At 37.2% G+C, this 72,089-nt stretch overlaps 2 protein-coding genes across 2 annotated transcripts; both read left to right on the forward strand.

Annotated features, from left to right (window-relative positions):
• Window positions 1–3,387: 3,387 nt before the first annotated feature.
• LOC145785918 (uncharacterized) lies at window positions 3,388–25,639 on the forward strand. Its single transcript, XM_082597615.1, has 16 exons — window positions 3,388–3,444; window positions 3,661–3,793; window positions 4,240–4,439; window positions 6,273–6,435; window positions 6,636–6,817; window positions 15,283–15,421; window positions 16,079–16,278; window positions 17,595–17,757; window positions 18,105–18,283; window positions 18,882–19,008; window positions 19,218–19,408; window positions 20,933–21,098; window positions 22,304–22,495; window positions 24,131–24,322; window positions 24,684–24,872; window positions 25,446–25,639. Exons 1-16 carry the CDS (start codon window positions 3,388–3,390, stop codon window positions 25,637–25,639), a joined length of 2,667 nt encoding a protein of 888 aa, XP_082453741.1.
• Window positions 25,640–31,691: 6,052 nt separating this feature from the next.
• On the forward strand, window positions 31,692–41,168 carry LOC145785956 (uncharacterized). Its single transcript, XM_082597652.1, has 9 exons — window positions 31,692–32,007; window positions 33,620–33,808; window positions 34,428–34,610; window positions 35,151–35,339; window positions 35,563–35,757; window positions 36,825–37,013; window positions 38,200–38,373; window positions 38,875–39,063; window positions 39,417–41,168. The coding sequence occupies exons 1-9, from the start codon at window positions 31,692–31,694 to the stop codon at window positions 39,686–39,688; spliced, it is 1,896 nt and encodes a 631-aa protein (XP_082453778.1). The 3' UTR covers window positions 39,689–41,168.
• The last annotated feature ends 30,921 nt before the right edge of the window (window positions 41,169–72,089 follow it).

Raw genomic sequence — 72,089 nt, forward strand, 5'->3', positions numbered from 1 at the left:
TTGGTGCCTGCACTGCGATAAAAATAAAATAGGTATAATACACGAGTAAACACAAAGTTAAGAAAGCAAATATTCGTGTTTACTTTCTAGCAATATTAAAAAAGAATGAGGAGAAAAAATTTTCGGAAGTATACTGTGCCGTTCATAATATCATTGATAGATTTGACTTACGTTAAAAATATCGTTTAATTAAAAACGTATTTTTGCAAATGCTAATGCAAATTGCAAATGCAAATAACGTGAACTTTTAAAAATTCACGTTACGTCAGAATTCTGATCTTGAAATCTTAACGTTCCACATCTTCTTTGGGCTTTATTCCAACTTCAAATGGGGTTTCCGGTGCAGATTGCAGTCCTTCACATCACTCTGTCAGCAATATCCTTTTATTGAGCAGATATTCATTCAAGATCATCAGCCACAAAATCTCTATAATGTTTTTCGGCCATCCTCGCTTTCTTTTCCCAAACTACAACCTGTTTTATGTTTCTTTCGACAATATTTTCATTTCTTCTTACCACGTTTCCAATCATTTAAAACGTGTCTCTTCACTTATGGTTCAGCTCTCCGACTTGCAGTAGTTGTCTGATATTTTATTTCTTAATCGTTCCTGCTATGTCAACCTCAGAGACCGTAGTAGCATTTTTATTTCAGCCGCTTGCATTTTCCCTTCTTGTGTCTTCATCAAGGCTAGCGTTTGCACCTCGTACAGCATTGCTGGTCTTACTATAGCTGTATTCCAGCTACATTAAATTTTCCGTTCAGTTTTTCTAAAACCTTTATACTAGGTTTTCAACTTTTATCCTTGGACTGACATAACCTTGATAGGTTATTCCTGGTAGTTTCGCATACTTGTAGAGGCTCTTGACGCAGGGCCGGTTACCAAGATTGACAGAGTGAAGTTTCCGATTATTGAAATGTTGTTGCCTGGAAATTATTCCATCCATTATATGCCGCTGAATGGAGAGCAGTTTTTAGAATCTGTTGCTCAAGCGCACACCCCGAGAGTCGAACCAGCACCGCTTGATCTTGAAGCTTCTTCGTTTACAAAGTTACGTGCTAACCAACTGAGCTACCGGTTCTATATGGCCGGATACCTTTTCTGCCGCAAACGTTTTCCACTTTCCCGAGTTTGGAACCGGTGACCACCTGGTTAGTGGAAACACACATACCAATTAGCAGCATGAGGTAAATATGAGAACAACAGTAAAAAGCGCACTACAGCTGCACTGCATAGCCTATAAGAAATATTTTGAGTTATGACGGCATCATCATCATCATCATCCGTTCAGTCGTTTACGACTCTCGGTCACTCTATACGTCATCTTTCTCCACATCTCTCGATCCCACGCAGCCTCCTTCAATTCATGCACTCCCATGCCACTGTCATTTACAATCGTGTCAAGCCATCTTGTTTTCGGGCGCCCCCTTCCTCTTCCTCCACTCACCAAACCAAGCATGATGTCTTTTTCCATTGATTTGCTTCTCATTATGTGGCCAAAATATGAAAGCTTCTGCCTGACGATTCTAGCTTCTAGGGATATGTCCGGTTTAATTTGTTCAAGAATTTTCTCGTTTGTTATTTTGGCTGTCCAAGGAACACGCAGTAACCTTCTCCAACACCACAATTCAAATGCGTCAATCTTTCTTCTGTCTGTTTTGTTCATTGTCCATGTTTCGCATCCGTAAGTTGCAATTGGGAATATTATAGTTTTGATCAGCTTCTTTTTTGTTTCTAATTTTATATCCTTGCTCTTCCAAATGCTATTCATTCCAACAAATGCATTTCTTCCCAGCGCTATTCTTCTCCTTATCTCTGGTGAGTTATTAGAATCCCAGCTTATTTTTGAGCCTAAAAATATGAATTCATTCACTGTTTCAATTTCTTGATTTTCGATCTTGATGTTTATGCTATCTGCTTTACCAGTTGTTATGATTTTTGTTTTTTTGATGTTGAGTTTCAATCCAGCCCTTTCACTTTCCTTTTTCACTTTGATGATTAAGTCTTCAAGATCTTGTGCGTTCTCGGCCAAAAGGGTAGTGTCGTCTGCATATCTCAAGTTGTTTATAATTCTGCCACCGATTTTCACTCCTATATTGGAATTACTCAACCCTGCTCTCCTCATAACCATTTCTGTGTACATATTAAATAGAGAAGGAGATAAAATGCACCCTTGGCGTGTTCCTTTTTCAATTTTAAACCAAGCTGTATTTCCGTATGCTGTTCGAACTGTAGCTTCTTGATTTTCATACAATGACCTTATGAGTTCCAGCAGGTGCATTGGCGTTCCCATGTCTCTCAGACTACTCCAAAGAATGTTATGTTGGATAACATCAAAAGCTTTCGAATAATCAATAAAACACATGTACAGATCTTTTTTGTACTCCCTGCTGGTTTGCATAATCCATCTGAGATTTGCAATTTGGTCACGGGTACCTTTGCCTTTTCTAAAACCAGCCTGCTCATCTGGCATTTCTCTTTCAATAATTGAGCCCAGTCGTTTTTGGATGATTTTCAAAAGAATTTTGCTTGCATGAGGTATTAAGGCTATGGTTCGATAGTTTGAACATGTCCGTATGTCTCCTTTCTTTGGAATTGGAATAAATATTGATCTTTTCCAATCTTTTGGCCATTCTTGTGATTTCCAAATACATTGGCATAAGGCCAATAGTATTTGAATTGGCACATGTCTTAATAATTCTGCTGGAATTCCATCGACTCCTGGAGCTTTTTGTTTAGATAGTTGGTCTCTTGCCCAGATAACTTCTTTTTCCAGTATGTCAGGTTCAAGGTCAAACTGTTGACTTTTATGTTCTTCAATCTGTGGTTGCAGTTGAGGGTCCTGATATAACTGCTCAACATACTCCTTCCACCGATTCAAAATTGCTTGTTTGTCATGCAGATCTTCTCCATTTTCTCCACGTACTGTAGCATTCTTGGCCTTGAAGGTTGATCTTGCTTTCTTTACTTGTGAGTAAAGCTCTCGCATGTTCCCAGTTTTACTTGCTGATTCCATCTTCCTACATTTTTCTTCCCAATATATGTTTTTATCTTTCCGAGCTTGTTTTTGGAATTCAGCATTTAGCTTTTTGAATTGTATTCTGTTTCCATTTGCTTTTGCTTTCCTTCTATGTTCTGCTTCTATGGTTATGACGGCACACGAGCTTAAATCAACTTCTGCCCAACATAATGTATGAGCAGTACATATTCTCATCATAGTTATCCGTATACCATTGCCGCCATTTAAATGATGTGTGAACTTTAGCTTTTCAAATAATCTGCTACATCCTATAAGCCCCTTCCAATCCTGAGAACTGAATCGGCAGGCGTGAGTTCTATGATCTCTATGGTCATACAAAAAACTTTTCAAAGTTCAAAGATATCCTGAATGTTATTTCTGCTTGTCAGTTGTCACCAAACAAAAGAATGGGTTCAGGATAACAAAGTACTCGGCTGTGTTTTCTGTAGTTTTGCTGACACTTTCTGTTTTGTAAAGCGGTAAAGCAACACATAATCTGCGATGATTACAGCGCTATGTCAAAGCACATTATTATTATTTTTAATTTATAACTTCGTGTGTTTTTTATAACGACTTGAATAGGCGGATGAAACTTTTTCAATTACGTATTGATGTAGTAACTAACGTTCATAATTTTTCTAGTTTGAAGCACAAGGGAGCAGTGCCAAGCTTTATACCGGGCAAGATTTCACTTCACCTGGACCCAGTGTTGCCATTACTCTCATCTCTACTAACACCAGCGAACCAGTTGATTTCACTCTTCAGTATAGAGCAGGTTAATAAAAGTGCTGGAAAATTTTGTTGCTTTGCGTTATAGGCTAAGTTAAAATATAACCTACGGAAAAAAACAGTGATTTTTAAAACTTACTATATTTTTCTGTTTATAATGTAAGTTTAAATTTTTATAAAGCAAAGACGAAGATTTGGCAAATTTTTAACCAGCAAAAATGTTGTCTTTTGACTGCAAATAGAATTTTACATATAATATAATTGTGTTTAAACCTTGACATTTGCAATCATTTACATTCTTTGTAGATACCGCTTGTAGTACATTTAAAACTTCACTTGTATTTTGTTAAATCTACGTCACCATAAAAATGACAAATGTTGAGGAGAAATCAAGCTAACCCAACATTTCACAACACATGTCATAACATTGTCACTACAGTAAAGTTTATTTGCATTTGACTAAACTCACATTGTTCTTATACTCACTTTCAGTTCACGTATGCGGTGATCTTCATTATGAAGCAGAAGTTAACTCAGAAAAGACGATTCACCCACCACCATTTCCTAGCGATTATGGAATATATTATCTTCACTGCTGGTACGCGATAACTTCGCCCAAAAATACGAAAATACAGTTCTGGGTCGAGAGTCTTGGTTCCATACCTTTGCGTTCTTACCATTACTACTTATGGGTAAGACTAGGCTAGTTTAAAGCAGTGTTGCTAATGCATAGTTTACGTAAACAAATTCCCAAACCAAGTATCTTCATGAGTTGGAATCGAATGTTTTTGTTTGTTATTGATATTGCGTGTCACGGTATAGATGTCACGGTATATATGATATTGTGTGTCACGGTTCCCCTGCTATAGATGTTTGCTGGTACACCCTTTCATTTTATTTGAATTTTAATACTTGTATGTGCCGCTAGTATCTAATTTTTTGTATTTTAAATCCATCTCAGATGATTGTTATGTCCTAGCTCAGTTGCAAATTCTTGTATTTTTTTCTAGTTTTTAACAAATTCCAGTCATCTCTTAGCACAAATTCTCTCAAAAAAATCACACCTTCTAATAGGCTGCAAAATTTCGTTTCGCTGAAGTCCGAAATTAAAAATTAAATCCAGTCTCATTGTCTCACAACAGTCACTCAAATCATCATCTCAACCAACACTTCAAGACAACTTTCCACTTTCACTTTACTACGCTGAAGAGATCGGAAGATCGAAACACTGGCCTTTGTCCGTAGTTACTTTTAATAATGTCTTTTTAGACATTCTTTTTGGTCAATAATGTATTTTAGACATTACTTTTAAACAAATAAAAAGTGAGTCAAAAGGCATGTAAATTTCACTCTGTGTGGAGCTACATGTACTTGAGAGGTTAACTGTTATTTTTTTATTCAATCTGTAGAAAGTTTGCATTAACGTGATGATCCAATTCCCAACTTATCTGCATTTTAGGCTAGAGCTTTTCACAGAACACAGTAAGAAACAATGAATGATTGAAACATTTTAAGTTCTATATTTTCTAATTACATTGATAGTAAATAAAAACAATTTGAAATTTCTGTACTTGCTCTATTCCGAGACTATGACCAAACAAAGATCATTGTTATGATACAAGCTACAGTTATGAAGCTAAAATAATAGCCACTATGACGTCACACTTTATCGACCTTATAAATAATTTAGAATAAGTGCTTGAGAAACAGGGTACTAGAAGTTCAAAAACCTTAAATAAATATTTTTTAAACAACACTTGTGGAAAAAAATTGCTAGAAGCATGTTTTAATGAGCAATATCTTTCAAAAAATACTAAAAACTTGACACAACTAAGTTTTTGTTACATGGTGTAATGATCTCTCATAATAATTACGCAAACTACACCACTATTTATAGCAGGTTGTTTGGTTTAGTAACTTCGAGAAGGTTACCTAATGTTACATAACTCATTGTTCTGTCAAGTTGCATTACACGTAAACATCTTTGTGACGTCATAAACCCTGCGCCTGAAAAAAACATGAGAAGCAAGCAAAAGATAATAACATATCGCACGAGAATTTTACAATCAAAACAGCACGTTCGGTCTAGATACAAAGCAGCCCATCGCCAGGCCTTGCACATTGATTGTGACATTGTGTAATGTTAATAATGAGCACAATCGCAAACATTAAAGTAGTAAATGAATATTTCCTAATTTTAAAACAGACCTAACATTGGTTTGAACACACTACGTGTTCTTACGGCTTTCCATGAACAGAAACAAATGGACAAGTCATTTGCTTCACCATTTATGTCTGGTTCAGGCAATTTGACTCAAAGAAGATAATATGAAATATAAATGCATACATAACCGCATAGTGTAGTTGTTCGTGAACCAAGCTGCTAGCCCACTTTGGTGCGGTAAATCTTTATAGAAAGCATAAAATCATGTTTCTAATGGCATAGGAATTTTGCTCTTTACTTTCTTAAGTAAGAAACGCCTTTCGTTTGTTTTATGAAAGTCTAAGGTTTGAATTATTTTCAGTTTTACTATGGCCGAAAACAAAGCAGCCAGAAATTTTTGACTATAACCAGTCGCAACCAGGCAGGGATTGTACGTTACTCCAAGTCAAATGAACTGGGAATCAAATTGCAAACGTACAAGTCCAGCAGCTACACCGGCTTCATTTTGAAATACACAGCTCTTCGTAAGTAGCTTGAAAGCATTATTATACAAATGATAACCCTTTTCAACTTTGAATTTTTTTAAAACTGTAAAAGTAATGATTTCAAAATTTGGTTTATGTGGCGAATGAAATGAGCAGGAGAGGTTTATGCTCAATTGGCGTAGAGTAGGATACGCTGTTATGTGACAAACTTTTCAAATTAAAATATATTTGACATGCAGGTTCATGTGACAACGATCCAGAACTGCTTGTGAGAGACACAAATCAAAATCTTATTTACCCTCGTGATTCTCTACAAGCCTTCCAGTACGAAATATGTTCATGGACAATTAAAAGTTCTAATGATTATGTCATAGAATTGACACCTTACTATGGCAGCAAAGCATGTTGCAGCGTTCTACAGGTAAATTTGTGTTCTTCAAGCTATTTATGCAATTCTGCTTTATTTAAAATGAATTACAAGTGGTACAAGGTACTGGTACAAGTACCAGTTTCGGTTCATGAGCAGTTAAAAATAGGTGTAATAAGTATTTTGTTACACCAGTTTAGGGATGGTAGAAAAACGAGATTGCTCAATGCTCATGCAAAAAGAAATTGGACACCTGGAGGGTCATAGGGTTATGGCAAAATTTGGTGCAACTATACCTTTAGGTATACAATCATTGCATATACAAGTGCAGCGTATATCACCTGTCCATGTATGTACAAAGTGTGTATTGCCAAAATATATGTATGGAGATGCGTGATATCATGTTTATTCAACCGCCTACTATTCAAGTCATGATAATGCAGGGGTAGACTTTACTCTACAGTAGCAAGCCTTAAAGCAGCCGGCGGCCATCGAGGCCTTGGCCGCTAAGTAGTGCTTGAATGGCCGCCGGTGCTACCTCCTCAGTCGGCCAAGTTTGGCCACCGGTTTCTTCTAGCCAATTATTTTATTTCGCAATAGAATAATCGTGGATTAACTGTCGAAAATATGTAGTATCAAAGAGTGATGCAGAATTAGGTCAGCACGTCATAATCACCACTGTTACATTGTGCGGGAACATTTGTTATTGCATGGAATATATCCAGCTGCGATCACCAGCTGTAAGTCTTGTTTGTAATTCCCGACGTTTCTTTTAACAAAGTGGTAATCCGAAGTGCTAATTTACATGGGCTGGCAATATTGTCGTTTTTATGTTGATTCAATGTTGTCGGACATTGAATCGTTATTAAAAAGGAGAACTAGGTTAGTTGACATGTAGAGAGGAAAATACAATGTCTTCATAGTTGAAAAATGTTCCCGCTCATGTGGGTTAGTGACTTCACACCCTCAATGGTGACATCATAACGAAGTAAATGGTCAAGTTTTATGGAAGGGGGTATGCAGTTGAAACAATTTACTGAGCTGCAAGCAGTTGAAACAATTTAGTGTCGTTAGATGGTCTCGCAATACCGGATTACAATCCCGATAAAGCAGTTATTGGTTGGTACAACGATTCTATTGCAGGACGCCGCCCAGACTTCAACAACGTTAAGTGATCATTTTAACATTGCGGCAGGTTTAATTCTGTTTACTTGTGCAATCGTTATTTGTATTTTGGCCTCCAAGCACGCAGATTTGGCCGCCGAGAAGGAGCTCTTTGTAGGCCACAATAGCTGCCGGAAAAAAACAGTAGTAACGGTGGTAATAACGGTAGGTAGCCTCACACTGCTGCAGTAATGTTCTGTCGGTGTTACTGCAGCAGTGTGACCGAAATTTCAAGCAACCGAAATTTCAAGCAAAATAAAGCATTTCATTTGATAAAAATGAATTTAACAATTTTAAATTTGAATAAAAATAAAAGCAAAGAAAACTTTTTGCAGTTCAGCCAATTTTTGAATTTGGCAATGATCCTCATATTGCAATATTGGCAATGACCCTCATATTAGCTGTCCATATCGCGAGAAAAATCCGTAAAGTGAATCGTCCCGGTATTTTACTATCCCTACACCATTTACAGAACGCATATGGTTGAGTTTTGAATCTTTATCCTCGGACTCGTCTTCGTCGTGTGAGCCTCTGGGGCCGAGGGTCTATCCCTTTACCATCCCAGATTCACGATGTTCCCGGAATACACTGGAAGGCTACTAGAGAGTAGCCAGTCTTTGGCAGCAGCAGTCCTCCTCGGACAAACAAGCCTTGATAAATTAATTATTCCTGGTAGTTTAGAATCCTTGTAGAGGCTTTTAACGCAAGGCAGTTACCGAGATTGGCAGAGCTGTGATTTTAAGATTAGCAGAGCAAAGTGTCGGATTGTTGAAGTGTTGCCAGGGAATTATTCCATCCACTAGTTGTTGCTGAATGAAGAGTAGTTCTGAAATGCGCTGCTCAAGCGCACACCCCTAGAATAGGGTGGGTCGTTTTTGACTTTTTTTCAAAATTCAAAAAGGGCTAGTCATAAAAGTGGCAGATGCATAAAAAAATTACGTGTGCAAAATTTCATCAGCTTGGGGGTGCATCTTTTGCCCCCGCAGGGGTCAATTTTTCAATTTTTCAACAAAAAAGGGGAAATTTCACTTTCCATTTTAACATAATTGTTTTTATAATTTTTCTACTGACTAGTTATAAATTGTAAGTGGAATGTAGCCAGAACTTTCCTATGTAAAGGCATGTTCGAAGCTTAAGGTTTACTGCCCCCGCATCGACGGCCAAAATGCTGAAATTTCACCAATTTGAGATGCAATTTTGTCATTGCTCAAAAAGGGCGAGTTGGTGTTAATGCAGTACGCTCATTTATCTTCTGTTCAAACTTTTTCACTGGCTATGTTTTGATGATAAAGAGTTTCAAAAAGCCACTTCAATGGTTAATATGCCTACTCCACGGTAACGAATTACCTCGCATCTTATAAAATAACTGGATGGCAATACTAGCGGACCTGATAGCTCTACTGGGCCCATTAGAAAACTGCTAGCCACTGTCACACAACTAGATGTTGTAAAATATAAAGCAGTTCCAGCACCAGAGATTGAAATTAATGAAAGTGACCTCAACACTGACCAAAAATATGTTTTACACATGCACACTTGCACAGAGCAGTGAAAAGTGGAGAAATAATCAATTCATTTCGTATCTAGGAGTCCAGGTATGATGAACCAATCAAGATGGTTGACCACAGCCAATAGAATTCTACGTTGCATCTAACGAACCCTCAGCTGTATTGGTGGAACTTGTGGACTATATTATGAATGTTTACATTCCAGTATGGTTTGCCATTAAAAAGGAAAGCAATTTTACTAATGGCCCAAAACATTTCTTTAAAATTCTACGCTCTGCTTAGAAGCTATTGAATAAAGCTCGCAATATCGTCAACAAAGTACTACAGAGGAATGCGTTTTATGCCCATCCTGAAAACATTTTGATCGCAATGATATGTGATACCGAAGAGTATGTAAGGGAACTAGGATGGAGAAGAATTTTCAATTCAAGAATATTATCATCTCACAGCTCTCGTCAGCGAAAATTCACCCTGTCAATACTGCAGTTCAGTTCCGAATGTTACTGTAAGATGATAACCTGGCAAAATATTCCAATTACGGAACCCCCAGTGATGCGTGGTGTTGACAGCAGTGTGATAGAAGAGCACATCATGGCCACCTGGAGAACCGGCCTGATTTGTCACATTTTGCAGATTTTGATTACAGCTACTGCTAGTGCTTGACTGACATTTTTTGTGAAGTTTTTACTTTTTGCTGTTTCCTAATGACATAAAACTTTTTTGTTGCCTTGGGGAAGCAGTAAGAAATGAGAAAAAGTAAGTTGAAAAACGCAAAATCAGACTGTTATTGAAAATTAACAGTCTGATTAAAATCTTCGAAATCAAATTTTCTTTGTTTTTCAACATGTGAGGATGTTAAAACCTATTGTGTCATCTGGGGAAAAGAATAAAGGAAGCATAAAAATCTAATTTTTAGAAAAATTTATTTAAACGTTTGCCCAAAGTTAGAAAAACCAGGAAATTTCTGCAAAATGTGACAAATCAGGCCGTATCTTTAGGTGGCCATGAGCACATCAAAACAAAGATGCCTCCACAACAGTTGTTCCGTTGCTCTCAACAGTAAAAAGAGCCATTAAACTCGTGACAGATGCCTCATCACATGTGGTGGACAGTATTGAAAGAGATGAGTACATTAAAGCAATATTACAATCAAGGAAAAATATTCCTCGGTTCCAGTCAAAACAAGATTTCATGATTCATTAGACTTAAGCTAGAACTAAGTTTGAACAATAATCTGGTGAACTGGTTAAAAGTCCTTGTTGTTTGTTGTATTTTTGACACAATTTCGTTTTTTGTTATCACAAGTTCTTTTTTATCGTTACATTGCTGTCAAACAAAGTTTACTCCTGTATGTGGTTCTTGTAGTAGCCTATCAAGTGAACGTTTAATTTTGGTTTGTAAATGAAAAATTTGTGTAAACAAAATCATGATAACAATTCACGTCGAAACTGTACAGTACATTCCATTTACGAAACCTGCAGATCATATTGCTTTTATTCTGAAGTAAATTATAGGTTACGTTTTATGGCTGTAACTGATCAAGCTTACTATTGTTTTTAATTTAAGCAAGACTACGAGCGGAATTCAGATTTGTGTCTCAAAATAAGTCAGTCTTATGCTTAAGTCGGACTTATATAGGCCAGGGTTATACGAGAAGCTTATTTGCGATGCAGAAACTCGACTTATGCGCGACTTACATAAGACCGTATTAAGCCTCTCTTTTTTCGCGCGAAAGAGAAATTGCTATAGCAACTCTTCGGTTGAGTAATGAAGCGTAAAACTGAAGGCTGTATAGCTGAGCTACATCATCATCATCATCCGTTCAGTCGTTTACGACTCTCGGTCACTCTATATGTCATCTTTCTCCACATCTCTCGATCCCACGCAGCCTCCTTCAATTCATGCACTCCCATACCGCTGTCATTTAAGATTGTGTCAAGCCATCTTGTTTTTGGGTGCCCCCTTCCTCTTCCTCCGCTGACCAAACCAAGCATGATGTCTTTTTCCATAGATTTGCTTCTCATTATGTGGCCAAAATATGAAAGTTTCTGTCTGACGATTCTAGCTTCTAGGGATATGTCCGGTTTAATTTGTTCAAGAATTTTCTCATTTGTTACTTTGGCTGTCCAAGGAACACGCAGTAGCCTTCTCCAACCCCACAATTCAAATGCGTCAATCTTTCTTCTGTCTGTTTTGTTCATTGTCCATGTTTCGCATCCGTAAGTTGCAATTGGGAATATAATAGTTTTGATCAGATTTTTTTTTGTTTCTAATTTTATATCCTTGCTCTTCCAAATGCTATTCATTCCAACAAATGCATTTCTTCCCAGCGCTATTCTCCTTATCACTGGTGAGTTATTAGAGTCCCAGCTTATTTTTGAGCCTAGAAATATGAATTCCTGCACTGTTTCAATTTCTTGATTATCGATCTTGATATTTATGTTATCTGCTTTACCAGTTGTTATAATTTTTGTTTTTTTGATGTTGAGTTTCAATCCAGCCCTTTCACTTTCTTTTTTCACTTTGATGATTAATTCTTCAAGATCTTGTGCGTTCTCGGCCAAAAGGGTAGTGTCATCTGCATATCTCAAGTTGTTTATAATTCTGCCACCGATTTTCACTCCTATATTGGAATTATTCAACCCTGCTCTCCTCATGACCATTTCTGTGTACATATTAAATAGAGAAGGAGATAAAATGCACCCTTGGCGTGTTCCCTTTTCTCAGCTACATTCATGCTGAATCAACAAATAAGGCAATGTTGTGCTTTAAACTCACAACTAGAAAAAAGTCCTTCTTTGTGATGTTGAAATACTTTATAGTTGCATCAGTAAGTCGTTGGTTAACTAACGTAGATGCCAAGTAATCCATGACGCAACAGATCTGGCACAAAAAGTTCATTCACAAGCAAGAAATACTCATTTAACAATGAAACAACGTAAAACAACGTTATGCCAACATGCACATGGCTTTTGTTTACAATAATTCATAAATTTGAAAGTATCAGGTAACTCAAGTTATTTTTGATGCCTAAATAGGAAAGTTTTGACTTTGCTTGCACAATCATGGCCAGGATCGACACATGATGCGCGGATTTTTGACAACAGCATCATTCGAGATAAATTTGAGAATGGAGAAATTGATGGAATCCAATTGGCTTGTCAATAGCTGAACTATAGGCGGTATTGCATGCGATCGGGCTGTCAACGTTTCGTCATCTTTAAACAATTCAAAGAGTTCCATAGTTGCAGTTTTGCTAAGACGAAAACGTTGACAAAACTGCTTGTCGTTAAGTTGGTTAAACAGATCTGCCTAATCGCGAACAGGCCTTTCAATGTAAATATTCGCATACTCTTCAGCGAAGAGTTGCCTAAAAGCAATGGCAGCCATCGTTGCAAATTCGTGAGAAAACGAAAATATAATTATAATATGCAATAATATACTGTGACCTAAGTATCAAACCAAAACCTGTGTCAATAACGCCATGTTTCAGATGGACTAACTAACCCTAACTTTTTCAGCTGATCTGTGGTCCTTTCAGTGGAGCTGTTCGCGAAGTTTAGTTAAATCATTCCACGCTTGATAATTTTTGGAAAGGCTTTTTTATCAGTTTTTTATTTATTTTCCGCCACTGGAAAGTCTTTGATGAGGTCAATAAGCAGTTGGCGTTCAGAATCGTTGTAATTAAATCCTCTTGGCATTTTTATTGAAATAAGAATTGATAATGCAATTTATATTGAAGGGTTACGGGAATTTGTATAAACTATGTTTATCTAAATACGCAGTAAACTCGCTAATCAAGTTGCCCACTGAATTTAAAGCAACAGTTTATATCTTAGCAATAGTTATATATAGCGTCTGAAATTACAGTACGATCAAAGTTCTTTTCAATAGCTCATTTATTAGATGCAATATTTTTAATTTGCTAAGTAATTCTATCTATTAACGTATAAAAGTGACGCAAAGAATTGTTTGCGTATAGCTGAGCTATATTCATGCTGAATCAACAAATAATGCAATGCTGTGCTATTTAAACTACCGTACAACTAGAAAAAAGTCCTTTTTTGTGACGTTGAAATAGAAATGTTATAGTTGCATCAGTAAGTCGTTGGTTAACGTAGATGCCAAGTAATCCATGACGCAACAGAACTGGCACAAAAAGTTCATTTACAAGCAAGTAATACTCATTTAACAATGAAATATGCGGATGCTCCCCCTGCCCTCAATTTTTCTGCAGATGGAGGGGCAGGGGGGGCAATGGTGCCCTTTTAAAGTCATGTAAGCTACTGCACATTTTGCAATATAACAATTTCTGCTATTCGCTTTTAGCCAAATTATAATCTTTCATTTTGCCTTAAAATAATATTTACAGCACAAAATTTTGCAACACAGGTAACAGGCTTTAAAACTCTTTTTTTTTCGGCAGCCATCGTGGCCTACCGGGAGCTCCTTCTCGGCGGCCAAATCTGCGTGCTTGGAGGCTAAAATACAAAATAAAAATAACGATAGCACAAGTAAATAGAATCAACTTGCAACAATGCTAAAATGATCACTTAGCGTTGTTGAAGTCTGGGCCTGGGCGACGTCCTACAATACAGTAGAATCGTTGCACCACGCAATAACTGCTTTATCGAGATTGTAATCCAGTACAGCTGGACCATCTAACGACACTCGCACGAGTGTCTCCAATGTGGCTGATTTTAAAGAAGTTCGCCACTCCCGTAGAATTCTTTTTAGCAACGAAAAACAACGTTCGACATGTGTTGACGATGACGGCAAGGTAATAAAATAAGTATTTCAATGATGTGAAGGACATTACTAAAAGAAGCATAATTTTTGCAAAATATGATCAAAAAATGTTTTCCCCTCGGATGTCAACTAACCTAGTTCTCCTTTTTATCAACGATTCAATGTCCGACAACATCGAATCGACATAAAAACGACAATATTGCCAGCCGATGTAAATTAGCACTTCGGATTAAGACTTTGTTAAAATAAACGTCGGGAATTACAAACAAGACTTACAGCGCTGGTGATCGCAGATGGATATATTCCATCAATAAAAAATATTCCCGCACAATGCAACAGTGGCGATTTTGACGCGCTGACCTAATTTTGCGTCACTCTTTGATACTACATATTTCGACAGTTAATCCACGATCATTCTATTGCGAAATTAAATAATTGGCTAGAAGAGACCGGCGGCCAAACTTGGTCGATTGAGGAGGTAGCACCGGCGGTCATTCAAGCACTACTTCGCGGCCATGGCCGCAGGCTGCTTTAAGGCTTGACAGTAGGTTACATCATTATAACATAGCATGATGCCCTTCTTTGTATACCGGACACTTGTAGGCTATCACTACTCAATACATAGTGAGCTGATAGATTAGCATTATCGCTATATCTTATCTTAAAACTTGAAAAAAATGGCCTTTTAGTATACAAATGTGCCCTTTTTTCGTAATCTTGCCCCCCCCCCAGTCAAAAATCGTTCCAGTGCCCCTGTCTGCAACTATCATGGATTTAATTTGAATACGTATCTTTTCAAACTTCACCAAGTGGAAGATATAGCCAACTAAGTTTCTTTTGGAAAGCAGTAATTATATTTCCTTTTGTTATCATTATAGGTGCTATTGCTACCTACTTGCTATTGGTATTGGCTTTTGCTTTGCTTTTATGGTTAGCTACTGGCCCATTTCGCTAATGGTAGCTATCTGAAACGTCATTGTTTATTGTTCAGAAAAAATATTTGTTGGGTAAAAGCAACAAAGAGCTAAAAACCTATTTTTTTTATATTTGAAAGAAAAACTATAAAAAAAATTAGTCGTCAGAATATTTCGTTTTTAGGTTCAACTCCTCAGGCCTATTAAAACAGAAGAACTACAATCAGGAAAAACTTACTTATCGAATGAATCAACTGTTGTGATCATGTATGTTTCAAACTATACTCTCCAGCAAGCTGAACTCCAAATATCTTATAGAAAAGGTTTGAAGTAAAATGTTTACAAGAGTATAGCATGAAGTGTGAAGTATTTTTTGGCAAGAAAGTGTTGTTGAAAAAAACTGTAGGCCTAATTCAATATCAGGAAATATTACAAATGGATGACTTCAAAATGTTTTGATAAACAAAAAACAAAGAAGAAAAGAAGGTGAATTTTACTAAAGTATAGATATACCGATTATGCATCTGCATCAATTTTATAATGAAATTAGTTAATGTTTTTGTTTGCGCCTATTTTTATCGGATTTTATAATTTTCGTCAGTTTTAGTATACAAATTTTGTTCTTACTTTGCAAATTCACCATTGCTACACAGTCACCTGATTTGTAAGTTACATCAAATATAGTTACTACTTTCTGAAACCTCTATACTACAGCTTGTTTCACCCTAAAAGGGGGATCATCAGAAGGTCCATTCTCAAATAGAGTCATTTTTTTTGAATAAGGGCCTTCTGATGATCCCCTTTTAGGGTGAATCAGGTTGTACACTGTAGAGGTTTTAGAAAGTAATAAATATTTATTTTATGTAATTTGCTTTGCTTAGCTTTTTGCTTGGCGTTGAGCACTTTTTGTAGTATTAATAGTATTTATCGCTTGATTTGTAAGTTATATAGTAATGTTCCTTATTTTTGTTTTGCTTCAGTGCATGTGTGCGGTGCGTCGGAGTTGCGTGCAGAACTAAATTTTCAGAAGGAATTTAGAGCCACTCCTTTCCCTAAAGACGGCCGGAGATACCTGTACTGCTGGTACACAATCATCTCACCCAGGAATACGAGGATTGGTTTTTGGATTTTAAGCTCCGGTGCTAGATATAATTTTAATGTTCATCATTACTACCTCAAAGTACGTAACCTTTGCGTTTTGTTTTTATGCTTCAAAGTTGATAAGTTTTGCCACAGTCTGGAAAAAAATACCTTGCTATGAAAATATCTTCCAACTGTGGGCTTTTTAATAATTGTGAATTTTCACTTTTGCTTTTGGTTTTTCTATTACAATATGTTCCTACCTGGAGGACAGCAGCGACTGAAATCAAGACGCCCATTTGTGCCCGCCGCACGACAGCTTCTGAACAACATTGAAGATCTTGGAATAAGTGCGGCACACTGGACGAACTACACATGGAATATGGAGTGGCAAAACAACACCTCCCGACTCCGTGATTTCCTACCCGACGTCGATCCCCACCCTCCGGGAATGTCCCTCGCAAGACTTGCGTGGGTCCGGCTTAACCGCCTACGAACCGGCGTCGGTCGCTTTCGTTCAGACATGTGCAAATGGGGCCTGGCTCCCTCACCGGGATGCGAGTGTGGCGCCACAGACCAGACAGTAGATCATGTCGTTCATGACTGCCCAATCCATCAACCACCACATGGAACGCTTGGGCTGAAGGCCCTGGATGACGAGACTGTCGAGTGGCTGATGACATCATGCCCAAACATATAGTCCGAAAGAACAGCTCATACGACGAAGAATATGTTCTTTGTTGACAACTATTAATGCCCACAATATTTGACGAGGTCTGATTTGTAAGCAGTTTTTATGATACATTTTGCAATGAATAACTTATTACAGTATATGTAGTTTCACAGCCGTTAAGAAGTTCTTAGTTTATCTGAATTAAGTTTTTAATTGATTTCATCAGTCAATTATTGTGCTTTTTATTTATTGTGTTCTTCCAAATACTGAAGAAGCCGCTTCACCGTAGCTGAAGCTTCATCAATAAATTATACAAGTTATACGAGTTGATGTTATTAACTTTGTTGCATTTTCACGAATGATAGACGACAAATGAATTGGATTGAATGATATTATTAATAAGAATTATCATATTCAGCCTGTGGTAACCACCTGCTGAGCGAAGGCCTTCCCCTCTTGTTGCCAATCCAGTCGTTCGTGTGTGAATAATAAGAATAATGACTGAGAAATAATTACAGTTTGTAATATGAGTATCTAACGAGCTCAGCATTAACAAAGCAATGTGTTTCTTCAGTTTATTTCGCTTTTCCAATTTCTCCCTCTCTATGTTCAAACCTGACTCGAATGCCTGACCCAACTTGCAATTTCTTTGTGAACTAACCGTCTGCTAAGGAAACTGGAAAAGTAGCATTAAACTTTGAACACTGAGACCAAGCTTGATACGATATGTTTGATATTTTCAGTTCTTCGACAGCTGGCAAACAAAGGGAACACCATTTTTAACTATGATTAACCATAACTACATTGGCACTTTGTATTACTCGAAGAGTGATGTTATGAATATTGCGCTGAAAACCTGTAGTTGGTGCCGTTATACTGGATTCAGTATGAAGTACTTTGCAGTGTGTAAGTAAATGTGTTTGTGTTTACTTATACTGACTTGTTACACAATTTTATTTAATCATTTATATTAATTTATTAATTTTAATTAATTGTTAATTTTACCAAAAATTTTACTAATTTTAGCAAAATTTTCTATTGATTGTCGAAGCTTGGTTCATGTTAATAAACCAAGGATCGGCGAATGTCGCAGCTACAACAGATAAACTTGAGCCTTAGACTGGTCAGAACTTGATCACATTACTGGAATAGAAAAATCTCACAACAGAGAAATTTGACGCTTCATTGCTTCCCCAAACCTTGACGAAAGATGTGAAATAATGATGATGAATAACAATTATAACTGTTTTTAGCGTCTTGTGGTAACAGGAACTTAAGAGTCACAGAAACTCCCCAAGTTCTCACATTTAAGGAAAGCACTTTGGGAAATCAATCCTATGGAATATGTGGTTGGCACATAACCGCTTCCCATAACTATGCGATTGAACTTAATGTCCTGAGCATCGACAGAGTAGATAATGGCAATTTACCGGCAAGTCGTAATTTCACAATGTATTCATTTGTAGAGCGCTTTTTTAATTTATTAATTCTTGTCTCTTTAGAAATTGTTGCGTAACACATTTGCATCAAGATTAGCTTCAGGCCAACAATAATTTAAAGTTTTGTTACGATTGTACCTGAGACATGTAGCCTACAGCGAATTCAGAAAAAACTTGAAGATGAAGGCGAGGACTGCACTGATCGGCGTTGAAAAATGTAACTCCTGATGTGGTCATATCATTGTCTCCTTGTTCTAGATTTTAAGCCACTAATTAATAATTTAAATAAAATGACAAAGTAAAACAATAATAAAGTTTGCATTGAGATTTTAACAATTCTAAAAATGCAAAAAGTTTACTATTGTTCGAAATCGCATTTTATGAATAAACCGAAAAAGAAAACGTGTTTTATTTCTTGGAGTAGCTTTCTCGAAAGCCGGATTAAAATTTACTCTCAATTTCGAAACACTAGTTGGATAAGCTGAACAATAACACAATAATATTAGGTTTATAATTCGTCATGTTAACAGTTTACATAATGCGTTAAAAAGAATAATGTTTACTTTGAAACGGATTATTACGTATTTACAGGTTTTAGATTATTCTCTTACTGGAGTAATCTTAAGAAGAGGCCAACAGTATCGATCATCTAAACAACATATTGAAATAAGACAAGAAATTGGGAAAATAAAGGCCTTTCAAATCCAATATAAAGCAGGTACTGGTGCTCAGAACGAGCGTTTTATTCTATTAACTTCGAATTCTTATTTGCACATATACAGCACTTTCAAAAAGCTACATCACTTGCAAAAGACAGTTTGATTATTACAAGGGTGAAATAACTTTTAATTTATAGTTTAATTAAAAAAAATCATATCCAACTAGGCTACAAAAATTAACTAGCCTACACATTTTTTGAATTTACAGTTCATGTTTGCGGGGTGATGAACTTTAAAGCTGATCTCGGGACTGAGAATCGAATCAGTCAGTTGGGTTTCTTTGAAAATTATCGCTACCTTTCCTGTTGGTACGTCGTCAAGTCACCGGAGACCACGAACATTCGGTTCAGTTTGTCCAGTTTTAAGCGCATCACTCACTTGGGATACTTCTCATTAAAGGTACAACCTTTGAACTTTACACAATTTAAGCTTAAACATTTGATCGGTCAGTGGTTTTTAAACTACTGGCTGTAATCCAAATTTGAAATGCTAAGAGATTGAGCTTAGGTCGCAAATCGCAAGGGAATTGCATTGGCCTCGAAAGTGACTTCAGCAAAACGTTAATGAATTTTTGAGCCACGGCAAAAACGTCTTGGAGATCATGGTATTAGATGCAAGTTGGCAGTCGACTAATAGCACTATGATTAGGGGTAAAAAGTTGTTTTGTTGTTTTTATACTCAGATTATTTACGTGCGCTGTTGATTAGGCTATAGGCCTCCATTCCTTAGTTAGTGAAACACAGTGATTGGTTGGTTGGTTTTGAATCATTGTTCTCGGACTGACAAAGCCTTGATCGGTTATTCATGGTAGTTTCGCATACTTGTAGAGGTTCTTGACACAGGGCGGTTACCGAGATTGGCAGAGTGAAGTTTTCCGATTGTTGAAGTGTTGAAATTACTACCACTCCTCTGATAACCAGCTTTCTATGCTGTTGCTTTTCTCGTGACAACTTCACAATTAAAGACAAGAAATCCAATACTCGTGTTTCACTTTCAAGCGTGCCATGGTGTCTTGCCGAAGATACAACCGATACAATATATCAAGACTGAAAACTGGATCAGCCAGTTGGATTTCTTTGACAGTTACGGCTCTTTGTCCTGTTGAAAAGTCGTTAAATCACCCGAAACCACAAGAATTTGGTTCAAGTTGTCCAGTTTTAAGCGCATCGCACCTACTTGAATTACTTTTTATTGAAGGTACGATCTTCAAACAATTTAATCCTGAAACAAGTGACCAAGTGATGTGATAGGTCATCAATGATTGCTAAACCGTGGGCTATAAAGCAAATTTAGGTCGCAAACCTTTCATTACAAGGGAAATTTATAAAAAGTAAGATCAAGGCACACGGGCCTCTAAAGTTATTTATGCAACAAATTAATCAAGTTTTAGGCCAGCACAGTAAAAAGTTTAAAAATCATTGTGTGAGGTGCAAGTTGGTAGTCGACTAATAGAACTATGATCGTGGGTGATTAATTATTTCGTTCTTTTTATAGTTAGCTCATCTACGGTTGTTTTTGATGGTAGGCCTCTACTGATTGGTTTGTAAAACAAAACGACTACTGCCACACCTCTGATAACCAGCCGGAATTCTTCATTTTTATACTATTGCTTTTCTTATAACAACTTTTCAACAAGGAAAATACAACTTTTGTGTTCACCTTTAAGCGTGCCATTGAGTGTGTTACCAAAGGCACAACGCGTGCTCTCGATGGTTGTCGAACCGGTTATCGAGCAGACGCTTGCATCACTTGGCCATGTAGCCGACACTTCACACCTGACACCATTTCACAAGCATATGGAAACATTAAAATCAATATCGTACTTTTACTTTTTACGACGTCTCAAAATAGCTTTACTTGTTATTTTTGACTTAGCAAAATAGAGCTTTATTTCTTGATTTCTAAATATATTTTACAATTCAGTTTTATGACGGCTTGGATGAGGAAAGTAACTTGTTCTTGACTTTGGGAACTGGTGTACACAGAAGTAAAGTGTATCGCTCTAAAGACAATATTATGGGGATCAAATTATATGTCAACAGCAACTTCTATGGATACACTGGCTTCAGCATCGACTTCTCTGCTGTTGGTAAGTCATCAATGGCAAGTCACTAAAGCATCTAAACCAGTGGTTCTTAACCTTTTTTCTATCAAGCCCCCCCCTTCAACAATGGCAATGTGCCTCGCGCCCCCCTATATTTTAAATAAGTATCATACCAAAAAAATTGTATTTTTGTCTGTTTCCTACACATCAGTGAGATACTTGACACTGCTTCTTAGTGACTACATTTTTAATGCGAGGTTTAACTCCAGAGAGTGAACAACGTAAGTCTCCTTCAACTCTCAGCCTGTTTCTGCGCTTGGTCTTGATAGCAACGAGAGCATGAAATGCAGCTTCACAAAGATACGTGAATCCAAACATTGTTAGAATTCGAACAGCCGGAGTTGCGATAAGAGGGTAAACAGGAAGGTAATTGGCCCAGAACGTCTCAAGTTCCAGTTCTTTGAAGTCTTCTTTAGCTGTGGAGTTGATCTTCATCTCAGCAAACTCTTCTTGTCCTTCTTCGAAAATATCAACTACTTCGCATTGAAACTGGTTTCTGATGAACTTCCAGGTTTCACAGTTCTCATCCAGATCGGCAAAGTATTTGATGAACTCCGCTTTCAATTCATTAAGGTGAGTTTCTATTTGTTTCTTCAACTCAGACTCAAAGTTACCATCTTTGAGAGCAGAATCCAAGTTACTAAACCTCACTGGATTTCCTTGTCCAATTCGACTCTTCCAGAGGTTGAGTTTGGCTATAAAAGTTCGAATAATGTTGATGTTTTTCCCTTGAACCTTAAGGTTGAGAGTATTCAATGGTAGAATGAGGTTATTCAATGGTTGAGAGTATTCAAAAAATTGAAATTGTTGTAGAGCTTGCGCCTCCCCTGAGAGATGCTTCACGCCCCCCTGGGGGGGCGCGCCCCCCCAGTTAAGAACCACTGATCTAAACATTATCGAGAACAAGATGTGAGTCATTCCAGCACCTTGAGATAAATGTAAACACTAAGAATCTTCTTACATAATACTCACAAAATGTGGCTAATTATATAGCCTACAATTGCAACTATCTAAACTATGTATCCAGGACGTAACATTTAACAAAACTACTACCAGTAGGCCATTGTAATAGGCAATCTGAAATTAAAAATTTGGAATTTGAATCAATGGTAGCTTGTTGCCAATGACATGTAGTCTAAAATGCTATGATGCGTACTGTATATAAAAGTTTATAAAGTGTTTGCTTTCAGAAGTGGGAGATGGTAGCCTTGTGAGGATCAGAGTGGCGTTTGACAAAACATACCAGCTGTTGGCCTCAAAAGAGCTGATGCAGACTTACTTTTTAAGCAAATATGAAACACTTGACCTTTCTGGAAAAATATTTCAGAATATAATCAATGAAGATTTGGTCAAGGTTCAACTAGTCCACGGGGAAGAAGCGCGTAAGTGGAAAAAACAAACATAGAAACAAAGTCAAAAGTTATAACCTACGCCCCTCCTAAAAGTTTATTAAATATTCAAGATAATGACACCTTTCGTTTCCGAAGAAACCTGAATAAAGCTTTAGTATGTGGTTTGGCGTTCGTAGGTGCGAGTTTATATAACTACATCTGGTGGGTATACATTGCATAGACTCTATAGAGCACAGGTTCCCAAACAGGCGCCGCGGCGCCCTGGTGCGCCACGAAACTTTGCCAGAGACGCGTGAAAGTTGTTGCGTTTTTCGAAGTTTTCCTCTCGCCTATAAAGTGTTGTGTTTTCGTCTATAGCAATATTTTTCAATCTTTTTTCAACTTGGGAACACTTTTGCTATCAAAAAAAGTTATAGAGCACCAAATATTTTTCTGAAGACATGGAGAAGTACAATTGGATAAGAAATTCTATTGTTGATTATGCAATTGCCCCTCGGAAGTTTGCATCTCTGGAGGCTGAAGAATTTACCGATCTTTTTTCAGACCTCACTTTGAAACGCATATGTTATACAACCCTAATTCACTCATGTTATTTTGGGTAAAGACTCGATCTGAATTTCAACTTGTAGGCGGTAAATCTCTCCGTGTTCTTGTGCCGTTTGCAACATCATACTTGTGCGAAGCCGGTTTTTCTGCGGCAGCAGTCGTCTTCATCGTGTGTCACACGGCCGTAGCCCAGAGCATCACGCAGGCTCTTGCTTTATCGTTGAACTCGGCCAAATCCTGTGCAGAGCACCTTGCTTTCAGGTCAGGGCATTCGAGTAGATGTTGCATCGTTTGCTCCTGTCCGCATTTGCAACTTTTGCTCCCCATGGAATACCCCCAGTGCGGCAGCAGTAATCCAGTTGAAGTACCGCAATGAGATTGACATTGAACGCGAGGTGGTTGTTGCAATATCAAACATTGCCCCGCGGTTGATAAAATGTGCATAGTGCAACAGGCTCGTTGTTCACATTAACTGCTTTCAGTATTTTGCATTTTGAACAAACATGATTTCATAATACTCACCATTTTAAAAATAACTTGAAATTTGCAAAATTTTGAATTCATTATGGCGCCGCGAGTGTTTATAAGTTTTCAAAGGGCGCCTTAAAAAAAGTTTGGAAACCGCTGGTATAGAAACCTGTGGTTTACCATAGTGGCTGTATGAGGATGACAAACGATTGAGTGGCCTTAGATAGAACTAACACGTTACTGTGTCTTAGAATAACACATTTAACATACAGACACATTTCCTGTGTCTTTAACCACAAACATGAGCACTTCCTAACATTCGCTCGCATTTAGTCGATTTCATCGTTTTCTTTATGGCAAAGAGCAGTCAATCACACGAAAAGGATTCACAGCCGGTAGTAGAAGATTTAAAAGCAAGGAAGCCAATTTTAGTGTCCACATTTAAGGTTGTTATTAAGTATCTTACCAGGCACAGTACATATGCAGCGCAGCAAATTTTTGCTGTTGTTATGATATATATAGTTTATATATGTTTTTTATGATATAACTAGCTTTAAGATAAGGTTTACAATCATTGAGTACTGTAGCCTACTTTGTAACAAGCTTAACATCTTTTATTCTCTAAAGTCTGAACTAATGTTCGCTATACAGCTGATTTTAATGGAAAAATCAACGTCACTGTCAGAGTTGATCAACGTTGGACTTTTATCTCCAACATGAAGTCGGAATTTCTTGGAAAGTTCCACTTCAACGCGATTGGAATCAATGACGTCAGCTTTGCAGTGTTTTCTCGAGTGCGGGAAAGCAGTGACGTCATCCAACTGGTGAAAATCACCGAAGTTGGTAAGCTCGTGGAAAATAAAATCTTCAGTTTTTAAATCTGTATTGTCAATAGGGATTTAACAGACAGAGAGTGAGGGCGGACTCTCTCGGGTAATCCGAGTTTGAAAACATAATCTATTCAGTGAAGTGAAATCGCTTTCAGTCAATATGATTGAATTGAGAGATAAACATCTTGATTTGTAACTTATTCCTTTATTTGGCTTGATTTATAGTAAATTGATTTACTTTCTGCATGACACTATTACTATACAGTAGTTCAGATTGTTAAAGGCGAAATGAAGCTCATCCACAAGTCAAAGAAAAAAAACTACGTTCTCAGCGTTTCACACTCAGGTTGCTGATCCATTTATTTTGTATTCAGATACTTTCAACGGTACATTTGTCTTCGTTCGAATCCATTTCTTCTCAACGTACAAAGTTTATCTTTCCTCATCAATCCAAACACAATATGGTCTGATATATCCGGATATTAATGACGTGGCTTCCGATCTGTTTGACGATATAGGAGGAGCTGCATACTCCATTCAACTGTACAGCACCAAAGCAGCAAGTGAGTAAAGATTTCAAAATTGGTTGTTTGTTGATTCAAACAAGAAGTCCGTAACCATGAAGTTGCCTTTTCAAAACCATTAACCAGTTTTTTAATTTTATTCCAAAATATGCTTGTTGGCTTTGGCCGGTCAAGAAAAAGAGAATTAGTTGAAAAATATGCATAACGCTTACTGTGGCCAACGAAAGAAGAAACATCCAAATACTATAAATCATAAATTATGAAAATTTATACGGCACATTGTAACCGTATTACAAAGTCATGCTCAGATCAAAATATATTATGGAGAATGGGGAATCATTACTTTTATATTACAACAAAGCAAGTTCTCTAGTAAAGCTCTGATGTAGTTGTACTGCATTTCATCATGCACATGGTAAAAAGTGATTATACGCTAAAACATGATGACGTCATCAATGCGTCATCATCTCAAAATTGGCAACACAAATAGTTGAATTTTAATCAGAAATTTAAAATGGGTCACGTTGTTGAATAGTCATATAAATTTTAGCATGCTAATTAAATTCCCCATAAAAAAAAATAAATTCTTTATTAAGTAATTTTATTTTTTAGCGCCTCCAAGCGGGATCTCTATCAAAATTCGACTAGACTTTTCACTTGTATACAGAACAACAATGTCTGACGTCGTGATGACGAGATACCAGTTTGACGTCAATATCACCAATGACGTATCAACTTCTGTCTTTCCTTCCATAAGGAAAGAGGCAAACTCAGTGAAGCTGATCTATCTTGAAACTGAGAGTTAGTAGATGATAAATTAGAAAGACAATAGGCTACTGTTTGACAATAATTAAATGCATCATTATCTATCTATCTCATTTAACGGCTGTTGTTTCCCGTATTGCCAGGGTTGTTATAAATTATTATTATTGTTATAAATTCTTGTTATTGTTGTTATAAATTCTTGTTATTATTGTTATAAAATGTTGTTATTCAACCAAATTGATATTGCATAGAAAATATCTTAATCATGTTCTTTTGAAGTCATACTAATAACGTTTAAGTGTTACTAAATCTTATTTCTGCTTGAAATGGAATGGAATCAGAGTAGTAATGTGGTAGGCTGGCAGCGCCTCTGCACAACTTCGCTGACACTGTCTGCTTTGTAAAGCGCTGGCAGAAACGCATATCTGCAATTGATACGGAGGTACAGCATATAAAACCGCTCTTTCTTATTATCTTTGCCTTGTTGCTCTATTAGTACCTTCAACGGACGCTTTCCCTTTTGTGACCATCCGCGTCGAGCTTTCAAGATCGTACAAGTTGTTCGTACAGCTTAGTTCAATCGAACAATTTAATTTTAATGACGACAGCACCAACGACGTCACGGAAGAAATTTTCGACGAATGTGTTGAAACTGCGAAGTATGTTCAGCTGGTTGGATACACACCCGAAGGTAATTGAGTTCAGGTTGTTTTTAATTCTGACCATCACAACGAAAACATTATATGCCGAACACAGTAAAGGTCTAGAAAAAGGTAGAAGCGACAAAATGCGAACGTTACAACGTGCATGATACTAAAACAGGACAATCAGTTTAAAATATCCAAAAAGTTTAAAGTCAATGTTCGGTTGAGACATTATGAAATTTGCAAGAAGGCTACAATTCCATTCTGAAACCGTAATGCAAAAAGGTTGATAATTTGAATTATTTTTGAGCTGCCCTGTAAGTGCTTTGTCATTCTTGACTTGATAATGATTATCTGCTTATTGTGTTGTACGTCTTGGGAGTATTACAGTGAGGAAATTTTAAATACAATAAAGTAGCCTATTTGTACTCGTATTTGGCGAGAAGGGGCAATCTAATAAAATGTAAATAAATAATTCAATAAATGTAATTTAACAAAAATGTAGAAACGAAATGTTTCAAGCACTAATCAGATTGTGCTCATGTTCAAGGCTAAAATTCCAATGGAATGAGCAAGCTTTGTTCACTCTTTCTTTTCTAGGTTTGGTGGCTGTGCATTTAAGATAGTGTTTTCCAAACAGTGTTTTATCGATGCATATTCTAAGCCTTTCGGTTTTGTCATCTTTTTCGTTTGTTGGTGAGAAATTTGTATATTTACCTTATCGTTCTCTACATGTTCGCGCCAGCAATAAAAAATAAATTGAATTGAAATGAATATCGCCTATTGTTCAGTTTTCAGAGGCCAGCTCGTTACAGTAAAAGTTGATTTCACTTGGAATTATCACGTTTATATGCCCAAGGAAACTTTACCAGAATATTTCCTCTCATCCATCGCAATCAACGACGTTTCAAAAGAGATATTCTTTGCCATCAGATCAAAAGCTTGGGTGGTGCAACTCTCTGCAGTTGATGAGCCAGGTAAGTTTACAGAACTGTGAGTTACGATCTGAAAAAATGAAAAAGAATCTGAAAAATATATATGTCATAATTTCTGCATACAGCGTACACCGTTTCGACCTTCCGGTCTCGTCAGTGCAGTGTTTACACTGGAATGGCCATGAAGGTATATACCTCCATGTGACATTTTCCTATTTGCGGTACGTAAGCACCAAAAATAGTACTACTGCCAACCTTGCCAAAGTGCAAGCAGTGAGCTTTGCGCAATGCATAGCAAGGTGCCCCCAGTAAAGTGCTCAATCGGCGTAAACCAAGAGCGTCAAGTGTTGAACTGTTTTATTCGCATCAGTAGTTCACGGTACAAAAGATTGACACGGTGAGAGAGTACAAACAAACATAGCCAGGTCGAAGACTTTAGCAAACCGGCCTGCCACACCCCGCGGCGGGGAGCGGCGTGATTTATGGGGTGACGATGCACCCGGAGGGTTAAGTCCACCAGCTTAGGTCGCGAGGGCCAGGCTGGGGAGTCGAGGTACCTGTGGAGGGAGAGTGTGGATAGCGTACACCGTTTCGACCTTTCGGTCTCGTCAGTGCAGTGTTAACACTGGAAAGGCCCAGAAGGTATATACATCCATGTGACATTTTCCTATTTGTGGTACGTAAGCACCAAAAATAGTACTACTGCCAACCTTGCCAAAGTGCTCAAACGGCAAGCAGTGAGCAATGCATAGCAAGGTGCCCCTAGTAAAGTGCTCAGTCGGCGTAAACCAAGAGCGTTGCAGACAGCGTACACCGTTTCGACCTTCCGGTCTCGTCAGTGCAGTGTTTATATCATAATTTCTGTAATAAAGTTTTGTCTATTGTTGTTTCGTCATTTTTTTTCAATTTGAATCCAGTTCGGTTAACAAATGTATTAACAAAATAATTTGTTACTGGTAAAAAATTACTGCAAAAATAAACAGCCTATCAGTGTATCACTTGTGAGTAACAGATAAATGCAAAAATAACACGAAGTATAGGATTTTTTACTTTGCCAAGGTACTCTGCATGCAATACGATTAAAGCATTTTCTCTGTCCTTTACACTGCGGTTGATTTAACAATACATTATTTATTTATTTTAAAATTTCCCTTTCTATATTTGTCACAGTTTCTTTCTATCTCTTACCAAAAAAGAGACTTGGAAAGGTTCAATGACGTAGTTTAATGGGTTATAACCGAAAAGCAGTCAATCAAATGGTCGAATAGTTCTACTAGTGAAATGATAATAAAAACTCTTGAAGGACTTTAACAAATGGTTCAGCACTTTCAGCAACTAATCAAAGTAATAGTAGAAGTGAACAGCAATAGATTAATCCACTCACAGCTTCTCATACGATTCTAATTTCAATCAGAAATTATATTAGCATAAACTTTGCTTTTTTCGTATTCAATAACTTCAACTCTCGATCAGCAATAATCTTTGCGTCTATTACTAACTACCACTACTACAATAATAAACTCTCATAATAATTGCGCAAATTACACCGCCATTTATAGCAGGTTGTTTGGTCTAGTAACTTCAAGAAGGTTACGTAATGTTACATCATAAGAACTCATTGTTCTGTCAAGTTGCATTACACAAAACATCTTTGTGACGTCATAAACCTTGCACCTGGAAAAACATGAGAAGTAAGCAAAAGAACCTTCCAGATTTTCATGTAGGATAGAATGTTCTAGAAATACGTCACGTAATAAGGATTTCGCAATCAAAGATCCACTGATAAACATCCTTATGACGTCATGACAAACGACATTTGGCAATTGTGAAAACCAAAAGAATATACCAGGATTGCATGTTACAGAATGATCTGGAAGTATGTTACATAATAAAGATTTTGCAATCAGAGGTTACTACGAGATAGTAACAGATAATAACACATCGCTCAAGAATTCAACAATTAAAACAGCACGTCCGGTCAAGATACAAAGCAGCCGGTCGCGAGGCCTTGAACATTGATTGTGACAATATTACTAAATATCTCTAAATCATTAGTTGAATTGCTTAATCCTTTATTGACTGACAGTCTTCACTTCATTCACGTTCAGGCAGTACGATTAGTAAGTGCGGCTAATTGCAACATTGAAACGTTGTTTCTGAATTGCTAACTATTAGTTGTTTTTAGGCCCACACAAACTGAAAACCTGAGATGCAAAACTACTTACGTCCAAAAACACGACTTTTGAGAATAAGCAAGTTAAAGTTCTTTCAACGTTGTTTAATCTTTTATTTCTATCCAAAAACATCAGCGTGTCTTATAGCGAAATTAAGCCGTTTATCAAATCAAATTTTGTGCGGAAACAGACATTGACCATGTAGTCCATGCAAAATAGGGTTTGACCCACCACTAATTCCAAATGTTTCGACCCGTACATTTTCTGAAAGCTTACATCATACAAAATAACATACTAAAAATCTGCCACGAAAAATTTAGTGAAACCCCCTTTTTAGGGGTAAAAACAAAATGGCCGCTATGTGTCCTAAAAATCTTCATTTTTCCATATTTTTTCACCTAATTCATATAATTTAGGTCTGTAAAAGAGCTCATTCTATACAGGAATCCAAAAACAGACATTGGAAAGTTGCAATATGAGACAAAAACGTGTCTTTTTAAAGTTTATAACAATTTAAAAATAAAATGGCCTCCACAAGTCCCAAAAGTCTTAAATTTAACCACCGTAATCGGAAAAGTGGTTTTGAAGATTTTTCATGTTTAGTTTTGCCCTCATATATGAGTGCTGGCGGCCAAAGGGTTAAGGTACCACGTCCTAAATGGTCTGGCTTCATGCAACTTATCCACCAAGGAGAACATCAAGGCAAAACTTCCGTCTTGTTCCTGCCCATGATTGCCATGGACCCCAGTGATCTCTCACGCATCTATTCTACCCTGAAATTCATTTCGTCTCATGCAACCAGATACAAAGCGTGTCCTGTCATTACACTTGATCAACCATTGTGGCTAAAGGCATTTAGCATGGTTGAAAGTCAGCCAGAACTCAAACATCTGTGATAAGACTCGGAGGATTTCACACCATGATGAGCTACCTCGGCAGCATTGGACATTTGATGAACGGAACTGGACTTCAACAACTCTTGGAAATAGTTTATGCACCTAATTCAGTGGTCCACATGCTGTCCGGAAAAGCAGTGAGTCGCGCAGTCAGAGGACATCTTTTGGTGGATGCAGCCCTTAATGCACTGTTAACCTCGTCAGTATTAGATATCAACTTGTCTCATATTCCTGGGTCCGATGGGTGCTTTTCAAATGACCACGAACAGGACAACCACTGGATTCTTCAGTTGAGGCATCCAATGAAACGACTACTATTAGGCGCAGTGTCTCTATCAGATTTAGATCATAATGAAGTGCTCCAGTGCTTAGAACAGAAAGTACAGCAAACTAAAGACACCCTAAAAGAATTTAGAACAGCACGACTTTGGCTACAATACATTTCGATGGTCACAATCCTGTGCAGATTCATTAAAGCAGAGCGACTAGGCTTATGGACATTGCATCTGCAGTCCATGTATGAAATGCTTCCGTACTTGGCAGCATCAGGTCACAATCACTATGTGAAAAGTATCCACTTGTACTTAGCCAAGATGACCAAACTTCAGAGTGAGATGCCTCTTGTCCACAAGCACTTCATGGAAGGACATCACGTTGTTTGTCACACAGACAGATGCTGGGCTGGTCTCTGGACTGACCTGACAATCGAACAATGTCTAATGAGGAGCCTGAAGTCAAGGGGTGGACTTACAAGGGGGCGTGGATTGACAGAGACACAACGACTCATCTGGGTTCTGTCTGCACCAGCATGCGCCCAAGTAAATGAAACCATGCAAGAGTTCACAGGGGTGAAATTTCTCACCAGTGAGCAACACAAAGAGAGTACCCCAGCAAGGATGAGCAGAGATATGAAAGATCTTCAAGATCTAATTCAGTATTTGACAGTGAGAAATCCATTTCGAAAGGATGGCCCACCAAGCCTGAGAAGCATAGTGACAGGCATTGCAGCTCATGACAGTGTCAACTGTGACTCAGCATGGGATGTTGGTATGAAAATTCTTGCACTAATGCCTGGAGTAAAGGTGACTGAGCATTCCTTCAGAAAGAAACACCAAGCCATCACCATGGGTGCAAAAGAATCGGTCAAAGTCAAGGACAGGTTAGTGAGTGTTGATCCCATTCTCCTATTTCAACGTTTAGTCTGTGCTGGCACAACAACGAATCAGCTACCAGAGGTATTCCAATATGAACTTTGTCCATTTCCACCAGCCTTGTTTGAATCAAAGTCCATCATTAGACCAGCCAACAAGGCCTCCTTGGCTGACTTCTTGTGGTCTTCATCAATTGAGTCTGTTCCAAAACCATCTAAGCCCTTAGTCCAGCATGTCCTTGGACAAAAGGAGCTGCATGGGATGAAATCATGCAGATGTACACTGATTATGTGATGTCCAAATATGGAGCCTGTATTGTTGTGTTTGATGGTTACACAGATTCGCCTTCCACAAAAGATGGTGCTCACTTCCGAAGAAGTGTTGGTAGGATTGGGGCTGAAGTAATCTTCGATCCAACAATGAAGCTTCAAACCAAAAAGGAAGACTTTCTTGCTAATCATAAAAATAAACAGCGACTAATCCATATGATAGGGGACAGACTCGAAAGAGCAGGATGTGTTGTCCACCATGCCAGAGGAGATGCAGATGTCCTGATAGTAGAAACCGCGATGTCATCTGCACAGCAACAAGACACTGTAGTTTTAGCAAGTGATACTGACATTCTGATTTTGCTCATACATTACAAGAAGAGTAATACCACACACAACATCTGGTTGCAAACAGCATCTAAAAAGGGCACTAAAAAACCATCAAAGTGCTGGAACATTTCAGTCACCAGAAAACTTCTTGGAGACACTAGGGATTGTAGATCATAGGGATGCGAAACTCCATCCGCCTTTGGCTCATCCGCAACACTAGAAGGGTTACGATTTTTTCTAATTTACAAAATATTGTACTTTTTATTTGTTACATAAGAAAAGTGAAGTTGATTTTAAAATAATTTAAGGTTTTTAGTTAAAGGCAAGCCAGCAGAAAAGCGTAGCAAAAATGTCAAATTGGCAATTGACCCTTCTAATGTTGGCGGAACAATGGAGTTGCGCGTCCCGTAATGTACCGTCCCTAGAAGACATTGTGTCAAATAATCTTCTCTTTGCCCATGCACTGTTGGGATGTGATACCACTTCAAGGGTATTTGGGATAGGCAAACAGAAAGCTGTTACAAGAACTGATGAAAACTTCAGAACAGCTGCAGAAACTTTTATGTCATTCTCTGCAAATGCAAATGATGTTGTAAAAGCAGGGAAGTCGGCTCTAATTGCCATGTAGCCTACAATCGAAAGCAAGATGACAATCTTGACGATCTAAGATATCAAATTTTCTGTGGAAAGACAGCAAGAAGTACGACTGCAGTAGACCCATGTTCTCTTCCTCCCACGTCATCAGCAGCGAGGTTTCACAGTCTCAGGGTATACCATCAATTGCAGGTGTGGCTGGGTCATGAGACAGATGTGCCACCGGAACAGTGGGGTTGGCGTTTTAGTGAAGGCAGTTTGGTGCCTGTGATGACAGACCAACGTCCAGCTCCATCTCAGTTCCTGAAAATGATTGTCTGCAACTGCAAGACCGGCTGTTCTACACTTCAATGCACATGCCGGAAATCTGGTTTAGAATGTACAGTTGCATGTGGTGAATGTCATGGGTCATGTTCAAATTCGTCATTAGGCCTAATGGAAGACATTGACTCTGATGATGATGCCTTGGTTTGAACTATTAATTGTTTGATAAAATTAGGTCTTTTACAGAACTAAATTGTGCGAATTAGGTTAAGCGATAAGGAAAAACGAAGATTTTTGAGATTCATGGCGGCCATTTTATTTTTAAATTTTGTTTTAAAATTTTATTAAGACAAATTTCTATCTCATTTTTCAACTTTCCAGTGTCTGTTTATAAATTCCTTGTACCAGAAATATAGAACGAGCTCTTTTACAGAACTAAATTACATGAATTAGGTAAAAAGATACGTTAAAATGAAGATTTTTGGGACACATGGCAGCCATTTTGTTTTTACCCCCAAAAAGGGGTGTTCCACTAAATTTTTCGCAGCAGATTTTTAGTATGTTATTCTGTATGATGTAAGCTTTCAGAAAATGTATGGGTAAAAACATTTGCAATTAGTGGTGGGTCAAACCCTATTTTGAGCCGGATTGACTGGACTAATGGTACAACATAATTTTGATGATAACTCAATTTCCATAAAATGTGACTTAAGTAGTTTCACAACTCAGGTCTTCAAATCTACAAATTAGTTACGCATCCACAGAAACTCCAATTGGCATTTGCACAAAGGTTCGCGTCGACTTCAAAGGCATATATCGAATATACGCGTCACAAGCTGTGAGAGAAAAGTATTTTCCTTCCATTCTCGATGTCAATGACGTCACTTTGGGAATACTATGGAAGCTCCAAAACAAAACAGACGCAATGCAACTCATTCGACTGAACAAAACAAGTAAGCAAGATAAGACCATTTTTCAGCCATAAAATGTTTTCGAAAGACAAGGGGATAGCATCTGACATAATGTAGGCTTTGGTCATCTGACAGAATTTAGGCTGAATCATTTTTCTGACAAACAAAATATTAAAAATGAGCTTTCATGCATTTCTAGTAGTTTACGCTACTACTACGAGATTTGCGAAAGGGGAAAATAAAGCCCTTTACAGCTGTTGCACTTGTCTCCTTGTCAAAACTATATTTTAGAATTGATTTTTTACTTTGATTCAATATTGCAATTTGCTAAATTAATTTTAAAAGATTTTGCTAGTTAAGAAACAATGAGTTTTACTACTACTGATCTGAGAAGCTATATGAGTCTCTTCTATACCTTCAGTTCGGTAAATTTTTGTTTCTGACCATCACAGGGGAAATAATACTTTCTACAGCATTGAAAGGGTCTAAAAAAAGTAGAAGCGACAAAACAAAAACGTCAAAGCCTGCTCAGGACTGAACTGATGTAGTAACTACAATAAATTCGGCACGATTGATTCACCTTGAAAAGTTTAAGACTGTAAAAATGTTGATATACCTAAAACAACAGGGTCACATTGTATACTGCTCTAATGTCTTGCAGTCCCTATTGGAACTAGCGTAAAAGTTCGAGTGAAACAAAACCGAGTTTATCATGTTTACCTCTCGGATGATGCAATACAAGATTACAACTTCCACTCCACACTTACCAATGATATCTCTTCCTCAATCTTTCAGCGATTAGTGGGCGTCGCTAGCTTCCTGCAGATCTTCCATATTGGTGTGGGTGAGTGAAAGCGTAAAATTATTGCTATTTTCTTTTTTTAATTTACGAATTTACTTTTTGTAAAAGATGTTTATTTATTTATTTATGAATACGATGAATTTACTTCTGGCCAACTTTATCTTGTGTTAAAAAAGTTATAATTTGGTGATATGCTCAATATTTCACTAATGAATGCATATTGTTGTCAGATTGTACTTTATATATTAATATATCTCTACAGTCTACATGCTAATTGTAAGAGCTACTGTACAAGTGTACATAGTACATGTAGCTTTGGTTTATACAACACGATGTAATAACATTATAATACACGGTAATTTAATACACAATACGCAATACGATAAATGTCACAAGCAAAGATAAAGTATTCAAAGCAGCTAGAACAGATCAATGTGGAGCGGCGTCAAACCGACGACCTTGCGAATGTCGTGCAAGCGCTTTCATCACTCGGCCGCGTACCTAGTAAGTTGGCCTGGTTGTTAACGGCACGGCCATTTGAATACAAAGCTACAGTGCAAATTAATATAAATTTATTGACAGTTACTACAACCGGTGTGAAAGTAACCGTGCGAGTTGAATACTCCCAAGTTTATGACGTGTACGTGACGCAAGAGCTTCGACGAAAGTACAATTTCATTCTGGGAAGAACCAATGAAATCTCTCAAGCGGCTTTTCTTGAATTGAGACAGACTGTTACTGTTGCCAAGTTGATTAGATTGAAAACAGAAGGTAATAAGTTTGAGCTATAATGGAGTTGGCAGGGCAATGTCCGAAACAGTTTATGCACCTTTAAACATAAATTATGACGTTCGGTCTATGCTCTGTCAATTGCCAATTGTGGAACGAACTCTACCTAAAAATATTTCATTGTCGTTTTCCTAAATTGTGGTTGCAATTTTTTTTTTGTAATTTTTATTTAACCTTTTTGATAAAGGTCTTACTTTGACGTTAGTTACAGACGACACCCCAACGGGGAGTTTAGTGCGAATACGAGTCGAGTTCAACCTTGTTTACAACGTATACATTGCCGATGACATTAGAGTACAATATTTGTTGCAACTAAACACCACCAATGATGTATCAACTGAGATCTTCGCCAGAGTCCAAGGAAAAGCAAGCTCGTTCAAACTACTTGGTGTTACAGATGGTAAGTCGTTACTTTTCAAGAAGTGTATTTGTTTTATATTGTAATAGCCAACTGTGGAATAAATAGCTTAGTTAATTTGGTAGTTGTTTTAGGGTCTCTTATTTATTGCACCTCACAAATCGTTCACAATACTGTACAACCTTATGAAGTGAATCAATCAGTTCAGTTGTTTTATTATTTCTGACCATCACAGCAAAAACAATACACGTTATCATAGCAAAGGTCGATAAAAAGGTAGAAGCGACCAAACGCGAACGTTAAAACGTGCTTGAGACCGAAATAAGTTATTAAGTTGAAAGAAAATGGGCACGGTCACAACACCTTCAGAAAAATTTAAGATAAACGGGAAATAAAATAAAAAATTACAAACAAAAATTACATATGTTTTTGTTTTTATTTTTATTTCTTAACAACAATAGTTTGATATACATTTCAAGGTCTTCTGAACAATCGATGCTCTAGCGCTCATCATTATTTATTACCAGCATTATCATTATTAATCACTCAGCTACAGAGCCAAATAGCATACATTTAAGTAACGTAATAATGACCTGAAGATGAGTTAATTCAACCAGGACCAATAGCACTAGCATTCTTCTTCTTCTTCTTGCTTATGAGGCAGCGATTCAGGCAACATCTCCCAATTGTTGCAACCAGAGACCAGAGTAATGTCTTCATATCAGTCTTCATAATAACAAATAATACTTTCACAATATTATTGATCGACTTGTTATGACGTCACGAAATTGCTATAAACAGATTGTTTTGCTTCAATAATCTTTTGCTTAGTTATAATTTTATGCATATTTTCTTCCCGGCCTTGTTTTAAAATCTAAATAATTGAGTTTTGTTGCGGCCTCGAAACGATAATAAAACGCATTTGAATAATTATGACTATCTTAAAGTTGCAGAGCTTTAGCCAACGCTAACTAGTCAGCCCAGCTTGTACGTTGCAGATAATAATGACCAACCAACTGCTTTTGTGAGGCCGAAAGATGACCTAAAATAGTTGTATTAACAATTAGTATTGCCTTTTTTGCTGATCTACAGATGAAATGTTATTTCAGAGTTCGTAGCTGATCATCAGTACGCTGTTCGTGTGGATTTCCACCACGTTTACCATGTTGCCATGAACGACGAAACCTTCTCGCGGTATCCGCTGTCTCTTCAGACGATCAATGATGTAACCTCTATGCTGTTCGCGAAAATACGTCTCGATTCTACAGGGGTACAGCTTGTGAAACTTGACAACCCAGGTAACTGACTTATGCTGGAAATGTTTGTAACAAGAAAGCATCTTTGGAAATTTATTAATGACTATTTTGCTTACTTGCCTACCACTATTGGCTCGGTAGCTTAGTGGTTAGAGTGTCCGCCTCAGAACCAGTAGGCATGGATTCGATACCCTGTCGGGTCATACCAAAGACTTCTTTTAAAAAGTGATACAAAATCTTAAGACGCAGCAAAAAAATAGATAATGTACTACAACATACTAATAATAAGGACATTGTACTAGGCTACGCTTCTATACGGCTGCACTCACCCTGTTTGCTTTGTTAAGCGCTGAGAGGCAACGCATATCTAGGCTATACAAAAATACACACATTATTACCATGAAGCTTTTGAACCACTGAAGCAGACCCGACTACCGAGATTAACAAAACAAATTTTCCGATTTTTGTTTTAGTGTTGCCAGTAAATTATTCCACCCACTAGGTGCAGCTAGAGCACACCCCGATGGTCGAACCAGCTTCGTTCAAAGTTATGGATTCTTTGTTGAATTATTTTTTATAAATGCGGGCACCTAACCGGCTGAATTATCGAAGCGGACAACTCTTTTTATATTCATTTCATTAAAATAACCATAACTGTTGAACAGTTTAATTGCAGCTTATTTTTGCATTAAGCATCAAGCGTAAAACTGCATGAAGCAAGGAAATCAAAGACCTTTGTTCTGTTTGGGGCATAAGTTTTTTTTTTGTTACAATTTCTCTGCTATAACGAACTGACAAGGTCAATAAAGATGTTTAAAAAAATTGCCATTTCTTAGCCCTTGTCTATTCATTGGGATTTATACCAGTTGTTTGAGATTACAATTGTCGTTGCCAATGGCGAAATTTCAAGTTCAAGCAACCACGGTTCGTATCCAGGCATGAGCAACTGCTGTGTGATGAAGTAGTGGGATGAAACACAATTTCCAAGACTATAAACTTTTACTTGACATCAGAGTTGGGTCAGGCCAGCCGGCCTAAGAGAAACTTTCTCAGTCAAAGAGATAACTGCTATATTTGTAATTCTAACAAAGACAAAGCAAAACCCCCTTTTAAAAAATGCAACTTAAGCTTAGCCGGCTTTTCACATAAAGATTGACAAACGAGCAAATCATCTTTAGAAAGTAAAATGTGTTTGTGTGACGTAAACGTACGTTGTGAAAACGTTTAGCCACCATCACTATTAGAGTGGATTTCAATTGGGTCTATCGAGTTGTTGTGACGGGTCAGATGAAGGAGCAGTACAATTTCTCCTTGAACGTCACTAATGATGTCACCACCTCTGTGTTTACGTCATTGAAAAAGACGGCAAGCTCTGTTCAAATTTTGTACAGCAGAATTTTCGGTAAGTCAATTTTTTTAGTTGATTAATTTTAGCGTGTTGCTTTGACTATTGTAATTTAAATCAATAGATTTTTAGCACGAAAATATAATTAAAACACAAACCTTGTTAGGCTGATGATGTGCTTATCACATAACATACACGCATATCTTAGAAAGACTAATTGGCCAATTTCATATCAAATTTAAGTTTATTCATTAATCAAATCTTTTTTTGAATCATCAAAGCATTTAAGTCTTCATGCATTCGGACGTCTCCGTTGACAGTAAACACATAGCGAAATACTTTCGACTGCAAATTATTCGTTTCTAAAATTTTGAATAATAATTCTAACCAAATGTTAAATAAATCAGCTTTCCGATAAAGTTACATGCATTGATGCAACTGCACTTTCTTATTACGGGCTGGTGATTTTCATGCCTATAATTATAAATATTAACAATTATTTGAGACGGATTTCATTTAGTGAGAGAAACAACTTTCAACAACCACTTTTGTATTCAGATGTCACAGTTGGGATCGCGGTTACCGTTCAAGTTGATGACGTACGTGTTTACAAAGTGGTGTGTTTGCGATCGGTTATCGCAGAATATAATTTATCACCAAACGAAACAAATGTGATTTCGGTAAAAACGTTCCAACTCATCAGAAAAGTCGCCAATGCGCTGCAACTAGCTAAAGTGGAATCACCTGGTAAGAGAGTTAAATCGAACAAATTAAATGTCATATTTCATAGCTTGATTGAAGCTTGCAACAAAACAGACGGAGGAAATGAGATAACAAGATAAATAATTTTGTTATTTTGTTGGGTATTTAGATTACAGGCCAAATATAGAAATTACAACTTTCAATTGGCCACTTACAATATGGAATGTTCTTATATATCGTTTATAGCTTTCTGCATTTTCATAGTTCTAAGCAATTACTCCCAGATGGGGTTCTTAAGTTGATACATGGAGCCTAAGTATTGTCTTCAAAGTAATTTAAATTTGAAGCGTTTGAAACTGCGAATAGGGCTAGGAGTTATTAAATATCTTTGGTTGCAGATTACTGTCCGTCCAACAACTGGACAATGTGGTTCAATGATGACGATCCATCTGGAGCATGCGATTGTGAGACTCTTCCTGAACTGAGGAGGAAGCATCCCGGGAAGATTTGTGATAAACCAACTTCTGTAGAAGCGCGACTCGAGAATTGTATGACGTCATATGACGTCACGCTCCCAAATATCGAGGTCAACGTCGACATCGGATTCAAGTGTGAAAACAAGGACGGCATCGCTTGCTTGGATTATGAAGTCAGATTTTGCTGCCCATAAAAAGGGAAATGTGTATGAACAAAAAGACGTCAAAAAAGCATTTATAATAGATATGCTATATACAGCCAGGGCTGTGGAGTCTGGCAAAAATATACGACTTCGACTTCTCGGTTAATAACTGGCCGACGCCTAACACACCAAAATCACTCCGACTCCACAGCCATGCCTACAACGGTGATGAACTGTTTTATTTTGGTGAACAACGCACGAGTACAAAATAATTGACACGGCGAGAAGAACACAATAAGCATAGCCAGGCCAGAGACTTCCTTTACGTTATAAACAGAATAATTGTGTTATTATGTGAAGTTTTTGTCATTTCAATTGTGGTTTAAAGCCAACGTTGTAAGCTATTTGCGTTTGTTTTGTTTTTTCAGAAAGTTTTGTATTTCAAATTTATTTGGTGCCTATCCTGATAGTTCTTTACACAAGGTTATACCGCACTTGCGGTAATTCAGTTATATGATAGTTGTGAATGTATGCATTTATAAAATGAACAATATGAAGAATTGTGTAAAGTACATGCTACTGTATATTCTAAGCCACCTTCAGTGGCCGGATGCTAGGCTACAGTTTGCCTCTCGGGCGTAAATGTTGCCTCAAAGAGGATATTTCCTTTGAGGATATTTGCGTCAAAGACTGTATTTCCTTTAAAGAGAGTGCTCCTGTGTTACAGTCTCCTGATGTACATCTTGTTTCGTCACGAATTAATTCTACCACGCTTTTATAGATCCAATTTCAATTATTGTAATCTTTTCTGTGTTCTCATTAGTCACCTAGAGTGGCTTAAACACGCTGCACACAAATAATATCATCGCACATTCTAAGCCATATCTAGGAGTAAGCTATAAGAAAAAGCATATAGCTTACATAGGTGTAAAACCCTGTCCTTTGCCATAAAATACCCGATACTGCTCTTCTAAGAATGTTTGCATTGGCAAGGTTAATGATTGTGGTTTCAGTCAATGGGTAAAACTGTTATTGGCCTATTCCTTACTATGTCATATCTATCCACACTGCGCATTTTGTCACATTTATCAACACTTTGCATTTTGTTAAAAACTTAAATAGGCCAAACTTTTGGACTTGCTGTAGTTGTGTGTACACTGTACACTATACTATACAGTATAATCATGTAAGCTTTTCCTAAATCAAAATAAGCCTATCGAACCCTAGCTACAGTAGCCTATACGAGGTGATTAGTTAACTACTGTAATATTATCTTCATTATGGTGGCTACTCAATAGCGTTTCTTTAGCCCTAGAATGTTTGGCCAACTACAGTCAATCAAACCTCTCCAAATGCAGCACTTCAGTATGATATGAATAGATTTAATAACGTAGACTGCTTAAACTAGTTGACAAATATTGTCTTTTAACTTTCATGTTATGGCCAAAATTTTGTGATATGCAGTACGTAGGCCTACATGTTCTAACTTGTTGGTGCAATAATAAATATTGATAATTTAAATAAAAGTGGTGAAGCTTTATTTTGTTATAGGCCTATCACTGGTGTTAGATTTCATGTGAAGCTACACAGCTTAAAGATAATCAGCTTGCAACTCAAATAAATGTATTGTGCCCGGAGTTACGTCAATATAAAAGCGCAAAGTAGTAACGTTGACGAGGGGTCGAGGAAGTAGTTTTAAACGCTGTCGGATGTTTCATAGGGCCCAACATTGTTTTTAAAAGCAGAGAAGGAAGAAAATAATGGGAATTCTTTGATGTTCTATTCTTTTCTTCAGTCGTGTCTTATTTGAAATCCTCAGTCCTCTTATTAGTGTCCAGTCGAAATTCTTCCTTTAACGGCTTTCACGTCAGAACCTCGTGGCGCCCTATGTTGCAGTCGGACGATAAAGACTACGTCGCATTATGGATATAAAGCATCATGTGTCAAATAATAAATAATGTTTTTATTTTAGTTATAAGTTCTGTAGGTAAATGAGTTAGCTTTGGGAGAGAAGTAATTTTACAATACCACAAACAGATGACTGACAATAACTTGATAGGATTGAATCACCTCATTCAAAGCAAATCTGTACTTGTATTGAATATTGCTATTGAATCCTATTAAATTAATCTGAGTTTGATGGAGATGATGAAAATTGCTTTAAATTAATTTTGGAATCATTTTCAATCTCCAAGGCTTGGGCTACCATTATTTTGAAGTATCACTGTACCGGAAATGTTAGAACATCATCTGGCAACACTTGGTTGGTTTTGAATCTTTATCATCGGACTGACAAAGCCTTGATTGGTAATTCCTGGTAGTTTCGCATACTTGTAGAATGTAGAGGCTCTTGAAGCAAGACCGGTTACCGAGATTGGCAAAGTGAAGTGTCCGATTGTTGAAGTGTTGTTGCTGGGGAATTATTCCATTCACTAGTTGCCGCTGAATGGAGTACAGTCCTGAAAATGCGTTGCTCAAGCGTACACCCCGAGAGTCGAACTTGCGCGCGTGATCTTGAGCCGGGCGCGTAACCACTGAGTTAACGGGGCGGACTTAAATTGAACACACCTCTTCTTGGCAACTAGTTGGACATTCCGTACTTCTAGAAATCTCTGGAGAATCCCAGTTCTATTTCATGATAGGTGAAAATAGAATAATAGATTTTGTGTTTGTTAACGATTTGTTTGCCAAAACGTCGCTTAATTGTTTAACTTATTAACCTACTAGCCTCTTTCCTACTATATTTAAGCGGGTTGACGTAAATGTTTATTCGCTTTTCCTGTTGCTAAACTTCTGCGAGGCTTTATTAGCATGCATTGTATTCTGTGCTTGAAAAGTATTTTTGATTCTTGCAAATTGAGGGCGATAAAGCGCTTGAATGGACAGAGTAATGACGGCTACCCAGGGAGTCGAACCGTTTGATTTTTCCGGTTCGGATCCGGTTCTGGTTCAAAGATTGTTTCAAAATTCGGTTCAGTTCCGGTTCGGGTTCGAAGAAACTTAAAACCGGTTTTATAAGTTCCGGTTCGGGTCCGATAAAATTAGGCCTAGGCCTACTATTGCCCAACTACTAACTAGCCCAATTGGGCGTGAAAACCGCAAGGTTGGCAACACTGATCTCAACACTGCTTTGCTCAATTAACTTGCCTTTGTTGTTTGTTGCACAAGTTATAATCAAACTATATTGTCTATACTCTATGATGTCACAGAACAGAAGTTGCTTACCTCAAAAATTCCTCTCCAAAGCATCGATGATAGTGGATCGTGTGTTACGGAATAGGCTGTAATTCATCCGTACAATGTGGCCTCCAAGCAGTGCCGGTCTTTGGGATGTGCAAACCGTGCGATCGCACAGGGCCCGCAAATTAGGGGGCCCGCAATTTACTCAGAAAATGCAGTAATTTTGTCATTTTCAAAGAAAAAATTCAACAAGTGAATTCAGCAAAGGAATTCGCAACAAGAAAACATAGAAACTCAACGAATTCAACCTATTTCGTCGCCTGAATATTTCGTACCCTGAAAAGATCGAGAAAAAAAAACGACATAGCCGAAATCGCTGATCGGAGTTGCCGCAAACATTTCAAAATTTCTCGATCTTTTCAGGGGACGAATTAGGTCGAAATTTAATTTTGTTATACGATTTCAGGGGACGAAATAGGTTGCATCCAGACTCAACATACTGTAGAGACACAGCTTTATTTCCGAAAAATGCCAAAGAAAGCATGATCTTATCCTTTTGCTATGCCACCGGACAGCACCATTTCACGGTAATATTCATACCTAAATTTTTGTTGAACATGCTCTCAGAATGTCCTAAATTCAAAGTAATTTTTCAAAATTTTCTGGGGGAGGCCCCCCAGACCCCCCGCCGCTGGTTGTCGTCTTTGCCGATCACGCCGCCACCGCCGCCCCTCCCCTTTCAAAGTACCTAGCTACGCCACTGAATTGGATTATTGTCATTGGGCCCCGCAAAATCATATTCCGCACAGGGCCCGAAAAACCCTAAGACCGGCCCTGCTCCAAGATAACAACATGCTACGTACAACTTCACTTACCACAATGCGAACAATGACGTAATGCTGGAGTGAACCGCTTTTTTCAACCGGTTCGGGTTCGGTTAGGGTTTAAGCTAACTCAAATTTTCGGTTCAGTTCCGGTTAAGGTTCAGACAAAATCGCACCAAAACCGGTTTACAAAAATCCGGTTCGACTCCCTGCGGCTACTACATGCGATTGTCCAGATTGTGCGCACACACATACATTCTGTGACATATGACAGCATAAGTATGTGAACATATTTGTCCAGTTTCAGTTGTAACTCCACACAGTTGTATATCGATTGCCCTGAATACAGAAACACTAACCAACGGCTTCTCCAAACCATGCGGCAAATGTGCACTATGCGGTAACCATGGAGCGCATAAGCCTACGATAAAAGAATGTACCTCTATTAAATGTAAACCAAACAATAATTTCAGTATGTTTCTCTGCAGCCGATTTGTAGCAAGAATTGACAGCGATAGACACCGTGTTTCGCCCATGAGGCTGGGCTCGTCAGTATCGCAACACTAATATCAGTCTTAAACAAAAATTAACTTGCCAAAATTACGGAATATACATTACGTGCACTATATGTCACGAACACTATGTAGGCTAAGCCATCACAAAGTTTTCCACACGTTGGGCCACACACAGATCTATTTGGAACAGTTTTAATTACTCTGATAAATCCGGTGACAAAGCAGCATTATTGAAACTTTATGGAAAGCTCCACAACAGTGAACTAAAAAAGAAACCAGCTCTGGCAGACTGCTTTGTTGTTACTTTTGCCGAACAACCCAACAAACAATATTTAGACATCGCTGAAGATAAATAGCTACATAAAATCAAAGCCTCGATTAACATACAAAAATTGATTCGACCAACCCCTTAGTCTGTTTTGGTTAATCCTATGTCATCAGCAACCTCCGACCCCTGTAGTGTAGCTTATTCAACCATGCCCATTCACACTTTATTCTTTTCGGCGTTATATCAATGTAGAATTTGTATGCATGTTGATGATATCGGAGTTTGCTTTATTTGTTCGTTTTACGTATTTTTCAAATTTTTTTTTACATGTGTAGCTGAAGATGCTATTATTATAGCGAAATCGATTCTTACTTAACAAATAACACTAAGAGGTTAGATTGTTATGCAAATGCCAGCATTTGATGAATGCAAAATAGCAGTACTTTCAATTGCATATGGCTTAAACTTATAAATGTTGTTTTGACTAAGACTAAGCAGCAGCAATTAAAGTCTTCATTCCCCCAGTTGATACGCGATCAGCTTTCTTTGCTTATTATAGCTTTGTATCCACAGACATGCAGTGTGCGACGGTTCGCTTGGTACCTCCTTATCTTCCCTCACAGGTTCTTCTCATGCAAGTATTGTATGTCTGCCCAGTGCTCCGAAGCGGACGCACCAATGAGTCAGATGTGGTATCCAGGACGCGCATCTTCGTTGTTTCGCCAACGTTAGAAGAGACCATTGCCAATTTGGCATTTTTCTACGATTTACTACTGGCTTGTTTTCAACTAAAAACCTTAAATAATTTTAAAATCAATTTCACTCTTATATAGGCCTAACCCATAAAAAAAAACGCAATTTGAAAAAAACTTGTATTGCGGATAAGCCAAAAGCGGGTGTAGTTTCACATCCCCATGATCTACAATCACTAGTTTAGCCAATATATCACAAATGTAGGCCTAATAAAAATGACATTTATGACTTGACTCATCCAGTAATGCCGCTCAGGTAAATTGATGATGTCGCACAAGAGTAGCTTGTTTGATAAATTTATGTTTTATATGCGGCAGCCAATCGCATTTAAGAGTTTCAAATTTTTAACGCTACTGATCTGAGTTGACAAATAAAAGTTGTGAGCTTTTTTGAAAAGTTGGTTGTTTGCCAATTTAGCCAAAAAATGTTAGTTTAATTTCAATGAAGAATACTAGTTCTACTGAAAAAACATAAGAAAACATGGTTGAAGCGCTGTATCAACAAGGGTGTAAGGCTGCAAAACATTTGCAGAATTCGTAGCATTTTTTTTTAGCAATTTTCAATAAACGAAATCAAGAAATCTTTCCTGAACTGCGCATATGTCTTCAGTTTGTCTGTTATAAGTCTTTTTCGTTAAGACACAGTGCATATCGTAGGCTATTAGTTTGCAAATAGGTCGAGTTAGAAAGAGGAAAATGGCTGAGGTTTTATTACAAATGTGTTGATTAGAAAATGGCAAAATTTTGAATTTTATGCACCAAAAATCGTCTAATTTTTATATCAAGTTAAATTTCTTGTTCTTCTGGAGTGCCTCCCAATCAAATGAATCACGCTTCTCCACTAGGTGTCGACCTTGAGCTCGAAGCGTTGCTAGAAACGAAATTGAGCACCAGTTGAACACATATCCATCGTAGCCGTCAATTCTTGCGTCATTGGTTGCCAACAAAGTGATGGCGGCGTTTGTTGAAGAAAGTGTTTGTTCTGTCTTGGTTTCAAAAATAAATTTCTTCTTTTTCAACAAACACCAAGTTTATTAGGTCATGGTTTAGGGACTTTAAAATGTCGGCCTAATATAATTGGTTATTGGTTTTATTTAAAAAAAAATAGTCACAAAACTTCATTTTGTTTCAACGGAAAATGCGTTTGTCTTCTTTCATTTTCAAATCTTAACAATTTGGTTTCGTTGGGCTAAAAAAATATAAAATGCAGGAGAAAGTTACAAAGCAGAAAGCGTCATGAAGTGCAAATTGGACGATCTTGTGTATAAAGTGCTTGGTCAAGATATATGAACTATAGTTTCACTTGTTTTAAACCAAATGGAATGTATTTCAAAATCCTGTTTCTTGTTAAATAATTTCTTTGTCATAATTATTTTTTAAGTTAAATTTTTCAAACGAAAATATTCATTTGCTTCAAACCATGGCGTACTTAACAGAGGCCAAACCAACGTGCGTGCTGGAGTCTAAACTGGAGGCGAACATTTTCATTGACATATTGCATTGCAAACACAGTATATTTAAACCTAAAACGATTATAATGAAAATTTCGCTTTCAAAACGTAAAATACATTTTCATCCATGGCATTTCATATGCTTGACATAGTCTATTCCAATGAATAGTTGTTCCGTGTGTGGTACAATAATAAAAACAATTACAGTAGATGTGTAAGGTTTTAACTTTGAAGTTATTATTTTGTATAGAGCTGATTCACAAAAATACAATGTACCTACATGGTCAAAACTACTACATGAAAGGACTGTGGCCAGTAGCGCAACCAGGATTTTAGTAAAGTGGGGGGGGGGGGCTAAACCAAGCCCCCCTGGTTGCGCAACTAATGTGGTGCTACTTTAGTTCAGATAATGAACGAAAAAATAATCTGTTACGACAACTTTAAATAATATCAGTGCAAGGACTTCTCGGGAATGAAAATGGACATTTAAAGAAGTTCTATAACAGTCCTTACAGAAGTTTCAACAACAAAGAAAAACAAACAAAAAACAAGTTTTTAATGCACAAGTTTTAAAATCTTTTGTTTTACTTCCTTTTCTGATACTGGTGAAAATAGACAACAATAATTTTTAAACATAATATTGGCCAATGTAGCTGCATACTTTTTGTTCACAGATAACTGGTATTGATCTGATATAAAGTGAAAAACACGACATAACGAGATTCTGCAACAGTGGTTAACAACTTCATGAAACATGACATAACCATAAAGTACCCATAGGCAAACTGTGTCACCTGGTATATGCATATATAATATATGGTATATTTCTCTTCAGGATTTCGAGGTAAAACGAAAAGTTGTTTCTTTGTTTGCCTCATCATAATTTCCATGGCAATTAGTCACACAACATTTTCTACCCATCTTAATTAAATATCAAATAACCTCTTAACATATATACTTTGAAATATACATGAAAATAAAGATGTAATGAAAACTATGCCTGCACTAACTATAGGCTACACTTTGCAATGGCACAAGTTTGACAAAATTAAGGTCACAAATGATGCTTTGCGACCGCATGAACTGACCAAATTCAACTTATCAAACTTTAGGCAGCACAATTTAAATGCACAGTTTTTATAAGAACAATCTAAACATAAGAACAATCTAAACATGTCTATAGCCTAAATTTATGTTTTTTATTTTATTTTTTTGTAACATTTTATTTTTTTATTTTCCCTTTACATCTTAAATTTTTCTGAAGGTGTTGCAACCGTGCCAAATTTTTTTCAACTCAATAACTTACTTTGGTCACAAGCACGTTTTAACGTTCGCGTTTTGTCGCTTCTACCTTTTTCTCGACCTTTGATATGTTGACGTGTATTGTTTTTGATATGATGGTCAGAAATAAAAACAAGTGAAGTGATGTTAATGTTTTGCTTTTTTTTTAAAAAACTTTGCTGGTCTCAAAATTGGAGACTAAATTTTTATTAATGCACACAAACTTAAAAGCGTTTGTTAGACTATTCCTTCTTATACCACATTAGACTATTCCTATTTATAGGCTACTACATGCACAGTATAGAACAATCGGGTATTTTAGATTGCAACAAAATTTTAAAACTAGGTTCGAAAATGAAAGTGTCTCTTAATTTCTGGGTGCCTTCATGCCACATTTTTGCTGTACTGTTCTACAGTGTAGCAAAGTATTAGCCTGCACAAGTCTAGCCAGACTAAGCAATTATTTTTCTAAAGTAGAATTTCAAAATGCTGCATAGGATTTCTAGATTTGTCTGAGCCATGGCGACCTTGAAATACTGACCATGCAAGCAATTTTAGGCTCAAGAGCTGAAGGCTGACCCTGCAATCATGCGTTTAATATACTACACCTCTACTAAAAATAAAAACAGCTACACCAATTTGGAAAAAAAAAAAAAAGCTAGCCTCAACAATTCCCATCATTCTCAAAGGTACCGTACAGTAAGTTACTTTTCACACAATTTCATAACACTTCTGGGTGTGCCCTCAAGTAGCCTAACATTATTTTACCAAAACCGACGCGGCTACCGGCATTCGCTAGCTAGCCTTCAGCCTCGGTACTCAATCTTTGTTTGCATGGCCAGTATTTCAATAAATCAACATTTTATTTATCCAAATATCCTACCCTAAATAACATTTCAACAGCAAGCACCTTAAAAACCACCACAAAACCTAATTCAATTTTTGAACACAACATCAGTGTTGCCAGAAGTTTAAAACAATTAACTTTTTAAAAGAAATGCCATGAAAAGGAGTGCAATTTTCAAAACAAAGCTGAGTAAAATTAACAAAATTGTTCAATATATAAATTATAAAAACCGCAGATAAAGCTGCTAAATGAAACGTTTAGTAAAGTTTCATCACATAGGCTAGGAATTATATTAAAATTGAAAGAAAAAAAAAGTATTTTAAAAACTAAGACTTTTCTGCGTTTTTGAAAAGTAAAGATAGTTCTTGTAGATTTTTCCTGTTCAAAGAAGGGTATGATAAAACAATTGTGCAAATTCAATAATAGAACAACGGGACAGTACCGATTAAAGCACACAGATATCTGTTGGGGTTTTCACACCTGGCAACTCTGCATCGTTTTAGAATGCTTGCGCAAATGGCGAATGAATATACAATTAAAAATTGATTTTCTAGCAAACTTTTTCATATAAGATAAATATTTAAGGTGAAAAACGTTCACTTCAACATTTTATACAAATTTTTTCAATATGGTATGTCAAAGTCATGAAAACATGTTCGCCTCCAGTTTAGACTCCAGCACGCACGATGACATGGCCTCTGTTGAGTACGTCATGCTTCAAACACTTTTAGTTTATAGCGATTTGATGACGTTTCAGCAACAACAATCAAACTTTAGTTTAAAACTAAGTTTTTTTCACCGTTGAACTACTTTTTCTTTTTGCGAAGAATAAAAACTGAATCACTACAATAACCAGATCTATAAAGATGCAATCTCAACGTAACTTCAAGGAAAATATTTTTTTGTAAGTTACCTTACAAGAAAGACCGACCAAACACGATAAGTTATTAGCATAGCCATCTTCAGTTAGTAATTTTTAACCAAAAGCGTCAAGTCGATTAAATTTACTGACCAAGCTTGCAGCTCTGATCATGAATATAATTACAAGCCTACCCTTTCTAACCTTTCATGAGCCCAGTTTTGTTCCTGTCGTTGAGTAAACTGTGGTTACCATGGTTTTGTTTGACGTAATTTCATGGAAACTATTTTCAACCCTCTCCCCTCGTTTCCAATGAAACTCTTCTGCGTGCGCCACTGATTCATTTTTCTTTCAAAATTTATGACGTACATAAGTTGTTGAATGCTGAATGCTCATACCCAGAAAGCAAAATCTGTCATTTTTTGACGAATTTGGCTTTCTGCGGACAGTAACCTACTTAGTCTTATTGACTGTACAACAGGAACAGAATAATATTTTAATGCAAAGAAATTTATTCTCACATGAGTCAGTTCAATTATATATTCAAATAAAAATAGATTCTATTTAAATAAGCTTAACTGAAAGTGATCTAGCTCCTAGCTGATCGAAATCGATTTTTAGCTATATATGATTGAACTGACTCGTGTGAGAATAAATTTCTTTGCATTACAAGACATGTAACCGAGTCGTTCATATCAAGCATTGTTGTGGGTTTGACACCTGTCAGAAGATGCTTCATTTTCTTGAATAATATTTTAATAATTAGTCTTTCAAAACTCGTTTGTAGATTTCAAAATAATCAAGAATCTTTAACCCAATTGCCTTTATTTTTGTCTGTTATGAGTCGTTTTCATGTTGTGCACATCGAATGCATTTACAAACAAGCCAATTGAGAAGGCGAAAATAGCCAGGCTTCAGTATCAATCCGTTTACTAGATCGTGGGTTAAATTTCAAATGTTTGCAAAAACTAGCTCGTTGTTTTAACATTTTTTTCACAATCTATGTTCAGTGGCGGATTCAGGGCAAAATTTTAGGGGGCGCCAAATTAAGTATGGAACAACCTCGCCGCAAATGGCTTGGGATAATTTTTTGCGTTTTTATCAATAAATTTGCCTATCTAAGTCGGGTAGGCTACCAGTCATTCTCACATCACAAATCAACACCCCAAGTGGCAATCAGTTGTAAAGTTGAGGCAATGCCATAATGCCGCTCGTGGCAATTAAACGCAATAACGAACGTGAAATGATAATTTAGGTATTTTCCACTAAAACTTTAGGCTATACAACAGTGATTGCTCCAAGTGAATGAAAAGGGGTAACTACCAAATCCATTTCAATAAATCACCAACCTTGAGTGCCTGAAGCTCACTGGTGCATAGCCCAAAAAAATCCATTATAAAAAATATTCAAACGGTGAGGCCTAGGTGTAGGCTACTTAGTACAAGTGAGTGGTACTCAGTTAAGATATTACGAATAAAGAAATAATTCAAATATGAACAAAGCGCTTGCAGCAATAAGAGTCTTTTATTTCTATTTTGTAGAATAAGCGAAATCGGGCCTATGCCCTATCAGCAAAACAAAATATTGTGAAATGACAATGATGCAATTGAGCAAAAGAACAATACGATTATTAAACTACTCATGCTGATAATGTTGCAAAATCGTCTCAATACGTAATTGTAATTTGTAACAACGTATAAAAATGACATTAGATTTCCTCAAACAAGTAATTCGATCACAAACATGTTTTGAATAAAATACGTAATAAATTTAGCAGAGATGTGTTCAAAACCAGATCCAGCTTTGCTGTCCAAAAGGTTAATGTATGGCATTCCATCCTATCTCTCTGCCTAAACTGCCATAAAATCTGGATTGCTACCATGCATTATATTATTTAAACTTGAGTTAAAAAAAGTTTCTTCATTAGTTATTAGTATTTTATATAATGTCCATTGCCTTTTGTACCGTTATCAGCGGTTAGTAGGTCTACTTGCCGAGACTAAACATCACGCATTGTTTTACGTTAATAAAATGGAAATTTACAAGGTAAAGTATAGCATAAAAAGGAAATTTGCATGCAGACATAAAAAAATAAAAAAATAATGAAAAAGGCAATATAACGCAAGAGAACAACTGCACGCCCAGCAAGCTGATGCAAGAGAGAGGCCCAATTACGGATCCATAGGATGCACTGCCAAATAATTATAAATTCAAGATGAATGTACGACTAGTCCAATTCTTGTCAAGTTATCTTGTTGTGTATCGCGATTTCGAATAATAAATTCTCTTCAGCACAACTTTATAACAGGCATAGTAAAATCGTCAGCAGGTCAGTTTAAGAATGCAGCAGTTAAGTTTAGAAAGAAATCAACAATAGTGTTTTTCGGTTGCTAAGAAACAAATAAATTTAGTCTGCGAGCAGTAGTGACAATATTATGTAAATTATGAAGGGAATTAGGCTAAGTCATACATTAGTAAAACGGAGTGACAACGCCAGGGAGGGATTCTGGGGAGGCAAGCCATCCTCGCACAAAAGTGACACAAAATTGCCCTATAACGGATCAAATTGATACAGTCACTATCAATTAAATGCAAAAATAATGAAAAAGGCAATATAACGCAAGAGAACAACTGCACGCCCAGCAAGCTGATGCAAGAGAGAGGCCCAATTACGGATCCATAGGATGCACTGCCAAATAATCATAAATTCAAGATGAATGTACGACTAGTCCAATTCTTGTCAAGTTATCTTGTTGTGTATCGCGATTTCGAATAATAAATTCTCTTCAGCACAACTTTATAACAGGCATAGTAAAATCGTCAGCAGGTCAGTTTAAGAATGCAGCAGTTAAGTTTAGAAAGAAATCAACAATAGTGTTTTTCGGTTGCTAAGAAACAAATAAATTTAGTCTGCGAGCAGTAGTGACAATATTATGTAAATTATGAAGGGAATTAGGCTAAGTCATACATTAGTAAAACGGAGTGACAACGCCAGGGAGGGATTCTGGGGAGGCAAGCCATCCTCGCACAAAAGTGACACAAAATTGCCCTATAACGGATCAAATTGATACAGTCACTATCAATTAAATGCAAAAATAATGAAAAAGGCAATATAACGCAAGAGAACAACTGCACGCCCAGCAAGCTGATGCAAGAGAGAGGCCCAATTACGGATCCATAGGATGCACTGCCAAATAATTATAAATTCAAACTTATAATAATAAATAATTATAAATTATGAATTTATAATTATTTGGCAGTGCATCCTATGGATCCGTAATTAGGCCTCTCTCTTGCATCAGCTTGCTGGGCGTGCAGTTGTTCTCTTGCGTTATATTGCCTTTTTCATTATTTTTGCATTTAATTGATAGTGACTGTATCAATTTGATCCGTTATAGGGCAATTTTGTGTCACTTTTGTGCGAGGATGGCTTGCCTCCCCAGAATCCCTCCCTGGCGTTGTCACTCCGTTTTACTAATGTATGACTTAGCCTAATTCCCTTCATAATTTACATAATATTGTCACTACTGCTCGCAGACTAAATTTATTTGTTTCTTAGCAACCGAAAAACACTATTGTTGATTTCTTTCTAAACTTAACTGCTGCATTCTTAAACTGACCTGCTGACGATTTCACTATGCCTGTTATAAAGTTGTGCTGAAGAGAATTTATTATTCGAAATCGCGATACACAACAAGATAACTTGACAAGAATTGGACTAGTCGTACATTCATCTTGAATTTATAATTATTTGGCAGTGCATCCTATGGATCCGTAATTGGGCCTCTCTCTTGCATCAGCTTGCTGGGCGTGCAGTTGTTCTCTTGCGTTATATTGCCTTTTTCATTATTTTTGCATTTAATTGATAGTGACTGTATCAATTTGATCCGTTATAGGGCAATTTTGTGTCACTTTTGTGCGAGGATGGCTTGCCTCCCCAGAATCCCTCCCTGGCGTTGTCACTCCGTTTTACTAATGTATGACTTAGCCTAATTCCCTTCATAATTTACATAATATTGTCACTACTGCTCGCAGACTAAATTTATTTGTTTCTTAGCAACCGAAAAACACTATTGTTGATTTCTTTCTAAACTTAACTGCTGCATTCTTAAACTGACCTGCTGACGATTTTACTATGCCTGTTATAAAGTTGTGCTGAAAAGAATTTATTATTCGAAATGGCGATACACAACAAGACAACTTGACAAGAATTGGACTAGTCGTACATTCATCTTGAATTTATAATTATTTGGCAGTGCATCCTATGGATCCGTAATTGGGCCTCTCTCTTGCATCAGCTTGCTGGGCGTGCAGTTGTTCTCTTGCGTTATATTGCCTTTTTCATTATTTTTGCATTTAATTGATAGTGACTGTATCAATTTGATCCGTTATAGGGCAATTTTGTGTCACTTTTGTGCGAGGATGGCTTGCCTCCCCAGAATCCCTCCCTGGCGTTGTCACTCCGTTTTACTAATGTATGACTTAGCCTAATTCCCTTCATAATTTACATAATATTGTCACTACTGCTCGCAGACTAAATTTATTTGTTTCTTAGCAACCGAAAAACACTATTGTTGATTTCTTTCTAAACTTAACTGCTGCATTCTTAAACTGACCTGCTGACGATTTTACTATGCCTGTTATAAAGTTGTGCTGAAGAGAATTTATTATTCGAAATCGCGATACACAACAAGATAACTTGACAAGAATTGGACTAGTCGTACATTCATCTTGAATTTATAATTATTTGGCAGTGCATCCTATGGATCCTTAATTGGGCCTCTCTCTTGCATCAGCTTGCTGGGCGTGCAGTTGTTCTCTTGCGTTATATTGCCTTTTTCATTATTTTTGCATTTAATTGATAGTGACTGTATCAATTTGATCCGTTATAGGGCAATTTTGTGTCACTTTTGTGCGAGGATGGCTTGCCTCCCCAGAATCCCTCCCTGGCGTTGTCACTCCGTTTTACTAATGTATGACTTAGCCTAATTCCCTTCATAATTTACATAATATTGTCACTACTGCTCGCAGACTAAATTTATTTGTTTCTTAGCAACCGAAAAACACTATTGTTGATTTCTTTCTAAACTTAACTGCTGCATTCTTAAACTGACCTGCTGACGATTTTACTATGCCTGTTATAAAGTTGTGCTGAAGAGAATTTATTATTCGAAATCGCGATACACAACAAGATAACTTGACAAGAATTGGACTAGTCGTACATTCATCTTGAATTTATAATTATTTGGCAGTGCATCCTATGGATCCGTAATTGGGCCTCTCTCTTGCATCAGCTTGCTGGGCGTGCAGTTGTTCTCTTGCGTTATATTGCCTTTTTCATTATTTTTGCATTTAATTGATAGTGACTGTATCAATTTGATCCGTTATAGGGCAATTTTGTGTCACTTTTGTGCGAGGATGGCTTGCCTCCCCAGAATCCCTCCCTGGCGTTGTCACTCCGTTTTACTAATGTATGACTTAGCCTAATTCCCTTCATAATTTACATAATATTGTCACTACTGCTCGCAGACTAAATTTATTTGTTTCTTAGCAACCGAAAAACACTATTGTTGATTTCTTTCTAAACTTAACTGCTGCATTCTTAAACTGACCTGCTGACGATTTTACTATGCCTGTTATAAAGTTGTGCTGAAGAGAATTTATTATTCGAAATCGCGATACACAACAAGATAACTTGACAAGAATTGGACTAGTCGAACATTCATCTTGAATTTATAAAAAAATAAATTGGAATTTTAGGGGGCGCCATAGGTAAATCCGCCTCTGTCCATGTTACAACTATAGTGGCATATAGACGCAGCAACTTGCCTACTGACTAGGGGAGCAGTTCAATAGAAAACGTACAAACTGAGCGTCTGTAAAAAGCGACATCAACTCTTGCAGCCATGTGTCACCTACCGTACTAAAAAAGGAAAGAACAGCTTCAACATAAACAAAAGAAAGCATGCGTTAAAAATAATTGGTCACCACTTGCGGACGGATGACCTTAACAGGCAAATGAAATAAGAAAGTTAATAAAGTTTACATGCAAGGCTTGAAAACGAAACGCAAACAATTTTGAAAGGGGAATCGCTTGGTTTCTATGGTGAAAGTGAGGCTTATGCTTGCGATGAGCACGATCATGCCGGCCGAACGACTCAATGGAAACATGCGACTCAGCTGACGTGTAAAGCTGCTGTTAAGAAGCAACCTGGGTAGCAGCGCAGTTGTTTCGGTAGATGAAGGGTAATGCCTCCGCAAAATAATCATATGCGAACTATACATGACAACTCTGAACTGCGCAAAATCGTGATAGAATCTAGAAGACACTGCGAATCAAGAAATCATGACAATAAACATTTTTAAGCGAAGAGTTAGTTAATAACAAAAAACACACGTAACGTGTCAAAAGGCCACATAACAGTATCTTTGTCATATGGAACTTATCATTGTTCTAACAAATTACATTATGACTCCCCTATCTACCACGTCACACATGATCAACTTTTTTTTTTTATCAGTACTTCAATGTTATATGATGATTGACGTTTCTACTTTGGCCAATTCTGCAAAAACATCATCCGATATCAGGTCGGCAATTTACAAGAAACAGTGTTATCAAACAAGTAGTTTAAAGGTCGTTGTACCAAGTCCTGGCATCACCCACATTGTTCGTTGATATGTTGGCCAGTTTATTTTCATCATAAACCAACAGTTTGAGGAACCTTTTATACTCAGCAAAGTCACAAACTTGTTTGCACTTCTATGTCACCGATTGTTCACTGAGCTATAATTGTCCAGCACGATGCTGCATTGTTGAGATCATAAGAGCCCTGCAAACAATGAGGAAGCAATTTAGAAGTTTTAAGCTACCATAAATTATTCATGAACAAACAATTTGAAGAAGATTGTACTCATAGCAGAGTTATTAATATTTGCGCTTGGCGGTATCAAGCTAAATTGTCATTGTTGATCTGAATGATTTGCAGTGGTTTGATTTCCCACACATGGAAGCCTAGCAATATTGCTATGTTTTATACGAACAAATTAAATACAAGTTGAATCGATTTGTTAATGAAGATACGACTATGTCTAACATCTTGATAATAGTTGGCAATTGAAGAATTTAATTTTATCCTGTACATTTGTTGAGTTCCATAAGGATAGGGCACCTTCACTACGAAGAAGCATGCCAGCCATTCTCCATCAAGTATCAATTCAGTATTTTTTATTAAAAATGCATGGAGAATTAGCAGAGGCATATTTATGGCATATGCATCTGTAGAGAATCATTAGTGCCTTATTCAAATAAAATTAGTCTTATTGAATTTTATCCTGTATTGGGGGAGATGCGGGAGAGTTGAGCCAATTTTTGCTTTTGAGCCCATATTTCCGATTGTATGGTTGCTGGTCCAAATGTTGTGTGCTTATGTTGAAGTAGAACCAATGGGCTTCCAATCACTCTGATTAAATGTTAGTCAAAATCAAACGTATTTTCAGAAATTAACTTTAAAAAAGTTTTCCCAAATGGCTCAACTCTCCTGCACCTACAGGAGAGTTGATCATAGGGTTAAGGAGAGTTGAACCGGATAAGGAGAGTTGATCCATGTAATGTAGAAGTTCAAAGTTAGAGTAGCAATGTTCTGCAAAAGCCTCATAAACCTTGTGAGTCATAATTTGTGCTTTCGACAAACAATCAGTGCAGTTAAGAATGACTTTTTCTGTTAAACAATAAGCTATCTGTAAGCCTAATATACTGTATATTTATGCACCACAGAATTTTATTAGTGCAGACTTTTTTAAAAGAAAACATCAAGCTTGTAAGCAGTATGCCATAAAATAAACCCGGATTTCTATTCGTATAGTAGCTCTGAAGAAGATCTCCAGCGTGCTGCTGAAGCAAATGAACGTGGCACCTGGATTCGATCAGCTGCAAACGAATTTGGGGTCAACAACAGGTCCACTTTAGAGCGATATATTAAGAAACGCAAAGAAAAACGTCATGACAATTTTGAATACAAGAAATGTAAAACAGCTAATATGATATTTACAATGGAAATGGAAACCGAGCTAGCCAATCACGTGAAAGACTTGGCCTCTACCTATTATAGCTGGTCAAAAGACAAATGTCGCATGCTTGCCTACGAATTTGCTGTGAGAAGTAACGTTGTTATTCCCGATAGCTGGAAAGAGGACAAGAAAGCAGGACAAAGCTTCTGGTTGGGATTCAAAGATCGCCAAAAGTTGTCGATACATAGCCTACTCCTGAAGCGACATGATTAGCAAGGGCAACAGCATTTAATAGATAGCCTACACTGTTGGTACCTTCTTCGATAAACTTGCAACTGAATGGATTGCTATCATTTCCAGCCACAAGACATATAGACTACGGTACTGCATTTAGAAAAAACACGTTTTACTCAATGTGTCCGCCATTTGCGTCGATAACAAGTCGGAGACGCTTCGAAAAGGACCTGCAAAAGTCACAAATAACTCTTTGAGGTATTGAGGTCCATTCTTTTTTCAGATTAGCCTTCAGCGCTTCCAAACTTTGGTTGTGTTTAGTCGAAACCTTGTTCTCCACTATCCAGGTAAGACCAGATACCAAAGTCCAGGAGGTTCAGATCTGGGGATGAAGGAGGCCATTCTTCCTTGGAAATGAAGAACGGCACATTATAGCTGAAAGCCAGTTTTGTGTTCTCTTTGCTCCATGTGAAGGGACAGAATCTTGTTGGAATGACCAGTTAAGTTTTTTTGAAGTGTTTCTTTGCCCAAAGCAACAATGAACCCTCAAGAATATCATTTTTCTTGGTTCAATTTCACTCCTTGGTCCACAATGGACTCCTTCCTGCTGATTGGTTGACTGCGGCCCACACCATCACTGCTTTTGCCGCTCCTTGTCTCCGAGTGACTACCCGGGGTTCCATGTAACCATTTCTTGACCAAACACGATCATTTTGACTGTTAAAATGATGCTAGACATCAAATTTCTTCTCATCGCTGAACACAAGGTTTGGCAGCGTGCCTCCTTCAATGCGTGAGAGCAGAATTCTGGCTCTGGAGAGACGTTTCTCAATAGTATTGACATTTAGCAGCTGTTTCTTCATTTATTTAAATGGGCTCATCTTCAAATCCTTCTTGAGAACTGTGAACATGGTTCCATAGGCCACGTTCACCTTCTTTGCCAGTTTTTGAATTGAATCTCTTGTAACGTTAATTATTAATGACCCTTGTAATAGATAAGCCGTTAGGTTAGCTATTCAATCACAGTATAACAAATAATTCAGCAAAGATAGCTTGGGCTCTTTTGTAGAACTCACCACAATGCCTGAAACATGTGCATGATTGGCTAGATTGTTTTAACAAATAGGTTGAAGCAAAAGTCCAGTTGCTTTGATATTTTTGCTTCAATAATTAACTGTTGCAAGCAAGTAGGCCTATAGACCTATCGTTTTTAAGCATAAAACAACAATTTAAACGCTAGAATTGTAGATTTGAGAAAAAAAAAATTCATTAAATAAAAGGGAGAGTTAAGCCATGTGGTTCAACTCTCCTTGACGTGGTGGTTCAACTCTCCTAATCGTAGCCATTTTGAATTTAGAGTGGATTTCTTCAAAACGCTTTTAAGAAGCTGCATGGTAATTGTTGCATACAATCACCTTTTCCAAAGGTACCCTGCACTATATTTCTAATTTAAATATCTTTTATAGATCTAGAGTTATTTAAGCAAATGCTGAAATTTGTCAAATCTACTTTTTGATACATTTTTTGCATTTTCAAAAATAACTTTCCGTGGCTATATCGTGAAGCCTTCTTGACAACAGTGAAGTTGTAACATTGTTTTTTCATACCACCAGTGACAGTAGAGTGCAATTATGTTAAACAGAATTTCTGCTAGAGGTGGTGGTTCAACTCTCCCTGTGCCTCAACTCTCCTGCATCTCCCCTATTAAGACTGCACCACAGACACAATTACAGTGTTGCATGTGGGCGGAAGATTTTTGCTTAAGAATTTACAGCAAATTGTAATCGACAACGTTTTCTGATAAATAATTCTTTTCAATTTTGGAAATGGCTAATGTGCAATAATGTAAGAGCCTTTCACAACCTTTATTACGTTATAATAGCCGACAATTTAAATGAAGAATGAAGTGCAACATCATCTAATCCATTGAAGCTGCCCAAACATGATTCTATCACTTTGGATCAGGTGCCTGATTTCATTCCATTGTTTAATATATTGAGACGTGCTCATCGTGAACTCAATTCGGCTCCAACATGCCAATAATTCAAAATATCTTGGTTTCTTAATTCTTCCTGTCCCACCAGGCTTATGATCGGTGGCTGAATATTTCAATTGTACTAATGGGAAAGTAAAGAAGCCAATTTAAGAACTTCTTTCAATTTTAAAACGCATCATGTGCAAAGAATCATTTGAACTTAAGTTATTGTATTTCCAATTTGATTTCAAGTTGATAAAAAGAGCGTACAGTCTTTTCATCAAAACCCCAGTTCCTTCCATTCTTATAGACTCACACAAATAAGATTTCTTATCGACGTCGCACAGATAGCTCAGTTGCTTAGCGCGTGACTTTGTGAACGAGAAAGCTTCGCGATCAAGCGGCACTGGTTCGACTCTTGGCGTGTGCGTTTGAGCAACGTCCGTTTAGACCTGCTTTCCATTTAGCGGCACCAAATAGATGGAATAATTCTTCGTCAACAACACTTCAACAATCGGAAACTTCACTCTGTCGATTTCGGTGACCGACCATGCGTCAGTGATTCAAAGCCTCTACAAGTAGCCAAAGTGCCAGGATTAAACTCTTGAAGAAGCTTTCCCTGTCCGAGGATAAAGATTCAATTAATTTTGCAAATTTTTGAAATGTGTGCAGATTAAACCCACATGACTTGCAACAGTATCTACTTAACTCCTGTAGTTGTTCAAGTTTGATTTCAACGCTCACGGTCAGGTTCAAACTTTTTCTCATTACGGCACTTACATGTGAGGAAAAGGTCATTGTGAAAAGAAAAGAAAATAGCGGCTTTAGTGTGCCAACAATCAAAATCAAACAGATTTCTTCCTAAAAGATGGAGTAAATAAACACAATTTGTGAATAAATACGCAAGTTAAAAATGAGCAACTTCTTCTTGTATGTAAAGTCCTGCAAAGGGCCGAACTTTGGGAGATGAGAAGGTGCGATTTTGATCATACTAAACATTTAGCATTAACGAGAGTAGAGTTGCCAGTTTGTTTCTCTTGGCCGCTTTTCTATTAGCTATTAGGCCCACAAAGTTTATCACGCCCCTGGTAAAGGTAAGCAGTATTTAGTAACAGTCAGAATGGGTGTCCAAGTAGACTCTCATGATTGGTAAAAGATGAGTTGAAGCTGTAGCATGAAGCTATTTTTTCATTGTTTTTCAGAGATGGCCAAGTGATTAAGACTTATGCTGATAAAGACATGTTGGATATCATAGTACTAACTCAACGAAGGTTTGTTTCAACTCAAGCAGAGATTAAGAAAAACGGGATTTCCAAATAGGCTACGTTAACTGCCAAGAAGAGATTAGGTTAAGAAAAAGTGTCGCCAGATTAAATGCAAGCAGAAATCTTATTTTATCTTCTAGTCACATGAACAAGATCATTAGTAACCTGTTGATCAAAACCGCATTTGTTTTAGTTATAACCAACTGCCACAAACACAATTTTGTCAACATTTCGAATTTATTTGAAACATGGCAACACAGGTTTTTGAAGAATATTAATTGAAACTTTATGAATGCTCTTGCTGAACAACTAAAGCAGATAATAATTTTAACGTTACAATTTGAAGCTTATCTTCCACAATCACAAAGTAATGCCAAGCACTGCGTTAATCTAACGCCATTTAACGCAAGTCTAACGTAGTGTGTGGTTTTACCATGTAAGCAGCAAGCTGCAATACATCAAGAATGCATCCCAAGAATATGAATGCAAAACAACAATACAATGAAACGAGATATAGTGATGATGGTTGCAAACGAGACAAGCTCGAAATTTCTCCCAAGAGAGAATCAAAGACACAAAGCTCTTGGCCGAGATCACTGTTGCAGCAGTGAGTATTGCAACACCAAACAGGAGCATAGTATTCGTTTTAAATATATACAAAGGCTAGGGCTGTTGTATGAAGTGTATTATCTCTTTTACGAAAGTAATCTGAAAGTAATCTGAAAGTAAGATTACTGAAGATTACTGAACAGAAAGATTACTGAAAGTAATCCTAGGCACATTTCTGAGTTTTATAAACGCCATTTGAAACCAATCACCTTAATATATTTGTTGACTTCAACAATATCAGACTTACTAACTAAGCTACTAAGTACAAATAAAATACATACGATATATACATTGTTTTGCTTAACAAACTAGACGAATAAGCAAAACAAAGCCATCGATGAACAAACGTAATTTTTTATTATGGTAGGCTTACTATAGGCCTACTGAGCAACACCCATCAAGGTACGAAGGCCATTTATATCAATAAAGTAGCTGCTTAAAATTTTATCCTTGTTACGGAAGAATGTAATCTTAGTTCGAAATTCAATTCCTGGTAGTTTCGAAAATTCGAAAAAACGAAGTGCATTTTTGGAATCAGGGGCCCTGAAATACTCTAAAATGACTCTCAACTTTTGTGTCAAAATTGTTTTGTTGGCGTGTGAAATCAAACTAGTGTGTATCAAATGAGTGAAGAGCTTTTTTTTTGGAACTCCTTCTCTAATTTGCCGTTTACTTTTGTATTAAGTTACTAGTTAATCTTCCGCATAGTTACTTTTGTAACTAGTTACTGCCCACCTCTGGCTATACCTAATCATTGTAAAAGTGGAGCAAAGAAAAAAAGGATTTAAAAAAAGAGTTGTTGAGCAATTATACAAAGCATTCTTCAATTTCTAAGTTTTTAAAATATACTAGTTGCAGTAATGACACCAGTGAATCTACTTCTTTGACAACATCTTAAATGATGTCACTACTGGTGGTAACAGATTAATTCCACTAAATTCTGAGGTCAGCTTTGCTTTATTCAAACTCCAGCTGCTTGCAATGATGTTAGATCAATAGCAGAATTGCTCGATTTTTTCTAAATGTGATGTGCTAGCTAATTTTTACCCAAATGACCTAAACGCCAAGTCTTTGCTCGAAGAGCTAGTGTGCGTACACACTGTATACACAAAATGTCTATTCAGTTAAACTTGGTGTTGATGATAAGAAATCCCAGATAAATATTTTCTCAAACGGCCCTGGCCATAGCATTTTTGCATGTATTTTACATCATTCACTATATAGCCCTAATGAACTACATGGCATGCTTAGTGTGCGCTATACCATAACCTTAAAATTGTTTTACAACATGTCTTTACTCTGAGCTACTAGATGTGGCATGCAAATAGCAAGTGCAGTGGTTTTGATTTTTTTATTATGTTATATATGTTACTTCATATTTAACTTATTGAGATATACATTTCAATGTGCTTTCTTCCTTGGATTGAGTAGCTGTATTTATTTTTCAATATGTTTGTATAACATGAGGTATTTCACCGCAAAGTATTAAGATGCATGATTGCATGGTTTACGTACTTGATGCATGATGTCTTCAATAATAACACCTTCACTCGTCTTCAAAATTTCCCCTTGTTGTCTTGCCTGTTGTGGCTTAGTTTCATGTACGAATCCATTTCTAGCCTGCTTGATTATGTTATACCTTGCATTTGCAGGAATGAGGCAAACAATTTAATTAAATGCTGCTCTGCCACTGTATAGAAACTGACTCTGACAGAGAATATTGCCCATCTTCAGTTGCAGGGTTACTTTGAGTTTGGCAGCCAGCAGTTTTAGTAAAAACTTTTTCTGAAGTGAACCTGCTGGACATTTTGCAAGCATTTGAAACAACGTCAATCTAGGTACCTACTTTTGAGTTCAGATGGATTCCAACCAATTTAAGCATAATAAGGAGTCCTTGCTGGTTGCTGCACAGGTACATTTGGTTGGGTTTGTTTCTTTTGCATTGTTATATTTCATGCTTAAATATTCCCATAAAACAATATGCACACATTTCATGAAAGTTGAGCATTGTGTTTTTGATGTATTTTCATTCATGCTTTGTATGCATATTTATGCAACCAAGTGAAAGTAAACCGATTTTCTTAAATCAAATTGGATCAGTAGCGTAGCCAAGTGAGAGTTTGGGAGTTATCTTATCCTATAACATGATCTTATCCTTTTGCTATGCCTCCGGACAGCACCATTTTACAGTAATATTTATACCCAAATTTTTGTTGAACATGCTCTCAGAATGCATCAAATTCAAAGTAATTTTTCAAAATTTGGTCGTCAACACCCCCCTTCCGTTTCTAAATACGTTACTGAATTCGATCATTGTCCTTGGGGCCCGCAAAACATATTCCGCACAGGGCCCGCAATACCCTAAGACCGGCACTGGAAGGCCCTCCTGAGCTGTGCAAATGGTGAGGAAAGAGCTGATACTGAGAACAGCTTATTCGATGCCACCAGAAAAGATCGACTAAAAACGGAACTTTCCTTGTTCAGCGAAGTTGTAAGTGGAAAAACCGCAAACCTCGTTCAAAAGGTTGCTGAGATAACTTACTATCACAACTAAACCCTCAAACACTAGATCTTTTCAAAAAAATGCGAAAATTCGTGTAGCTCTGCCTTTGCCTCCCGGTTTCAGCTGCATCATCAGAACGTTCTTTTTCTGCTCTAAGCAGTGGCGTAGCTAGGGAATGTGCCGCCCGGGGCGGATTCAGATTTTGCCGCCCCTTCAAGAAAAAGCATGTGAAAATAAAGTGCGTTTTTTTATCAGATTATAATCAAAATCAAAAATTGTAGTCTGAAAGTGCAGCCCCCAGATGTGCCGCCCGGGGCGGTCCGCCCCCCCCTAGCTACGCCACTGGCTCTAAGACGCCTGAAAACGTGGTTAACCCTTTGCTTTTCAACGTTTTTTTGGAAGTTAACTGCTCAAAGGGGGGCCGTTTTTGGATCAAATTCAATCAGCTGTTACGTGTTATCCGCTGATGCTATTTCAACAGAAGTTGCACGGTGTGAAAGCAAATCATTTGTCTATAAGTTTGAAAAGTCATTATTTTAAAATTTTGTATGTTAAACTTGATATTTCAATGTTTGCAAAGGTACCCAAAAACGACAATTTTGATTCAACTTGCCGCTATTTAATTACCGTGCTAATCCGATTTCATGCAAACTTCTAAATAACAAAGAGCTCGATCGAACGCACGAAGTGTGTGTGCGGTGTGCCGAATCATTGCATTGATTAGAATTTACGACTTGCGAGCAAATCTTATTGTAAGCTACTCACTGATTCTAAAATAGTTACAATCAGAGTAACATTGTTACACGAATTTAAAAAAAAAAAAAAAACTGCGTTTGTTGTCTTACATTTTTATCCTAAACTAATGCATTCCGAAACTCATGGCTAGCTTCTAGTTTTATGGAACCAAATTTCTCATAAGTAACACCTTAGCCTGCTTGAATAGCTGTTTACATCTTCGTTTGTGTATTTTAGGTCTACAATTGAGTTTGTAGTATGAATATTTTTAGTAGAGAGAAGACAATTGAACAAGTTGTTGAAATTATCTGAAATTTCTAAGTTCAAATTAGGTGCTTTTGAAATTGTGGATTTGTGTCAAGTCGCATCACAAATATCATGCAGGCCACATCATAAGTCATTTCGCTTACGGGTGTTTATAAACATGACTCATAAATTACATCCACAAAAAATACAGCATTTACATCAACAAACCTAAGTTCGAAGCTCACTTTTTATTGGAGATTGTGTCAATCAATTTGAAAATACATTTTTAGTCCGCCAGCGTCGAAATAATGCAACAGCGAATTGAGGATCATGCGTAAACAAAGGAAATGTGAAATAACCCACAGTCAGCAAATCTACATAAATTTAACGTTTACAAATGTTGAATCAATGTAAAAGGACTGGATTGCTGACTGGGTCCTTATTGTTTGAAGCACTAAAAATACGCGTAAAAGCGACAACATCAGCAAGGCAGTGATTATGTTTCTGGACAAAAAAAAAAAAAAAACTTTTGACTTCAAAGATAAAAATGATTATAACGAAGCTTCAAAGTTTGTCGTAAAACATTTTACAGAGATACAATAAACATAATCATTTTGTGCCAGATTGTGAGAAGACTTCCTAGATTCTTTCCAACCATTTGCATGATTGCAAATTATTTTCTATAACTTTATATTGCTAAAAATGGCTTCTTTGTTGAAACAACGTGGCTACAATTCTATAAAAAATTCTTAGGCCTACTACATTGAAGTAATGAAATTTTTTTTGTGATTTTGCTGATGACGTTTTACAATATCCGAGAAGTAAAAAATAATAATGATGAATTATTTTACAAAACCGTGGTTTGCAAGTGCTTCACAAACAATTGTTGGGGGAAAATTTACTATTAGACGTAAAACGTTTGTAAAAGAAAATTGTCGGTTTACGTATTTATTATATTTATTGCGCTGTTATCGAATTATAAACTGCCTGTAGGCTATTGTCTACCTTTGTGGTTGCCGGCCAGCTTAGAGCAGCATGCAAACTAAGCGTTTATGGTATTTGCATTGTGTTATGATTCTCGAAAATTTCCCACAAGGTCTTTATTTTTATCGTGATATTTTTGTGCCTCTTCTGTCCTAAACTTGAAGTTATTGTGCAGCACAATCCACATCGATTTTTAGACTCAGTCTTCATTGAAAATCTTTTGTGTGGTGCATCATTTCAAGTAATGTCTTCCCCTAAACTGTTACACAAATCGCCCAGAACCAGGTTGATTATTATGTATCTTACAGCAGTTGAGAGCCCGTTATTGTATGTGTGGAATTATTACTGTAGATGTCTGACTAAATTCATGCCAAAGTCGAGCAAATTCTGCTTTCGGGATCCTTGCCGTTATTTACGGTATTTTTTGTTGATAAGTTTAGGCAGCATTTTTCCAAGATAAATGAATACATCGGTATTGTTCGTCACTTAGATTTAGTTTTCTCAGCATTGTTTATTCATTCTTTGATCCACTAGTTTGTCTCACTTTTGGTATAATCGGATCGTTTATAAATGGCGGGTCTTCACAATAGCCGGCCTCTTATACATTGGCGCAACGTATTCAGATGTTGAATCAATGATGAAGAAAGCTGATTTGTTGTTTGTCTTATGTGACGCCTAACTTTATGCATCGTCTACAGTACAAAATATTTTGTAATGTACATTGTGTACATTGTGCATTTTGTTTGTAGGCCTACATTACAAAATATTTTGTAATGTAGATGAGGCATTATCATCTTTATTTTGCGCTCTTTGGAACAAAACACAGTGCACTGTGAAACAAAAATACAGGACATAACAACAAGTAGGCGACATAAAGCAGTGAAGGGACGCCATCGAGTTAGCTGCTACGTGTAAATGGAGCCTATCTCATAATTTTGAGTGTATCTCACAATTACTGTTTGCAAAAACGCTATTTCTCCGGCTTCTCCCAAAAGCATTTGCAGTGATACATTTCCTCAATTGCAAGTTTTGTCAATGAGAGCATTTCCATAGAACGTTTATTTCGAAACCAGGTTTTCGTGTCTTTATCCAAGAGAAGATTTCTTATTGTAACGTTTTTTATTCGTCAATGAATATTATCTGCTTGAAACAACTGTTTTGAATAGTTTGTGGCCTCCATAGCCTACTATTTTGATCGTGGATTGCTATTCTTCTTTGTAGAGCTGATAACGCAAAAAACGTTTGCTATTATTGTTTCTAATTAACAGCTTTGCGATCACTGGCTTTTCTTTGTAGCATAAGAAATAACGCGCTTTGTATTATTGAGGTCAAACCAAACAAAAGAAAGCAAGAGGATGCTTCTCTCTGCTCGCGCATATCGATGCACGAAGCAATTATGAGCTTATGGCTTGTCATCGCAATGTAATCCATTTCACGCTTTGCTGGAAGTTAGCTAGAAATAGCAAAAATTCACCAAAATCGTGAATTTACAAGAAAACTACACAACTTTTAGCATCAAATTTAATATCATCAGATCCGCCTGGCAATTTTAGGAAAAGTCAAGAAAAACCAAGTGCATGGCGTTACTGTGCTTCAAATAATTAAAGGAAATATGAGGGGGGGGGGCCAAATCTGGCCTCCCTTTGAGGAGCAAAGTGTTAAGAAACTCAATCACACAAAAAAGACTTACTCATCTTGCGTTGATGCATGTCCACCAAAACATTTTGGACACTGTCGATGTCAAAGAACTCATGACACAGTTCACAGAGAAAACACCTGAGCAAAAAGCAATCTTCAGAAGCGTGTGAGAACTCACTTCCACAAACTGTCGTTTTCAATTTCATATCACTTTCTAATTTGTTCGTTTTCATTTGAACTTCTTGAACAACTGCTCTGTTGTTGCAGTCTTCATTTGTCACAATTTACAATGCACGGGTTTTTTTTACATAGGAGGGGACCGAATGCCTATACTACCACTTTTAAATGCTGCCCCACATAAGGGGGGTCTGGGGGGCTTTGCCCCCCAGAAGCTGACAACACTACGGCATCTTCAGCCCCCCCCCCCTAGAGAAAAATAGTTCCCGCGCCACTGATTCAACATGTGCCAACGATGTAACGCAATCAACTAAATCGCTTATTGCTGGAGGTTTGCTTGTTTCTCGCAAAGAAGTTTTCATTTTTTTCTGTTAACGCTCACGTGACCATTCCGCTATAAAACGCGAGTTGCTGTCACTTCTCTGCACAATCGACGAGTTTGAGGTCTGGGTTGTATAGGCGAGTAATAAGTGACATTGGACCCGGACATTTTTGATAACAACCATTGTTTGGTTGCAGGAAGCTTGTCTAGTAGTCAGACCAACGATTCCAAAATTCGGCAAAAATCGGACTTGGGGAACTGCCCCAAAACCGCATTTTAAATTTTCATAGCGCGCCATCTAGCGGTTGTAAATATTTGCTCTAAGTAAAATGCAACTTAGTAAGCATATTAACGTAATTAACACTCACAAAAAGATAAGTGTAATAATATTTTTTAAAAAAGGTTGTGATCATGGGTGTCGGCAGAGAAGGGGCACTTACCCCCTTCCCTCAAGATTATGATTTACCTGTAATTTGCTCGAGAGTGCAATTTTTAAAAATTGTATTCGCCTTCCACGCAAACACTTTCTCATCAGGTTTTCAACCAATTCTAGTTCAGTTTTTAATTTCTCTAAATAGTTTTGCGCCGTAGGCGCAACAAGCACTTACATCATACGTTAATAGTAATTTTTTTCACAATTTTTGCACCTCACCACTCAAATGTTACTTTAAATTTAGAACTTTTCTTACCTATGTTGCTGCATACAAGTTGTGTGCTTTCCTACAAGATGAATTTGGCTTCAAAAATTGTGCCCCCCCAACTCCCACTTCTTCCCCACTCCTGCATTTTTCTGCCGACGCCCATATTTGTGACGTATTTGGCCATTTATTACAGTTTAATTATTATCACGCAATTATAATTGCCTACGTTAAAGTGTAATTCAATGTAGGCTATATGACACTTCAACAACATTAGCAACTGAAACAAGTGGTGATACAACGTTGGCAGATGTATAATCAACGTATAATAGAAAGATAAACATCAGCGATTTGAGCAATTAATGCTTATCTGGAGACCATTTCATGTCGTTTATTCAGTACTATTGCTTTGCTTAAACAGAAAAGGCAGCGTACATTTAATATATGGGTTCACTTTCATTTACAAATCATTTATTGCAAAAATATTTTACTTGCAAAAACTACCACACAAACAATTTGAGGTCCCGTTTTAGGGATGCAACTATTTTTATTAAAGTAAATATATTTCTACACTCACAGCTCTTGGGTATTTAACACTCTAAAAGTGATGAATTTTCACACATTGGGACCAGACCAGAAGCTGTTTCCTTGTATCCATAGAAAGTAGGATTCAGCACAATTTTCAAACGACGCCACGTTGACACTTGATGATGCACACGAAGGCTGTAAAAGTAGCATGCTCTACTTGTTGGAGGCATTTTTTCAACTGATATATATTTTGGGGATACAGCGTAATGGTAGCGCAATAAATTCAAAGTATTCATGGAAAACACTTGCTTGTACAGAATTTGGGAGAATTCTTCTCCAATTCTAGAAACGTCTTTTCTTTTAAAGCTTCCTTGTTTCCGAAGGCGGCACAGTTACGTTGCACTTTGTCCAGACCTTTCAAGATTTTAAAAACTTTTACTTTTCCCGTTTCGTAACAGCAGGATGTTGTATCGCATCCAGAGAACGCGTGGCAAAATAGCAAAGATGGGCACATATTTTCTCCGAGTGCAAGCTGAGCTGGACGAATGGAAATTTTTGCGTTAGACGTTTTCATTTAGCCTAAATGCTATTTCCGCATGGTGCGAGATAAAGCAACAGGATGAGTAGCCTACATCAGTATCGTCAGTCATCACAATTAGCCTATAATTGACCAATTGACCATAGGTTTCATGTTCTTCCAGAACCTTACGGACGATAGCAACATCAGCGTCTCTTTCTCTTTTGGCCTTGTCCACAGTAATGGCATTACTAGGCTACTAAGATTATCCTAGAGTAATTTAAATTGTTACGTTTATTTGATAAAAACGCGGGTTTATTTGCTGGGATGGGTGTGTCTAAGCGAATTGCTACGTCGGGACAAGATGTGGTCAGCTATATGCGCTTTTGCTCTGCTCCTTTGTTTGTTTCAATATCACAATAAGTTGTCAAAAACAACTCTGATATTGGTATTTTCTCCGCGTAGAAGATATTAAATGGACATTTCAAGCAATTTTTTCATATTCCTAACTTTTGGCCAGGGAAGTCAGTGAATGAAAGCACAGCCATCAAATACAATCATATCGAATCAATACAATCGAAATACAAGATAATCGAGAATTAGTGCACAAAATATTCTCATTTTGCAAGATTATGTATATTGAACAATGCAGATGTCTGAGATTTCCGTATACTTCCGTCATCTGAGAAAAGTGATGGTGGAACATTGGCAAGTTCATACGAAAATTTGTCCGGTTCCAGTGACCCCTGCAAACAGGCTATGGACAGTAATCTGTGAAAGATTTCGGTGGATGACATGTGTATTGTGTATCTCTTTATCTCCATATTTTAAGGCTTTTCGCATAACGGCAAAGGTACTTGCTTGGTCAGATCTTTTTAGAGAAATCTCTTTCAGTTTCTTTCCACATATTTTGCGAATAATATCGTTACCAATAATTAAGACGTTATCCACATTTACACGAGGATCAGCAATAATGCCCTGCTGAAACGTTGTAGCCTACAAATCTTCATCATTTTTGACAAAGATTTCGATGCATAGGCCCTACGCAGTTTTCCATAAATCATCTAAACCACTTCTTTCCATCATTTTGCACCCTGCTCCGAGAAAGGACATCAGTTGATGAAAACCATCAAGTTGTAACACGTAAGTGAACATTTTTGAAAATACCAAAATTTTTCTGTTTAATTTTGAACGCTCTGAAGTAGAGGGCAATCAACACGCAATCATCGAAATTTTGTTTTTTGTTTGTTTGTTTATCTTTATCCTGCATTGCGAGAAAGCGAACTTGAGCGCTATGCATCGGTGTACGCCTTCCGACGTACACCTGACCCACGCTGCAGCCGACGGCAATGTCTGTTTCCAGTTGTCTACTCTACTTATGACTTAAATTTGGTACTACCCATTACTCGAAATCGATCACTGGGTAGACGCAATTATCGTAAAGTTTCTTGCCCAGAGAAACAACAGCAAGTGCGGGTGACTGGAGTCGAACATGCAGGCTCTCGACTGCGAGCCCAACGCACTAACCACTCGGCCACTGCTGCCGACCAAATGAAATTAATGAAATTAATAAAACTCAAAGTGGTGTTATGCCGGGAAAGGGAACTCGGGAAGGAATTTTCAATATGAGAACTATATGTGAACGTTACAACCAAATCAATAAAGATGTTTATACCTGCTTTATAGACTATGAAAAGGCCTTTGACCGAGTTAAACAGGAAAAATTGATGCAATGTTTGGCTGATATAGGTTTAAATGGAAAAGATCTGCGACTGATAGCTAATCTATATTGGACGCAAAAGGCGTTTATTCAGATGGATGATGGTTTATCTGGTGCAATGGACATAAAACGTGGAGTTCGCCAGGGATGTATACTATCTCCATGTCTATTCAACCTGTATACTGAAATGATTTTCAGACAGATTGATGGAATGGAGGGTATCAGCATAGGAGGTATGAATACTGTATATCCAACCTACGGTATGCAGATGATACTGTTTTATTGGCGGAATCAGCAGAAGCTCTCCAAACAATAATAGAAAAAGTGAACAATATTGGAAAGGAATATAACATGAAAATCAACACAAACAAGAC

Source organism: Aplidium turbinatum, chromosome 2 (assembly GCF_918807975.1).
Source record: "Aplidium turbinatum chromosome 2, kaAplTurb1.1, whole genome shotgun sequence".
NCBI lineage: Eukaryota > Metazoa > Chordata > Ascidiacea > Aplousobranchia > Polyclinidae > Aplidium > Aplidium turbinatum.

What these genes read in the sequence shown, in the direction of transcription:
- LOC145785918 (XM_082597615.1), top strand. Translation starts at nt 3,388, where the DNA reads ATGTTATTTCTGCTTGTCAGTTGTCACCAAACAAAAGAATGGGTTCAG. An exon ending in TCAAATCCAATATAAAGCAG is followed by an intron (nt 19,009 to 19,217) that starts GTACTGGTGCTC and finishes TTGAATTTACAG; the next exon opens with TTCATGTTTGCGGGGTGATG. An exon ending in CATCGACTTCTCTGCTGTTG is followed by an intron (nt 21,099 to 22,303) that starts GTAAGTCATCAA and finishes GTTTGCTTTCAG; the next exon opens with AAGTGGGAGATGGTAGCCTT.
- LOC145785956 (XM_082597652.1), top strand. Translation starts at nt 31,692, where the DNA reads ATGTCCAAATATGGAGCCTGTATTGTTGTGTTTGATGGTTACACAGAT. An exon ending in TTTGTACAGCAGAATTTTCG is followed by an intron (nt 38,374 to 38,874) that starts GTAAGTCAATTT and finishes TTTTGTATTCAG; the next exon opens with ATGTCACAGTTGGGATCGCG. An exon ending in AGCTAAAGTGGAATCACCTG is followed by an intron (nt 39,064 to 39,416) that starts GTAAGAGAGTTA and finishes CTTTGGTTGCAG; the next exon opens with ATTACTGTCCGTCCAACAAC.